General features: G+C 37.6%; 2 protein-coding genes across 3 annotated transcripts in view; one reads left to right on the top strand and one right to left on the bottom strand.

Annotated features, from left to right (window-relative positions):
• CALB1 (calbindin 1) overlaps positions 1-11,162 on the top strand; it is a 21,835-nt gene extending 10,673 nt beyond the window's left edge. Inside the window, 8 exon segments of the mRNA NM_001163952.2 lie at positions 2,066-2,149; positions 2,272-2,328; positions 5,334-5,411; positions 7,892-7,947; positions 8,038-8,077; positions 8,225-8,278; positions 9,115-9,186; positions 9,529-11,162. Of these exon segments, the coding sequence (NP_001157424.1) occupies positions 2,066-2,149; positions 2,272-2,328; positions 5,334-5,411; positions 7,892-7,947; positions 8,038-8,077; positions 8,225-8,278; positions 9,115-9,186; positions 9,529-9,642 (555 nt within the window). The 3' untranslated portion in view covers positions 9,643-11,162.
• A 5,755-nt stretch (positions 11,163-16,917) lies between these two features.
• Positions 16,918-61,938, bottom strand: DECR1 (2,4-dienoyl-CoA reductase 1). Of its 2 annotated transcripts, XM_005613191.4 has the most exons (11): positions 61,457-61,587; positions 53,745-53,814; positions 49,676-49,875; positions 48,411-48,468; positions 48,198-48,284; positions 46,835-46,982; positions 25,496-25,595; positions 21,124-21,196; positions 17,698-17,844; positions 17,189-17,251; positions 16,918-17,086 (listed from the first exon to the last, which is right to left on the bottom strand). In XM_005613191.4, the coding sequence occupies exons 3-11, from the start codon at positions 49,795-49,797 to the stop codon at positions 17,027-17,029; spliced, it is 858 nt and encodes a 285-aa protein (XP_005613248.1). In that variant the 5' UTR covers positions 49,798-49,875; positions 53,745-53,814; positions 61,457-61,587; the 3' UTR covers positions 16,918-17,026. The 2 variants fall into 2 exon arrangements, with proteins under 2 accessions (XP_005613248.1, XP_001488718.2); XM_001488668.5 differs by lacking the exon at positions 53,745-53,814 and having other exon boundaries at positions 61,457-61,938.
• Positions 61,939-72,089: the final 10,151 nt, after the last annotated feature.

Below are 72,089 nucleotides of genomic sequence, written 5' to 3'. Positions count from 1 at the left end.
ACATGGGCGAAAAAATATACATTTACACTAGGCATGAAGAGCAATTTTACCATCTCTATATGTGACATTTTAGAGAACTCTGAACTTTCTGTAAGTTATATGAGCTTTAATATTTGAAACAAAAATGGATAAAATTTCCATAATTTTACATTTGGTCATTGCTTATAGCTCATTCTTTTATTTTTTTCTGTTTTTCATGTATTTGCTGGATTTTGAGAAGTATAATTCTTTTAAGAAGAATGATTTTTTGTTCAAAACAATACACAATAATTATTAAAATTCGAGCAATATATGAAGTTGGGATGAAGATAGTAAAAAAAATATTATAAATCATGTTAAGTAGGTATTTCTAATGAAGTAAAATTATCAACCAATCCACCAAGCATTTATGTCAGGCACATAACAAACTAAGTGCCATACTGGGCATTCAGGGAATGCAGACCAAGAATAGTCCCTGCCCTCCTGAAGTGGATGGTCTAGGGGGAGGTCCACCAAAAAGTTACAAAGTATCTGACGAGTTACGTACCAATAAATACAGGAAAAGTTGGCATTGGCTACATTCTGCTTCCTAAATGAATGCTTATGTTAATGCACAACCACACTAGTGACCTTTGTTTCAAAATAAACAAGAAAATGTTTTCTGACTGAGTCATACTAAACATCCTAATAAGATGTTCGGCCCTGTCCCTTAGTTTTACCCCCATGTGTAGTGCCTACAAACTGAATGGTTCTAATTTGAGACATTATTTGAAAGAACTAAAAACAAGATAAGTTAAAGGACATATTATGCAGGCATAAACAAGCTGAAATTACTTGCCTATAATGTGGAATGATATATTTTATATTACATTTTTAATTTTTTAATGGACTTAAAAGGATGAAATTTAAAAAAAAATAGGGAGAGACTTTCCTATAGTTTGGTAGAATTTTTGGAACTTATGCTGACATTAAGGTTGATCTAGATCACAGGTTCTTGGTCTCAAATCCAGGGATAAGGGTCTATGCCTGCACTTCAAGGGATTCATAAACTTATGGAAATTAGATGAAATGTAGTATGCGTAGGTTCATTCTTTAATGGTGAAGATGTAGTGATTCTAACAGATTCTCAAAGTCATTTTGCACCCAATACATTTAAGAGACATTGGTTTCTATTTCAACTCCTCATTTCAGTAAGTTCCAGAAATGGCCGAGGGAGTTCTGGGGACCACAGCTAATTAGTAGCTGAGCCAGGAATAGAACCCATGCCTGCAGTGGGGCCATCAATCCAGCTCCCTCCCTCCCTGCACACAATAGATAGATTATATTCATCTTAAAATGGCATCTGGAGCCCTTTTTCCTCCAAAAAAAAAAAAAGAAGAAGAAGAAGAATTGAAGCTACAAAATGAGATCTAAGGAGAATTGTCACAGGGTCATGAAAAGGAGATCATAAAATAAACCCAAGTCTTGGATTCAAGCAGTGGATATTCTTTTAGCAGAAACCATCAACTTGAGAACTGATTTTCCCTATTACTATTCAGTTTCCACTGTTCATCATGAATTGTCTTTTACCCCTCTCTTTCCACTACCTTACAATTGCCTTCAGTTATCTTCCCTTGCATCTCTTAGTAGGATTTCTCCTCAGACTTGGGAATGCAAGTTTTCCCTTCCTTTCTTTCCCCTACATTCATATTTCTCATAGTTTCTTTCCTTCTACACGAAATGTATGCCATTCTATGCATCCTGAGAGAAGCAAGACTCCTCTGTGGCACAGAACAGATGACAAGTCAAGATGCCAAGATGAATCTGCTTCTATGTCCAGCAGATGAGACATGGTGAAACCAGTCCTGCCTGAGCCTCCTATGCATGCATGCTGCAACCATCTCCCTGACCAGAGAACCACTTGCTCAAGAGCACCCAAGCATTGGAAAACATGATGGCACTTTGTAGGAACAATTCTAATGTTTTTCTCCCTCCCAGTTTTCTAGGCAATAAAACAACTTCTAATGAATGAGTTCAAGAAAAACTAAGCAGGAAGTAATGCCAGAGGTAATGTTGTAATGCTCCTTACATTTTTAATCTTTTCCAGCTGGCTCATGTATTACCCACAGAAGAGAACTTCCTGCTGCTCTTCCGATGCCAGCAGCTGAAGTCTTGTGAGGAATTCATGAAGGTATAAGAAAGCTCTGTCACTGAATGACATGAGTAACATCTTCAGAAAGCTGATTATAAGTAGGAAAATTATTGGCTTTTTTTTTAATGTGTTTGGTTTTCCTTATCCAAAATTACTTACAGACATGGAGAAAATATGATACTGATCACAGTGGCTTCATCGAAACTGAAGAGCTTAAGGTAAGCAAATAAAAACTTGTGGCACATTTTCACCCACTCTTCCATCATTGTTAAATGAAGTACCAGATCAAAAAACAGACTTCAAGTACTTCTTGAAATTCTGTTCAGCAATGCAAGAAATTAGCATTTTGTGTGGTATACACAAATTGTTATATAAAGTGGGTAGACAGATAGAGAGATAGATAGATAGAGATAGATGATAGTTTATAATGATATCCTAAGCCAAATAAGCCACTCCATTTCATTGAAATTTGACATTTTATTTTATAAATTAAACAACTATATAAATAGATTTCTCTTTCAAGAGAAAGACAAAGAAATAATTATCGGACACCTACTATATGCCAGGTACTTTACACACATTATCTTCTTTAATCTTAGTGTGAGTTCTATGAGATTAGTATTATCCCCCACTATGGAAAAAGGTTAAGAGAAATTAAGTGAAGGTCACACAGAAGTAAGACGGAGGGTTGCAATGTTTAAACCCAGATTCATCTGCCTCTAAGGCCCCTAGACATTCCACACAAGCTGCTGCCTCTCAACAATAACAAAAAAACCAACAAAGTCCTAACAAAATCAAACTTCTGAAAAACCACAACTTTGAAAATGAATTTATCAATTCATATCCCACAGATATACAGAGGAGCTGGTGGGGGAGATGGAGGATGTACTAAAGAAAAAGGCAAAGAGACCTGAAATCAAGTCTTACCTCTGGACAAATCTCTATATAGCTGTCTGATTTTTTTAATCTTTTAAATGAAAGTAATACTGCCTTCCTCTCAGATTTATTATGAAGCTCAAGTAAGATGTTGCACATGAAAGATTTTGTGAAATACAAGGCAAAATAAATTATATACTATTCATGAACTCAATTTACCAGCCTTTCAGAAATGTGGAAGCATCTTTTTCTCATTTCCTTAAATCAACCCAAAGGCTTCTCAGTCTGGAAGACCCCATTTTCTCTATCTTCAGGATATAGCATTACTACTAGGCAAGCAAATTAACATTTATTGAGCACCTACTATGTGGCAGGCACTGTACTAAGTGCTTGAAATGTATTTTAACATTTAATCCTCACAGAAAACTTGCAAGGCAAGTATTATCATTCCCATTATACAAATAGAGAAACTGAAGTTCAGAGCGATTAGATAATTTTTCAAGGCTATACAGCTGCCTAGGGAAAGAACCTAGATTTGGACTTAGATTATCTGATAATGCTAATAATGGGTTTTTCCCCCCACAACAACACATACTTTTAAGCCTCAGTCATCAAGAGCCACCTCTTTTGCTGCTATGTAAGGAGAAATGAATATTAAACATGGGTTCCTAGTCATGTTTCAACATAGTTTGAGTCTCACACAGTTTTAGAGATGGAACTGGGACATTTGTACCATTGCAAAATTACTGAAACATATTCAACTGCAGCCTCTTGGAAATGTAAACATTTTTAATGTAAAGTCACTGAAAACAATGGCTTTCACAAACTTGCAGCTTAGTAACCTAGAGACATAAGTTGACAGTTAAGCTATTGTGTTTTTATTCTATTGGACCAAAAAAATTCTTTTAAAAGTCATTTCTAGTTAATAATGAAAAGCTTAGCTCATTTCCAATACTGACCTTCTTTGTTCTAAGCTTTATTCTCAGAAAGAGATTCTAAATAGAAGTCTTCCTCATTGGGGAATTTTGAAGATAAGTTGGCATTCTTTTTTGATGGATCTTTCAAGAAAGCTAATTTTAAGATCCATAATAGAGTAAAACATCGCTTGCTCTCAGACATGACTTTGAATCTCAGCGTCCCGAGGTTTCTCCCAAGCTATTTTTGTGACTACCATTTTAGTCTCTGATGAGGATTTTTAACCCAATTAATCTCTGACAAAAGCCTCATAAGGCTCAAAAATAAAATTCACTCCCAACAGATAACTTCGAATTTTCCATGCTTCATTTTGGATTTGAAGTAGAATGTTTGAAGTGAAAATAAATTCATCAAACCAAGAAGAAAGGTCGCTTTCCATGAAAAGAACCAGCCCAGCAGAACCAATCCATTGAGAGGGGGATACACTGCTGCAGAACCAAAGAAACCCAGTCCTTGAACAATGTCTGAGCACAGCATCTGCTCAGTTTTCCGTAATTATATTAATTCATTTTCTGAGAAAATAAAGGAATTGCAAATGAACAGTACTAGACAAAATGAAAGAGATTATATGCTTAAGCACTTACTGTCATTTATATTGCAAGCTTTTGTAAAGCTTTTATTTCTCCGTTAAAAAAAATTAAACTTACTCTTTAACTCCAATTGTCAAATTAATAATCATCTTTTTTCATCCTTCCCACATTAATCTCTATTTTAATATGATTCACAGATCTTTCAAAGATTAGATAACATCATCTATGGCCAACTGTTTTAGTTTGAACAGGCAGCTGAAGCATTCTAACCAAGGTGCTTTGACTGCGTCCAGCCTGTAAGCTAACCAGATGGCCCTCTTGTGAGACAAGCTTCATACTGGCTATAAACTGATGTGGAAATACAGTTGTGAGAGCAGAAAATGCACTTGAAATGAGAGGTAGATCTCTATCTGGTTTACTGATCATTTTTCATCACATATCATGAAGATATAGCGAGGGGCCCTTGTGTTTCTTGCAGAAGAGTTACATCAGTATTTGTGAAGATATCGTCACATAGAAATGTGTCCACTGCGCTGGCTGGTTTTACAAGTTTTTACTTAGATTTCTACACAGTGCACCATCCAGATACTCCTTTAATTGAAATCATAAAAGCACAGTGTAGCCCAGACTACAACAGATGATGCTGTCAAAGGCAGCTTCATTGCTGGAATGCCAAGAGAACTACATGGTTTAGTGTCCCTCTAAGCTCCTCTCCTCACCATGTTCTACCTTCAAAACAAAACTTCTTTGCATTCCCGGAATATTATGTTTCAAGGCATGTTGAAATGGAAGCAGACTATATGCTATTGACAAAATTTATCTGAGTGTTCTTTGATTACCAGAACTTTCTAAAGGACCTGCTGGAAAAAGCAAACAAGACGGTTGATGATACAAAACTAGCTGAGTATACAGACCTAATGGTAAGACTGATCTTGACAAGATTATAGCCCAAGGCCTATGAAATATTACTGTGTTCTTGCTAATTTCCAATGCTACACAGGATGAAATAAATAAACCATGGTGTGGACATCACAGCACATAGGTATCTTTTCACTTGAAAAGTGGAATACTTAAGGATGCTTACACCTTGTAAGGCTGAGTGCTGCAGGCATTGGCTTTAAGGCTCAGCGTATGAGTACTTCCTTTCTTGTGGAGCTAGGTAATTTTTATTTGTCAAAAGATCACTTATTTTTCTTATAAAACCAGTATAATTACATCATTAAATTATACAACTTATACATATGTAAGTTACATTATAGATATATAAATTATATCACTAAAATTCATTTATTATAGAGGTTTTGAATCAACTTTTATCATGACTTAGGAAATCATAGATTTTGTTAGAATTTAAAGAGAACTTCTAGCTACCTTATTCATTGAGTGACTAAAAATGGGTATTTCCTCCTTCTTTCTTTTGATTCTGTTATTTTGGAATATTGCCTTAGTGCTTTGGGTGAGGAAATACAAATATAGCCTGAGCCTGATGCTATGGGAAATAACCAAGATCTATCGTAGAATATTGATAATAGAGCCAAGGAAATTGCTTTATGCATAAGTACTTCATGTTTCAGGAATTAATGAACAAGTAAATTTATGAAGTTCTAGATAGAATAATACAATGCCTATGAAGTTAATTAATTTCAAGTGGGTAAAATTTGCTAATTTTGACTCATTACAGCATTAGAACTATGAGGGAAAAGTCTTTGCCAAACTGATTAAGCCACAGGCCAATATTTTAGCAACATTATTTAGTTGTTTAATTTTTGAAATTCAGATGAAGCTTTAAAGTATTCAGATCAGCATATATATTTTTGTATGCTCTAAGTACTGTAAAGGTACAGTGAATTCTTACCTCATGGATTTAAATAAATAATCCATAAAACATAGGTCCATCTTAAAAAAATTATTAGATAAAAGAGTTAGACTTTTTAGTTACCCTAAGAAATAATCTTATAAAGAGTTTGATTATATTTAATGTAACTGAGGTTTACTTTCAGCCTGTCAGCCTACTTTTATGTGGGAAATAAAAACACTAGAACTTAACTATTGCCCTATTCACTATACAGTGGTATTTATTATAAAGTGGGACTAATCTTTACTTTTGAAACAATCAAAAAAATTTTTCAATGTTAAGAAAGTGTCCTCTTTAATTCCTCATTACATTTTCACTTATCATAGGATTAGCCTAAAAATGTGTCACAGTGGGTAGATCTAAGCTCTGAATAACTTTTGGGAAGCAGACAATAACCTACATTTAGCAATTTTCTGTTTTGTGCCAATCTTAAGGGATGTCTATTTAAAGTAAAGACTCCTTTCCAGGTAGAAATTTGAAGCAGCCTTTTTAAAATCACTCAGATGGGAGTTTTCCGCCTGTTGGATTGGCCTGGCCTATCTGACTAAATGTCATAAACCAGTTCAAATCCAGGAAGCAAATTAATCAAGAACTAATTAAAATTTAAATATATATGTGGGGAAATATTTCCCTATGGGCACTAAACTGTGTGATCTGATGTCCAGCATCTTGGTAGACAGTGTGCCAATATTAGACTTATGGATAATGAATTACAAAATGTTGTGTCATTATCAGACCCTGAAAAAATCTGCCTCCTACAAAGGATTCCTAGAACATCTCAAACCGTAGAATACCCTCCCTTTTCTCACTACAGAGACCTCACTAAACCTATATCCATATCACCCTGATCACATTCCTTTCTTTAAAAACAAAAATAATGCTACTTTTTCACATATTTAGTATACATATTTGGTATATTTCATATATAGCTGCTACTTTCTCAAAACATGAATGCTTCCTGGTTACAGGTATGAGTGTGTTTATATCTGGGTGTGTCTTGGGGCATGATGTGTATGTAAGAGCAATGGGGAGGTAGGGAGCTTTACTATCTAGTATCCAAGGGAAAATAAAACAGTTGAAAATTACTCAAAAATCCTATTCTCTAAGTATTTTTTCATATTATCTGCCTATTGCTTCTGTCTGTACTCTTTTATGCTCTAAAAATGGGAAACAAATTAAATATTTATTTTCATACCATTGTTTGGAGAGTTTCAGGATGTGCTATATACTACCAGACATCATCTCTTCCACATCTTGGTACACATATATAAACATATTTGCAAGAAAAATAAATGACAGTATTCCAGAAGTCTAGCTAAGATAAATATTCCTCTGTTTGACTATTCTATATTGTTCTGACAAACTTTGTCAATTGACACAAGTCATAGAATTGAAAATTTTCACTGAAAGTTTAATAGCTAGTTTCTAGAATTCTGCTGTCTATATAAGTAATTGATAATTCAAACTGCTTTATTTCAAATTTTCTTCTCCTTCATGCAATAAGTCATCCTTCGATGGCAACAGTAATGACATTCTGTCTTTCAGCTGAAACTATTTGATTCAAATAATGATGGGAAGCTGGAATTAACTGAGATGGCCAGGTGAGTTTAGGAACTATGTAAATATTATTATAGTAAGCTGATCCTTGTCAAGAAATCTAATCTATTAATATAATGTTTCTCTCTCACAAGGTTACTACCAGTGCAGGAGAATTTTCTTCTTAAATTTCAGGTATATCTCTTTTTCTCCGCCATAAATAATATTTTCCTTGAAAAGTCCAAAAAAGTTTCCTTGAAAAAATGTGGGAAATTTGCTGATAGAAATACAATGAAATATAATAGTAGCATTCTAACCTTTGCTCTCTTCTCTATCATCTAGGGAGTCAAAATGTGTGGGAAAGAGTTCAATAAAGCTTTTGAGTTATATGATCAGGTAAAAGTTCATTCTTACCTATAATTCGATTCTTTAGAAGAATTTGGAAAATGCTCACGAAGGGGAAAAACCCTCGAACTCAAGCTTCATATTAAAAGAAACATGAGCTATTAAAATTACTAAGCCAATTCATTCTTATCATAGGCAATGTATTATGGTTTGTCCCAAATTAGGCAAATCTTGATTCAAATCCCATGCTACAGTTTTATCTGCTGTGAGGCTTTAAATAGATACCAATTTCCTCTGAACTCCAATTTCCTCATTTAAGAGGAATAAGAGATAATAATACCCACTTTGCAGGGTGGAACGAAAATAACCAGCAGAATCCCCCCATGCAGTAGATGATAACATCAATGTGTGTGAGGAAAGGTGGTTTGTGATGTCACTAGTTAACATTCTTCATATCTTGTAATTTCTGTACTCCTTAACCAGATCAGTCCTTGTGGGTTCTAGGACAGCTCTGCCACCACCTGGTGTGACATCAGGGCAGTCACATAGCTTCCCCAGGCCTCAGTGCCCTCACTCATATGAACATATTTGTGACTACTTACTTAGTTCAACAAGAGGTGATATTATTAACATAAAGTGAAATATTAAATGTGAAAGTGACAAGTTCAAAGTATTTTACAAATGTAGGGTGTTGAGTGAGAGGCAATTCATACCTATTTTGGAACTTCAGAGCAGTTAAAATTTTTAGGGTCTGACATAAGAGGTTAGAATATCTGCCAAGTATGCAGTAGGGACATTTCTGAGGATTCCAACTATTTCCATTTTACTACATTCCCCATTATTGTGGATGGAGTTAGTTGTATACTATTTCATTTCTCCTCCCTCAGGATGGCAATGGGTACATAGATGAAAATGAACTGGATGCTTTGCTGAAGGATCTGTGTGAGAAGAATAAACAGGTAATTTAGTTACCATTCCATTTACTTCTTAAGTAGACTTTATGGATCCATCCAGAAGCAACCTCACATCCGTTTTTGGAAATCTACTTAAAAAATATATAGAGGATCAGAAGTAGATTTCATTTCTTAACCTGATTTGGTACTGGACTAAATCTGTATAACTGTGATAAACAGATTTTTAAAAACAACCTTGTGATTATTGACATCTGTATAAGAATTTAATCCAGATCTTTTTAGGGATTGATGTAACAAGCAGTTTTCATCTTACATTTTTATCACTTGACAGTGGTTAATTAATTTCCATATTTAACTGAATTACAATGCCATCTATGTTCTATACAGGATCTGGATATTAATAATATTCCAACATACAAGAAAAGCATAATGGCTTTATCGGATGGAGGGAAGCTGTACCGAACGGATCTTGCTCTTATTCTCTGTGCTGGGGACAATTAGAGTTGCTGATCACAAGACCACTTACTAGCGATACACTGTATCTAAAAAATAACTGTGCACTATAAGGGAGTAGGCTGTTTTTTCTTTTATATCTGTAAATTTAACTGCATATAGATAATTGTCCAGGATATGTGGCACATTCTTTTCAGCTTGTTTCTATACTGTTTGTAATATACAGTTTTTGTAACCATACAACTGAAAAGGAGAACGTCTGAGCTTAGGCCAGACAATACACTCAATTAAAAAAAAATAATAACCTAACATATTCTTGTTACCATAAATTTGGTTGGACAAGATTTCCCTAAAAATTCTACCAGGATTAGTCTCTAAAATTCTAGTTTCTGATGTGTAAATGCATATTTGTCACTGAATAGGAGATAGTAGTTCTAAGTTGTACTTCCAATTTTTAGGAGGAATGTACTTTTGCATCTAAAATACCAAAATATCAATCAATAGTTAATTGTGGCTCTATGAAGTTAACAGTCTCACTACACAAGATTTAGTTTATTAATCAGCAACACATCTATGCTTGAATCCATACCAATTGCTCGGTTCAAGTTGATTTGATGACCAGGAAAGGCAGCACATCTGTCTGATTCTATGTTGGTATTTCCAACAAGTCTACTATTAGAGTATGACCTTAACCCATTTTATAAATTGCTTTCACGTGTTGCAGATTATATTCTAGTAAACTGCTGTTTTTATGTCATATTCTGTATAATCTCTGATTAAATTATGTATACCCGGTATCCTGGTGTCCAGTTTGCATACTTCTTGGATTTTCTTTCTATGTAGAACTGCTCATTTCCACCAAGGGTATCTGCTGCCTCTTAAAATATTTTTTTCTAGCTATAACAATTCTATTTTTTACTGCATAATTGAATTCTAATGTAAAAGTCATAGCAACCTGATTGTTGAATGTTGTATCATCGATAATTTTGTGTATTCTGTGAATTCTATATTTCACATTGAGATCAGCATTAAGAATAGTTCTATTTCTATCTGCAAATAGTTTCAAATGAGTTAAAAATAATATCTGAACAGAAATGCTAATGTAATCACTTATCTTATTTAGCAAGGGAGATTCTAAAATATTCATTTGACCCATATCCAAGTAATAGTTTCATATATTTGTAGCTAGAATATCCTATATTGGTTACAGTTGACATGCAATGGTTGGTGATTTCTGAGTTTTTGACTATGAAGCAGGGAGCTATGAGAGATGTGTCTGTGTGAAATTTATAAAATTACTGCCAAAGAGTTAATAGTTCTGGGTCAGTTTGAATGTCCCCATTCTATAAATTCAGCACTGGTTTTCTCAAGTCATAGAAATAACAACAAAAAAAGTGAAGTATCTCTTTCTCCCAAGAATGAACAGAAAAGAGATCTGCCAAAAAATAAAATTTATCAAGTGATTGATGTGAGTGATAGAGTGGCTTTGCTTCTAGTGTGTAAATGGAAGCACTGACTTTAGGCTGAATTTAACTGCTAAGACTAAATAAAGAGGAAAACAACTCTAATCTCTGGTATTTTTGTCTCTTCCTCAAACAGTTAGTGAACATGTAACCCATGATCAATTCAAATGGGAACGTAGGATGCTGCAATTATTATGGCCTAAGAAACTTAAATAAAGGTAAACCTGCCTGACTCAGTGAATTATTAGATGCCTCACTGAAGTAAGAGGTACCTCTGACATTAAGATTTACAAACAAATCTCCAAAAATCCTAATGTTTAGTTTTTCACCCAACTGGCATAATAAAATATTTCATGAAAGATCTTCTCCAAAGGAATAGGAGAAATATACAGAATTTCCCTATATTTCATCTGTAGGAAAATAGCTGCTTATTACAAAGTATACACCAAAACTAGGTTTGGCACTATTACAATAACGGCATGGAAAAAGAGAGAACAACAACAATTCTGATAGGAGTAGATCTGAGGGGACTTCCCAGGATGCTAACAGTAATAACGGTCACAAATCCAGCACCTGGCCTGTCATGGTGGACTTTAATTCCTGAGCACTATCAGGGAAAGAAATTCTTATAACTGTCACACTTACATATAAGTGAGAGGCCAGCCTCCTGGAGTAGAGAACAGAGTGAAGAGTAGAAAATAAATCTGAAAAGGTAAATGTAAGATAGTTTATACATCTACTTCATATCACAAACAGAATTCATTCCAGGTATACTGTCAATCTAAATGTGAAAGATGTGCAGATAACGTAAGAGACTATTTTCAATACCTCATTCATGGAAAGATTTCTTAACGGCCAATTATTGAAAAAACAGATTGAAAAGTTGTACTCTATTAAAATTAAGAATCTGTTCCCCAAAAGACTCTTAAGAGAGTGAAAAATCAAATGTGAGTTTGTGGGAAGATATTTGTGTTGGCCTCCAAACTCAGGAGTTCTGCAGGTGAAATTTGAAACTGGCCCCCACACACAGAGGGCAAGGAGAAACCAAAGACAGAGGCGGGCCACTCCAGAGTGGTAGGTGGCAGTTTTAATATGCAAGGGAACTTAACATACCTGGACTGTCTTGGGCGGCCACAAGATGAGATCTCTGGTTCTGTCTGCCAGAGTCTTAAAAGTTTAGATACAGGCCTTAACTGGGTTCAGCCACATATTTAGTCCAGATAGTCTCAATAGAACCTTACTCTCTCAAGGCTGTATCCTTGAAAGGGCTCTGGCTGTGGGAATGGCAGGCAGAGCGTGCGTTCCAAGGACCAGGGATAGGGTGAGGCTGGGACCAGCTTGCAAGTCAACTGGCAGTCACAGCCTCTCAATGACTTCCTCCAACAATTTGTAACCCATATAACTGACAAAGGTACATAAGCAAAATATATAAACATTACTCCTAAAAATAAATTTAAAAACATATAACCCAATAGAAAATTGTGTAAGTTGAACCAGCATTTCACAAATAAAGGATATCTAAATATCCAAAAACAATAAAAGTAACCAACTTTATTAGAAATCAGGAGAAATTGGTACATAAAAAAAAAACTCCAGAAACACAAGAATACATATTGTGTGTTTCTACTCATATAAACTTCAAAAGCTTGCTTAGCTATGGTGTTAGAAGTCAAGATAGTAGTTAGTTTTAGGGATAGAAAGGAAGTCATGATGGGGGACACAAGCAAAGCTGCTGGATTCCTGGTGATGTTTCTTATCTGGGTAGTAGTTACACAAATATATTCATTCTGTGATAATTCATGACTTGTGTACTTTTAGAGAAATCATATGTCAATTAAAAAGTTAAAAACAGGGGCCAGCCCAGTGGCGCAGCGGCTAAGTGCGCACGTTTCACTTCTCGGCAGCCCAGGGGTTGCCGGTTTGGATCCCAGGCGCAGACGTGGCACCGCTTGGCATACCATGCTGTGGTAGGCATCCCACACATAAAGCAGAGGAAGATGGGCATGGATATTAGCTCAGGGCCAGTATTCCTCAGCAAAACGAGGAGGACTGCCAGTAGTTAGCTCAGGGCTAATCTTCCTAAAAAAAAAGTTAAAAACATTAATTGTGCAAAAGCAGGGATTTGGTGAAGCCTCTTGGAAGAAGTCAGCTGTATAAAGATCAGGAAAAGTACGCTCCTAGGACAAAGCAGCAGCTAGTACAAAAGCTCTAGGTTGAATGATGCTAAGGAACAGAAAGAAAGCTGCTGTGGCAGAGCCTGGTATGGGACCAGGGAGTGTGTAGGAGGTAAAGCAGGCAAGATTTCCTCTGCCAGGGTATGTAGTTGAGATTTTATACAAAGCACCATATATTCAGTCTCCAAACATAAGGATTACTTTACCTTGCAGTTGAGAAATGTAAGCTCTTTAAAGAAAATTAAGGTTAAAGGGATTAAGGTTAAAAATGAATTTAAGAAAGTCTAATAAATATCTTATGTTCAATGAACAACATAATAAAATTGATCAAGAACAACAACAAAAAATTAATGGGCATTTTGCCCTTGAAGGCTTTTGCAATCAAATTGTATCTCATAAACACCCTGTTATTGTCTCTTGATTTACATTATGATGCCAAGAAGCTGGTCCAGTTGGGTAGGAGACATGAGCTTGACTAATTGTGTGACCTTGGGCAAGTCATAACTTACTTGAGCTTAAGTTCCCTCAATTATAAAATGAAGAGGTTGAGAAAGGTATCTTCTAAGACTTTTCCAGCTGTAAAATTCTATTATTCAAAGTCACTTAAATTCTTGCTGCTTTAGTTTTTCCTCAAGAACAATAAAGAAACAATAGCTGTTACTCCATACCTGAAACATTTCCTAGAGGTGTTTTCATCTATTAATTGCAAGATGAGTGATACTGTTACCAATAATCCTCACTTTGATTTAATATTAACACCTCCATTAGTGCATTAGAAGCAGGACTCTTAAAGAAGGTACCAAGTAGAGTGACAAAGTAATAATTCTTAAGGTGAAACATTGATATGGTTACAGCCCAAAGGTGGTATGTCATAAAATGTAGTGATTAGCCATCACCATTTGTTTCTCTTTCAGACTTCCTAAGAAATTTCTTTCTTAGGAAGAAACTTTAAAGATTTTATTTTTTTTCTTTTCCTCTCCCCAAAGCCCCCCAGTATATAGTTGTATATTCTTTGTTGTGGGTCCTTCTAGTTGTGGCATGTGGGACGCTACCTCAGCCTGGTTTGATGAGCTGGGCCATGTCCGCACCCAGGATTCGAACCAACGAAACACTGGGCCGCATGCAGGGGAGAGCGCAAACTTAACCACTAGGCCACAGGGCCAGCCCCAGGAAGAAACTTTAATTAATATTCCCATGATTTCTCTTTTCTGGTCCTCTCTGTCACGCTTGCAAGCTTTGCTTCCTCATTTATCATTTGTAACAACATATAATAATGAAGCAAACTCTAAGAGATGATTAATAGGAGAAAAATTTGTATACAAACTCAAATCAAAATTTTTACAATACCCCATTAAGATATCAACAGGTAAAAAGACAAACAAGACATTCATAAGTGTAGAAAAGTACTCAATATCACTAATAATTAAATAAACATGTTTGAAGGAGCTATCATTTTTTTACTTAATTGGTAGTTTGAAAGTGAGAATAACCCATATTTGTAGGTATTTGTTGAAAGTGGCACTATCATACACAGCTCAGGGGGTTTTAAACCCATACAAATCTTAAGAATAACATTTTGGAAACGTATATCAAGGGTCTTTAAAAGCTTTATAACCTTTGATTAATAGTATTATTTCTAGGGATCCATCATGAGAAAAATTCCATATTCTGAAAATGTTTTATGCACAAAGATGTTGGTCACAGTTTTATATATAACACTGAAAAATAAAAATAACCTAATTCCAAGAACAAAGAATTAAAGTATGATACACATAAATAATGAAATACAAAAAGTCATACTTATGAAAAAAACGAGATCTGATTTATAATACAGTCTCATCTGTTAAATAAAAGGAGGGAGGTTCCGAAAACATTGGGGAAAAAACAATATAAAGTTATAAAAAAGTAAACACTGAATATTAATTTAACTGAAAACTGGGATATGGTTGTATTGGTAGAATTAGTGGGGGAGAAGAGCGTATATTCCCAAAGAAAAAGAACAGTTAAAAGAGCTGAAGATGGCTACCATGAGGAGGGAGCTTTGGAGGGGGACTACAATTGTACTCTCTCCTATGTAAATTATATAAACAAATTCCTCTCATAAAAAACAAAAATTAAATTAAAAAGCAAAAAGCTGAAAATAAATATATCAAAACCCAAAATACTAACAGAAGTTTTCTTTAGGAAGTTAGTTTTTTATTTTTTCTATTCTTTTGTAGTCTCACGTTTTCTATAACCATGTTTTAAAAATGAAAAGACAGGAAAGCCCCATCTTTCACTTGTATGTTTTACATTTTACATGAGATTTTTAATTCTTTCATCTCACTTAATCCTCATAACAACCCTGTGAAGCAGATACTATAATCCTGAATTTTATCATGAAGAAAATAAGAAGTGCTAAAACTTATACAAGGTCATTTATAACTACAGGCACTTTTTTTTCTTATATCACAAGAGGTACTGATGATTTAAAAAAGAAGAAATATGCAGAGAGAGGAGAGGAAAACAAGGTTTAGCGTTAAAGGTAAAATGGAGACTGGGTAGCTGCACTGAGAGAGTGTAAAGAAAAAGTGTAATATCCTAAAATGCCCAGGGAAAGCCACTAGAATTAGCAATGTCAAGGCCACTTATTCTAATCCTACAACATTACCCATTTATGTACACAATTTAAATGTAATTTATCTACACAATTAACTGCCAAAGTAATAAGGATTTTCATATGTGGCTTATAACACAAAAATTCAAATAGGAAAGTGGATTCCTTTGCAAATTTATTCAGAGGAAGTTAAGATGGAAGTTGGTCCCTTCTCTTGGTAATCTGAGCAATGAGGACAGTCAGTCTAGTGAGCATGTTATGAGTGTCTCCTATGAAAGCAAAAAAGAACATTTTTTAAAATATAAGCTCAAAATCATAATTAGTAGGCTTGAAACTGTAATTTTCTTATTATTTGCCTCTCAGGATGATAAATTAGTCAAATCAAATATGAAATAAAACAAAATTATACACAAAAATATTTTAGAAGCTTTGTTTATCTTCTCTACCCAGAGAAATCTGTTCTTCTTTTAGAGTTAAGATGGAATGCTATCTCCTAGGTGTCACTTTCTCTAAACTCTGGAGACAGAATGGATTACTTCTTCCTCTACAGTATAACACTGCTGGAATAATATTTATCACAATGTATCATAAATAACTATTTATAGGTCTGTCTACCCTGCTAGATAATGAGTTTCAAGAGGGCAAAGGCTGTAGATTATTGGTGTTTTATCCTCAATACCAAATAAAATGCTTGGCTACAAAGTAAGTCCTGGTAAAATTTGTTAGAATTTATATTGAGCTATCTAAAGAAGATAATTCACAAATAATGAAAAGGAAAAATACTAGGAAGGCAGAGTCTATTAAATGTACTGTAGATCCTTTACTTTCTTTTCGGCCCCATCACCATGGGCATCGTTTAATATGTAAGTCAAATGCTACTTCCACCATTAAGTTTCACCTGATTTTTCCAGGTTACAAATATCTGTTCCTTTCTCTGCACTTCCAAGCACTTTTTACCTCTATCAAAACCTTCACTCACTTCCCTCTTATTTTTTAAAATTTTTTGAAGGGACAATATCCCATCTTATTTATCCTTGAATATACAATGCCTACCCTCTACTGGTCTGGCACATAATACAAACCCAATGACTGTTGGTTAACAATTTATTAGACTTGAAAATACATGAAAGATTATAGACAGTTTGTATCATTTCTATTCCTTGACTTTTTCTGTAACCAAAACAAGGGCCAGAGTGGTCTTATGAGCCTTTTGTCTTCCTGATGAGTCCTTCGATTGTGTCCCACTGCTCCTTGGTGACCTGACACAAAAAGAAAAAGTCAATTCAATATGGTTCTTGTATATTTTTAAAGTTTAGTATCCCAGCTGCTCATATTATATTATATACACAAAATCACGTTACCTTACTCAGACTGTTGAATTCCCCTGAAATAAGTACTTCCTCTCCACCATCAAATCTAATGACCTGAAAAAAAATATTAAAAACTCTGAAACTAACTCCTTTTAAAAACTTTCAGAACTATTAACCATTTTCCCATCCTAACTGGATGGAATACCTCCTTGGCACTTTCAATCAAAGCCCAAATTTTAAAGACAAAACTGATGATTAAACCTAAATTGATTCACCCTCTTCAGAATCCTCTTTCCATCATCTTCACAATTTCAAATTGTACCCAATCTTAAAGGTCATCTTAATGGCATGTCTAAATAGAGTAATTTGCACTTAATAAAATTAATTTATCAATGAATACATTTAATAAGCTAAACAGTATATATTAATATTTTTATATTATTTACAGCTAAATAAATATTTTAAATCATACTTACATTCAATATTGTCAGGACTGGCTCCACAATATGCCTCCCCCCCAAATCCACCTCCCAAAAGTCAAGGGAAACAACAATGCTTACTGCTCCATTAATCCAAGAAGCATAATCACTACAAAGGAAAGCAGCAAGATTTGCAAGTTCTTCCACAGTTCCTAGCCGACCACAGGGAATTCTGTTGATCATGTCTTTCTCAAATGCTCCAGTTGGGTCAAGACGGCTAAAGGCACCCTTAGAAATTAAGAAAATAGTTAAGTTGCATTTTTTTTAATGCAACCTCTTTCCTATTTAAGAAACAAATTTGCATAAAATAGAATGTTACTATGGCAGCCTGTTCATACCTTAGACCTTGTAAGCAACAGAGAATTTTGCCAAATTCTTCCACATTCACTTTGGCTCAAAACAGGTCATTTTACCTAATACTGAGCTTTAAAAAAACACTAGAAAATGGAACTTTTTTGCCTTAGTTCCTTCATTTGTAAAATGAGGATACTGTCTTGGCTACCTCACAAAATTGTTGGAATGTATGAGAAATCAGAAGATCTATAGTCACACACTGTACAATGACTTTTTGGTCAATGACAGACTGCATAGTCTACGGCTGTCCCATAAGATTAGCACTATATAGCCTAGGTGTCTAGTAGGCTATACCATCTAGGTTTGCATAAGCACTGCACAGGAAGAGGAAATTTTCCTCTAACCTTCTGGGTTCTTCTGGCTGGTCTAAGAATTAAATTGACATGAGATAGATTAACAGGAGAAAAACAAACAAAAGTTTAATAACATGTACACATGGGAGAAACCCAGGAAAACCAAGTTACTTGCCAAAATAGCTGAAGTCCTCACCTTAAAAACCATCTTCAGGACAGCCACATGCAAAAGATTGAAAATTGACCATTCTTTTTCACCACACACCAAAATAAACTCAAAATGGATCAAAGACCTAAAGATTAGGCCTGAGACAATAAGTCTTTTGGATGAGAACATAGGCAGTACACTCTTTGACATCAGTTTCAAAAGAATCTTTTCGGACACTATAACTCCTCAGTTGAGGGAAACAATAGAAAGAATAAACAAATGGGACTTCATCAGACTAAAGAGCTTCTTCACGGCAAGGGAAAACAGGATTGAAACAAAAAAACAGCTCACTAATTGGGAAAAAATATTTACAAGCCACTTATCCGACAAAGGGTTAATCTCCATAATATACAAAGAACTCACACAACTCAACAACAAAAAAACACACAACCCGATCAAAAAATGGGCAGAGGACATGAACAGACATTTCTCAAAAGAAGATATGAATATGGCCAATAGACACATGAAAAGATGTTCATCATCGCTAATCATCAGGGAAATGCAAATCAAAACTACACTAAGATATCACCTTACAACCGTTAGATTGGCAAAAACATCCAAAACCAAGAGCGACAAATGTTGGAGAGGTTGTGGAGAAAAAGGAACCCTCATACACTGTTAGTGGGAATGCAAATTGGTGCAGCCACTATGGAAAACAGTATGGAGATTTCTCAAAAAGTTAAAAATAGAAATACCCTATGACCCAGCCATCCCATTACTGGGTATCTATCCTAAGAACCTGAAATCAGAAATCTCAAGAGTCCGTTGCACCCCTATGTTCATCGCAGCATTATTTACAATAGCCAAGATGTGGAACCAACCTACATGCCCAGAAACTGATGATTGGATAAAGAAGATGTGGTATATATACACAATGGAATACTACTCAGCCATAAAAAAAGACAAAATTGGCCCATTCACAACAACGTGGATGGACCTCGAGGGTATTATGTTAAGGGAAATAAGCCAGTCAGAGAAAGACGGACTCTATATGACTCCACTCATAGGTGGAAATTAGTATATTGATAAGGAGATCTGATCGGTGGTTACCAGGGAAAAGGGGGGGTGGGGGGAGGGCACAAAGGGGGAAGTGGTGTACCCACAACATGACTAACAAAAATGTACAACTGAAATCTCAACAAGGTTGTAATCTATCATAACATTAATAAAAAAAAAAAAAAAAACCATCTTCAGCTGAAGACAAAAGATGTTGGGGGTGGGTAGAGTCAGAGACTTCAAAGGGAAGGAGGGCAATTCACAGGTAGGTGAAAAGGAGCAAACATTTGGAAAACAAGTGTTTGGTCACACAGAAACAGAAGAACACAGAGGGGAGCCCGACAAACAGGCTTCTCTAGATTCCTCCCTATCTACCACCTAATTCATGTTATGCTAAGGTGATAGCTCACTTCTTCAGACAGATATTTTTTATTTGAATTTTTTAGGCAGGTAAAGGGGAAGTAACAAGAAAAACTTTCTAAGTCTGTTTTTTCATAAAAATAATCAGCCTAAGGGCTGGCCCAGTGGCATAGTGGTTGGGTTTGCGGGTTCTGCTTTATTAGCCCAGGGTTTTTGGGTTTGGATCCCAGGTGCGGACATACATACGGTTCATCCAGCCATGCTGTGGTAGTGTCCCACATACAAAATAGAGGAAGATTGGCACAGATATTAGCTCAGGGCCAATCTTCCTCCCCCCCCCCCCAAAAAAAAAAAATCAGCCTAAAATAATCCTCAGGTTAAAGAGAAACATTTTAGAGTGGCAAATTTTGTTCCCCTTCAGTACACTCTATGATGTTCGCAAAATACAACAATAAAATTGCCTAAGGACACATTTCTCAGAATGTATCCCTATCATTAAGTGACTCCTGACTAAATATTAAAGTAGTCTGAAATATGTACAAGCTTATTTGTGATGGAGGTGGAGGTGCTATTGTCATTTGATTTAGTAAACAAAGAAAAATGACTCAAGTAGGAAATATATAAGAGGAAATTCCTCTTCTCCTTTTTCCTCAAAATAATAGGAAAGGAAGAAAACAAGCATGTAGGAATATTAATTCAAGTAGATCCCAGAGAGAGAAAAAACATAACTAAATCTACCAAATAATTTCTGTCTTCTGTTAATGATGCGAAAGAGCAGACCAAGATAAAGTACGTACAAGCACTGATTAATAAAAACGATTGGATTTTTCTGTACTAGTGTCTGGAAGTCTAGGTGCCAGTTTTCTTCAATGACACATGTATGAGACAGAGCAAGCACTCACTCCGTGTGAGCCCTCCCTGGGCAGGGATAAAGTAGCAGAGACAAAGGGTAGCAACCGGTTCCGATTCTGGTTCCATCAGTGCTTGCTAGGGAGTTTCTGTACTTTGACTTTCTTTAGATCTCTTTAAAACTATATGCCTGTTATTTGTGTATAACTCATATACCTACTGCTAGACTATAAGCTCCTTGATGGCAAGCACTTTGTCACAAATGTTTTGTACCTTTCTCAGTATTTCTGCATACAGTAGGCACTCAGTAAATATAGGTTAAACAGATAAATAAAATGCTCCAAACTCAGGCATCCCTGGAAAGTCCTAAACAACAATCAGAATATATCTATCACTGTTTCATTCTTTAATCATTCACAATGTGATAATAAGCAAACTAAAACTTACTTTGGTTTTTATAGGCCCCGGTTGAATCACATTGAATCGCATTCCATATTTACCCCATTCAGCTGCAAGAGATCTAAAAATTAAAATAAACATAGATGCTAAAATATTACACTATATGTTAAAAATAATAATAACCAAAAGTACCGGCATGCTTACTCCATGCCAGAGACTACAACCCCAACACGCAGGCAGTATTATTATTCCCCCATGTTACAGACAAGGAAACTGAGTCACAGAGAGGTTAAATTATTTGCTGTGGGTCATATGGCTAGTGAGTCAACCTTAAGTGGTCTACCTCCAGACTTTGTGCCCTTAATCACTCTGCTACACTATCCTCCATCTACATTTTAGGGTCCTTAATCACTATGCTATACTACCCACTATTCACATTTTAGAAGCAAGTCCAATATCAATACATATTTTCAGAGTAGGTTTCATTACTTAGCACAAAAAAGTGAGAGACTCATGCCCCTCCTCCACATTTTCTGGAGTTTAATTGTGCATTTATGAAGCTCAATATAACTTTATTTACAGAGCACGGGATTACAATTTTGCAATATCACAAGTGGTCTAATTGAGTAAGAGATGATTACATAGAGAGTTCAAACATTAACCACATCCATGTTTAACTAGGTTTTAATAGAATTGTTGAACTGAGCTTGAGAGGAAATAGGAACCTGACAAAATCTTACTAAATGCCCTGAAGGAAAATGTGACACTAATGGCAGACATGGAAACTTGAAGCCTACTTGACAGATAGGTCTAACTTTTATTATCTAAACTTACTTTAAGAATTTATATTTGTATGTATACTTGTGTGTATATACTTAATCTAGTTTCAGAAAACAACTTATGGTAACTCAAAAGAATACATAAGATGCAAATAAAGAAGAGGGGGCAGAGGAAAGGGAGAGGGAAAGGGCCAGGAGGGAAACAGAAGGAGTAGAGAGAGAGAGAGATGGAGGGAAGGAGAGAAAGAGGAAGGAAGGAAGGAAAAGAAACAAGGATAAGGAAATATAAAGGAGCCAGGAATGAAGCCAATACCTAAATGTATTGTGACATTCCATATAATTGTAATAGGCAGTTTACAAATTTGTATCTACTCTTTCCATGACACCATGCAAAAAAGGTAAGCCTAATCATTTACACAATTCGCAGCGCCCACAAGGAAAAAGCAAGCTAATTTCTCTGAAGAAGCACAAGTGCTTCTGACAAAAAAAATTTTTTCCAAGACGACTTATAAAAGGAAAATTATCTAATATAATAATGTCCTTAAGATACTGTATCCTTTCAATAGATACAAAGGGATAAGTTTAATGTGATATCCATTAATTTGGCCTGACAGCATCAATTCAAAGGCCAATACAGTAAAACCAATTCTACAGGATAGGGGGCATGTGCTCTAAGCAGTCTGTTAATCTGACTTAATCCACAGGTGCATTTTAGAGAAATGGGTGGCCTACATCTCTTTCAGGCAAATCATACTAAAAATTGCTTCTCTATGTGATGCTTTTGGCAGAGTTCATGACAATACCTACCCTGGGCATGTACTTGTAGTGCACCTACTCCAAATTGCTAGGGAAGCAGTAACTTCATATCTTACAAGAATTACAAAGCTGAACAGAGTATATAGCATCCTGTGAAAAACCGAGCAATCTATTAAGGAAATCTACCTAGAGGAAAAACCATCCCAACTCTGCTCAGAGGTGACCAGATAAATGTGTTCCAGTGCTAGCTCTCGTTAAACCAGCTTACATTCTGAAGAACTATTGCAACATGATAAGGAATCCACCTCACTGGCTTGCCCTGCATGTTAAGATGCTAAACACAATATACTAGATATATGTTAGCCATTATTGTTCTTCTACCAACAGATGTTTATTGTGTACTTCCTAGGCGCCAACACTCCATAAATGTTGTTTACCCTCAAATAAAAAAAGGTAGTCCCTGCTCTCAAGTGCAGTCCCTCTCTCTCAAGAGGTCAGTTTAGTTGTATAATGAACTAGCTACTATACTGGGAGTTACATAATGTGTGTCACAGCTGCTTAAAGGGAGAAGTACCTAAGACTACTGAGAGTGAGAGGGAAGGCTTCCTTGAGCAGGTGATAGTTGAGTTGACATTTGAAGAAGGATTGGGGCTTTGTTATGGGAGGCAAGGGGAAAGAAAAGAGGACGGAAAATAATAGAAGGTAGGATAGAGAAAGAAGACAGCCCAGGCATATGGGCCAGTATGAGTAAAGGACACTGGCACAAACAACATGCAGCATTTGGAGACCTACAAGGCCTCATCTGGTACAATGGTGTACTATAAAGTATGAGACAAGAGTCGATGGGGACTCAGGCTGGAGAGGAAGGTACACATTTATTGAGCATCTACTATGTGCAATACACTACACAAGAATACAAAAAAAATTAAAAAGCAGCACAAAACCACAGTCCTTAAAGGACATGAAATTGAAACCTTTAACAAGATTCAAAGGTCCCAACAAAACAAATATTGATATTGGACAACTGGTGCCAAAACAGTCAAGTTCCAACCTCTTATTTCCAATACCATCTGACCTTCAAAAAGGTAACTATCTCTATTCAGACTAAGATTCAACTTCTGAGAAAAGTAACGTCTTTTTATCTCAAACAAATGTGTATTACTGATTTAAATGTTAAAAAGTACTTTGAGACTACTGGAAAAAAAGAATAATTGTGCAGTTTAGAAAGCAGTGAGCACCAGCTATGGACCAGATGCTGCTAAGCAATGAATATAGAAAGATACATAAGCTTTGGTCCCTTTCCTCACAGAACTCACATTCTATGAGGAAGTCAGATAGCTTTAATGATATGTTAAAAAGCAGTCTATCATGCCCTTCTCTGTGCCCCTACTATATATTTGTACATGACCTTCATTTTAGACTACATAACACTGGATGGCATTTATTTATTAGTGTATTAGTCTTCTCACTAGACTGGAGTAAACAAAGTTTTAAGGGAACACAAAGTAGAGGATAATTAATTCTGTTCCAGACAAATGGGAGAAAATATCCCAGAGTAGGCGATATGATGAGAGCCTTGAAAGTAGGAAAATTATCACAGCAATTTCCAATAGGAGCATAATCCAGGCATAGAAATATGAAAATGCATGGTACCTTTAAGGAAATATGGACCAGTCTAGTGGAAATTAAAGCACAGGGGTAATGATATAAGAATACAAGCTCAGGTGAGGATGAGGACTCTCCTACTTCTACCACTATTCTATCCCTGATACCTAGCACAATAAAAGGCACACAATGAATATTTACCAAATAAATCAATGAATAAACAAAGGCCAGGGATAAGTCTATTTAGAATGTGATAGTGAGTTTCAGTTTTTATTCCAAAGAGTTAACAAAAAAATGATCTAAGGTTTTTTATCTAGGGAGTATTATAAACAGATACATATTTTTAGAAAGATAACTCTGGTAGGAAAATTGATTAAAAAATAAAGAAGGAAGACACTGGTAGCAGAAAAACATTTTATAGGGTTATTACAGTAAGCCACGATGAGAACCTACATTACAACAAAGACAGTGGAAAAGGCCAATGGGGAACAGGTTCAAAAAAGCAATCATATGCTGCTGAGAAAAGGCCACAGGACCTGGCAAGTGGTCACTGGTCTATGTTAGTCCTATTAATCTTGCAGAGTAGGTACAATAAAAGGATGAAGGTGTGTTTAAGAGAGGTCGGGGGGGGGGGGGGCTGGCCCCGTGGCCGAGTGGTTAAGTTCGCGCGCTCCGCTGCAGGCGGCCCAGTGTTTCGTTGGTTCGAATCCTGGGCGCAGACATGGCACTGCTCATCAAACCACGCTGAGGCAACGTCCCACATACCACAACTAGAAGAACCCACAACGAAGAATATACAACTATGTACCGGGGGCTTTGGGGAGAAAAAGGAAAAAATAAAATCTTTAAAAAAAAAAAAAAAAAAGAGAGGTCAGGGGTGGCACTAGTAAAGATACATGGGAGGGAAAAAAAAAGCTGTAGTCCTGTGCTATCTAATGTGGTAGCCACTAGCCATATGCAGGTACTTAATTTTAATTTTAAAATACTTAAAATTAAATAAAATTTAGTTTCTCATTCACAGTAGCCACAATTCAAGGGTTCATTGGCCACATGTGGCTATTGGATAACGCAGATTTATAGAACATTTCCACCATTGCAGAAAGTTCTATTGGACAGTGCTGCTATAGACATCCAGGAGATAGAATGTCTGTCTTCAGGTTAATCCAAATTAATCTGTTTTACTTTTCTCTGGATAGAGACCAGAATGCAGGAATTTAGTTCCATGAGTTACCAAAGTACATTATTTATCTTTAGCGACAAGATTAACATAGTATACTCACTTGTTCATAGCTTCCACTCCTGCTTTGGCAGAAGCACTTGGTACTACAAAACCTGACCCAGTCTCAGCATAAATGGTTGTAATAGCAAGAAATGCTGCTCCTAAAAATTTAAAGGATATAGTAATTAACAACACGGTTAAATCAATTCACATCAGGAAAACATGATTTACAAGAATGGAATCTGATTCAAGAGAGTTTAGCAAAAAGTGAACATTTTTTAAAACTTCAGTAGCCCTAAATTAAACAGAGAGTAATCTAATAAAATTGCTACATCTTGCTAGTAATCTTACTGACATTTAGGATGGCCCAGCCTGTGCTTACTTGGGATTCTATACCAGGTGAGTCAACATCAAAGCCCAAATCTCAGAGGCATGGCCCTATAACACCCTGCATAATCAGCTGGACAGGCTCCCTAATAACTAAGTGCCCACTTAACTAAAAGTAAGTCAGAATCAAAACTAAATTAGCAGGGACTTCTGCTTCCAGCCGTGATGGACATGCCATCCTCCTGTAAACATCAAGAAAAAAGTGTAAAATATATAATACAACTATTTTCAAATACTATACAATAGACAGGGAAAGACAATGATCCCTGAGAAAGAAAACAAATGAAATGAGCCCTAAGATTACCCTAGATTTTTGCCCAAAGGTACTATAGGTATACTATATACTGTACCATATACTATGTACTATATACATACACATACTACATACTGTAGTATACATTATATACTATACACATATACTATATAGACTGTGGCATAAGGAGGATGAGTACAAGCAAAATATGGCATTTTCACTGAGCTGAGTAGAAAGAGATCAGAGTTTGGGGAGGCTGAGGAATTTGTGAGGAAAGTTCTCCCAAGGAGGAAAGTATACAGAAATAGAGCTCCACAGATCTGCATAGTCTCTCCTTGAGTCTTTGCCCAAATATCTAGTTGTACCTGTTTAGGGTGGAATTCCATGAGGCCAGGCAAAGAACCACTGCCAGGGAGCTGTAGGCTGAACAATCCCCAGAGCTCACATAGGGCTGGGAGATAAGTGAACTTTAAGCAGGTTCGTTGAACATCCAGGGCTTTCAAGTGTAGAGTTCAGAAAGGCCATGCCTTAGTAGGAGGGTTAAATTAACCCCAAAGTAAAGGATAGACTCATCAAAATAAAGTTTAAAAATGAACTTTGAAATGATTGAGTTGATCCACAAGTAACCTAACTGTTTGCCAAAACAAAACTCAACATAGTTCAAAGGAAAATTAAAATACACACAAGCCTGTGCACACACACACGCACACTCAAGAACATGACATTCACAGCATGCAGTCAAAAATTACTACACATAAAAAGACACAGAAAGGGGCCGGCTCCGTGGCCAAGTGGTTAAGTTCATGTGCTCCACTGCAGTGGCCCAGGGTTTGGATCCTGGGCACGGACATGGCACTGCTCGTCAGGCCACGCTGAGGTGGTGTCCCACATCCCACAACTAGAAGGACCTGCAACTAAGATATACAACTATGTACCAGGGGGTTTGGGAAGTAAAGCAGGGAAAAAAAAAAAAAGATTGGCAACAGTTGTTAGCTCAGGTGCCAATCCTTAAAAAAAAAAAAAAAAAAGGAAGATTGGCAACAGTTGTTAGCCTAGGTGCCAATCTTTAAAAAAAAAAAAGACACAGAAAGATAACCAGGAGGAAGATCAGTTAATAGAAAGTCTCAGAAATGACAAAGAAGATAGAATTAGCAGATAAAGACCTTTAAAATGACAGCATAAATATGCCTAAAAATTTCAAGGAAAATGAGTATAATGAGAAAAATGAAAAACACAAAAGTAGAACCAAACAGAATTTCTAAAGCTAAAAAATACAATACCTAAAATGAAAAATTAAATGAATGGGATTAGTTGCTGAAGAAACGATGCATGCTCTTAAACACATAGCAGTATCAACCATTCAAAATGAAGGACAGAAGCAGAAGGAAGTTGAGAAAAAAAGAAAAAGAACAAAGCCTCAGTGAGTTGTGGAACAATATCTAGCATGCTAACATATGTATAATTGGTGTCCCAGAAGAAAGGGGTAGAAAAATTACTTGGAGAAATAAAGGCTGAAAATTTTCCACATTTGGCAAAAACTATAATCTATAGATCCAGGGAGCTAAACAAATCCCAAGCAGGATAAATACAAAGAAAACCATACCAAGACATATAATAATCAATCACTCAACACCAGTGATAAAGAGAAAATCTTAATAGTGACCAGAGGGAAAATAATATAAATAAGGGAACTAAGATAAAAATATTCATTGAGATCATCAGAAATAATGTTAGCTAGAGAATAATGGAATGGTATCTAAAGGTGCTGAAAGAAAAAAAATCTGTCAACCCTGAATTCTGTACACAGTGGAAATATCCTTCAAAAATGGAGGTGGTATTTTCTGACAAACAAAAGCTGAAAGAATCCACTGCCAGCAGTCCTGCACTACAAGAAATACTGAAGAAAAGTTCTTCAGGCAAAATGAAAACGATACTAAATAGAAACTCAGATCTTAGATGGAATGATGGATGTCAAAATGGTAAGTGTGTCAATAAACATATAACATTTTTTCTTGTTTTCTTTAGAAAATAATTGACTATATAAACCTATCCAAAAAAGTGACACCAAATGTGTGCAATCAGCAGTAGTAGTTTCTCAATAAATTGAATGAATGAATGAAAGTTTAAAATAACAAGTTTTAGCTCCTGAGAAATCAGTGATTTTTCTACTACTTATTTAGCCGTAACACTGAATAAGATAATACTGTAAATTTAATATTTGCAAAAGGATCAAAATACGTATTTTATAAAATAGTACATACTTTAAGAAATTTAAAGGACTACAAGTTTGAAGGACTACAATGAAAGTAGTCTGAAGAAGAGTCAGATAAATTTTTTTTTCTCCTCACGTATTTAGTTTCTCTTTCCTTCTCCATTTTCCAGAGCAGAAACAAAACTCAGATGGACAAGGGGGTAGAAGAGAGGGCAGAAGTACCATTTTGAGGATACAAGAAATACGACTGGTTATGTTACTCATTATGGTAACTCCTTTTATATATCAAACTCAGCCTTTCAGGTCACTGAAAATTATGTTGCTTCCAAAATCACTCTGCGAAAGAGGAGGGATGTAGAACATTAGTGTACCCCATTAAAGCACACTGTCAACAGATGCTAACTGCATCATTTCTAGAGCAAAATTATAAAAACAACTTTAAAAAGTGCCAATTACTAATACAAAGCAAAAGCTCCAGTAGAAAGTGCTCTATCTTCTGATTCAGATTTAACAGAAATGTTTATCGAGGGAGAGGAGTTAGGCCATTATTATATAATTCAGATACTGAAAATGAAAGATATTGTCTTCTCTGTCTCCCTTTAGGTTTTACTTCCTCAGCCTAGAAGATGTGGGTAGCCCACTGTTTAGAATGAGATATGCTGCTTTTAATTCTCTCCAGGTATAAAAAGGAGGTAAAAATTTGAAATTATACTGTTCCAAAAGGGTGACTGCTGCATGGTGAAACAATACAGCTGGACTTCAAAAAACGAACAGTGGTGCTAAAAGTTCAAAGTAAAGAATTCTCAGATTCCCAGGGTTAGCCACAGGCATATTTTTCTTTTTGTAGAAAGGCCAATTATTTAAATTAGAATAATTATTTAACCTATAGAAGAGGTTTGGAAACAGCAAATTTCTAACATCCCTGTGCAGACAACAGAAACGAATCTGTTACTTAGTAAGGTCAAGTAAAGGAGAAAGGCAGCAATGGATGAAATAAGTATTATGCTAGCTCAGGCTTCATTATTTCAAAATGGGAAAAAATAGTAACAAAGAAATACTAAAAATCACTCTGTCTATTACAAATGATAAAATATGTGTAAGAATATGTTCCAATTTCAAAAGGAGACTCAAAAGCTCTAAAACGTGGTTTCAACCCAAATTATGAAAATTAAAATAATAAACAATTTTAGTTTCAATGACCAAGAAAGGTGGAATAGTGTAAAGACACCTGGGCTTAAATATTGATTCTACTATTTACGAGCTATGTAGCTGTGTGACCTTGACCACTTCCCTCCTCTAGCCCCCAGATTTACCATCTGCAAAACAGGAAAATAGGGAGTGTCCAGAAAATGTCATTAAAGTCTAGGATTACTTATTAATTAACTGTTGCTGTTGATTCCACCTACTACTCTTTTACCCTCATACAAAAAGCCCCATTTTGAAACTGATAATATCCAGCTTTTTAACCACCATCTGTAACTTCAATTGATGTTATCTTTGGCTTCCCAGCTACTCTGCCACTTTCATTGAAATCTGATTCCTGGCCTTAAACGTACAAAAATATCTGTATACACATCTCAAACCCAACTTCTGCCATCATCCTGGTAGATTTCACCATCCAGGTAGACAAGATCATAAATCTTACAGCTGCATGATCTCATCTCCAATAGACTTCACTGCTCCCCAATTTAGCCACAACCTGAGCTTTGTCATTATTCCAAAACACTGAATACAGTGCCTCACTCTTGTTTCTGTCCTTCTAGTTCTCTCCCACGCTCATGCTGCATGTGCTCTTTGAGATCTCACTACAAAATTCTGAGTGCTTTACCTCCCATATTCTTTAGGATTATAATTTCCACCCCCCGCCCAGACTAACTTGTTTATTTACAGCCTAGACTACTACATGAATTAATCACTCAACTCCTAGCCACCACATTCTCTCAAGACGTCCACCCTGCAAACTCTCAATACAAAAATGGCTTTTTCACTCTTACACACAGGGAATTTTAATACTGTTACAAACTGTGGGTGAATGCCATTGGAAAGATGCACCTGTAATTTCACCAGGGCAAACGACAGCTCGATTGTGTGTTTAGGAGGTACAAGGAGTTCACTGTTGTCTTATGTGTAATGTAATGCCTGGAGCTATTATTTGCAGTTTTTTCTTTTTTTTCTTTTTTTTGAGGACGATTAGCCCTGAGCTAACTGCTGCCAATCCTCCTTTTTTAGCTGAGGAAGACTGGCCCTGAGCTAACATTTGTGCCCATTTTCCTCTACTTTATATGTGGGATGCCTACCACAGCATGGCTTGACAAGGGGTGCCATGTCTGCACCTGGGATCCGAACTGGCAAACCCTGGGCCACCAAATCGGAATGTGCGAACTTAAATGCTGCGCCACCAGGGTGGCCCCCTATTTGCAGTTTTAACTCTTCTACTATTACTGCCAGAAATTAATCTTACTGACAATCATAGAAAAAAACTGCACTTCTCTATCTTCTTGATGAGGGCACAGAGGACCCTGTCTCTCAGCCACTTTTTGATAACAGCCCAGATTAAATTTAAATCTAAAAATCATCAATGCTCTAACAAGTTAGTCAAAGGAGGATTATGTAACTTAAAAAAATAGAATAACTCTTCTTAAAAGAATATTATGGGGGCTGGCCCCGTGGCATAGTGGTTAAGTTTGGCATGTTCCATTTCAGCAGCCCAGGTTCAATTCCCGGGCACGGACTTATACCACTTGTCAGCAGCCATGCTGTGGTGGTGACCCACATATAAAATAGAGGAAGACTGGTACACGTGTTAGCTCAGGGCAAATCTTCCTCAGCAGGAAAAAAAAAAAGAATATTATGGAGGAACCTAACATTTTCTTTAATAGCTAACACTTACTGAGCACTAGTCTGGGCCTGGCATTGTTCTTAACACTTTAAAGGCACTAGCTCATTTAATCATCACAGCAATCCTAGGATGGAGATTCTATTACTATCCTCACTTTACAGAAGAGACTGAGGCACAGACAGGTAACTTACCCAAGTTCACATGACTATTGGCAGTATAACCAGGATTGGAACCAGGCAGGTTGGTTCTAGAGCCCACTCTTAACCAATTTCAGTCATGTAAAATTGCCTCTCCAAAAAATTTCCAACTATGTAATTTAAAAGAAAAAGAGATTCCTTTCCAAAATTTCCAAATCATGTTACCTTTACATTATCTTCACAAAACACCAAAGTAAGGTGCATGGTTGCTACAAGAAATTTTAACAAATGAAGTTGAAATGTTCCATTAAACTAGAAAGACAACTCTAGCAAGAAGTGATTTTAAAAGGAAACCAATGCTGCCCTAATAAATTCCAACTGATGACTAGAAATGTGTTTTTAAACATTGTTCAAATGCACTCACTGTTCTAAGGAAGGACTGGACACAATACACAGAATCGTACCCATATGGTTCTTATATACTTTAAAATCTAGACAGCATATAACTTGTACTCACACTACTGACAAATAAGAAAGCCTCATTCTATTCCTGCTCTACCCTTCCTGAAACAAGGTACATTGTCTTCCATAACAACTGATTTTGTCAAAAGACTGATCGCCATCTTTTTCTCCCTAATAGTAAAGCTGACAGGCACAACTGAAGTGTTAAATTTGCCCTCAATTCACCTTGTTTTTGTAGGTCTCAAAAACGTTTCATTTTATAAACAAAGTATCACTTTTGTGCTTAGTGAAAAGTTAGGAACTGGTGGGGAGAGGAGCAGAGAAAGGGTGGAAAGGGCTTGCAGGTGGGGCAGAAGTAATGCATCCTGATGGGTAAAAGCATTTCTGATCTTGATGGACGGGGGAAAAGGAGACTTACAAACACCGCACAATAACAAATAGCCTGTTTTTAAACGCTACCGTGTGCATGATAGCCTCTGAACAGGGCATCCTTCATTGAGGTGTGGAACTAAAGTTGGGCATGATGATTCTGTGTGGCTTAGGGAAAAATGACTCTAGTCAGAGTATATGTAAAAGAACAGCCAAAGAAGGGGTGGTTATGGAAAGAAGTGAGATTGGACAGGCTGAGGACACTGGATGATGGAGGATGAAGGGAAAGTAACTCGCCAAGTACAATATGAAAGGATTAGAAATAAGAATGTTTTAAAATTTATTTTTGTGTTTGCAGTTCATACATTATGTAGTCTAGGACAGCAAGAGCATTAAAAACCTTGAGTTTTGGGATAATTTATTATAACAGCTGCATGAACAATATAAAGTATTTTACCAAAGCTTTCAAATGTTTTCCCTATCTGTTGACCAAAAGGATCTTGTCTTTTTTAAAATCTTTCTTTAGTTGGTAAACTATTTATATTAACTCTTTTCTTCCTCTAGCAAGGAGGCTCCTGGTAAGATTACTTTCGGCATACTTCCAATGACACCCATCTATCCACAATCCCCTCTACAGGCATTTCTTAATTATTTTCTTTTTTTCCTTCATTTTACATGATTAATCTGCCTAGACAGTGACTGTGAAATGGAGGACGAAGGAGTTAGTTTCCCTGGATTAGGATGAAACTGTGCCTGTACACACAAGGTTAATGTGGGAAACAAAGTAACCAAAGTTCCCAGCTTGCCTTGCAGAACAGCAGGAGGACAGCTTCTAAGGCGGTAGCTTGCTGACAGCCTTCTGCCTAAACATCTCGCAGGAGCATTGAGAAACTACAATGACCGACTATAAGCTTTACACATCACAGACTAAAGATCTACCGCACGCAACATATAGGAATCCCACCCCCGCAAATTTGCACATGCGGCCCATGAAGAAATATGAAACACAGTCAGCCCAGTGCAGAGGACTCTTAGAACTTCAGCCCCCAAGGCCACATGCTCCCCTCTCATTTTATTCTCACAGTGTGCTTTGGAAAAACCCTTAGAACTGCATGTAGGCAAGCTAATCTGTAACTGGTAGAAAGAATAACTTGTTAGAAGAAAATTTATGTCCTCTGCCCAAACTGTTCCTTCTGTCCCAGTTAAGGAAGTAACTGAGATTTTCTCTCAGATTCCTCAGGAATGTTGCATTCAGCAGATGTGCTATGGAGAAGCGCCAAATGTTCTGTGGTCATCCATCACCTGACACTCCTGAGCCCCCTCCTCACCCCTGTTTGCCTTATATAAGTCATTTCCAAATCAGTTCCCTTTAAGATGGGGTTTTTTTTTTTTAGGACATTAGTCCACCATCTTCCAATTCACTAGCTTATTAAAGTTCTTTCTCTACCACCGCCAGCTTGGCCTTTTAACTCGTGGCGAACAGATGGAGCCCTGGCTCAGTATCAACCTTTCACTTTTTCCCTTTTCCCAACACAGGCCCCATATGGTTCAAACTTCCTTGGGCTGCTTCTGACTATCCCCTGCTCTTAGATTCCCTGAAGCACTGAAAATTATTTCCACCAAATTCTTTAAAGTATCCAGGGTATCATATGTTCATTCATATGCATTGGAACATGTACCTTTGTAAAGCAATTTATATTTTTCATGAAGCTTTTGTATCTAACACCTTGTTTTCTTACTAAATATTGGAGTAGTAATTAACTATCCAATCTGTTTTACAGCTGAGAAAGCTGAGTAGTGGTAAAAATACCATGACTCACCAATTACCCAAGTATCACACTAGGTGACCACGACTTAAACTAAACTATGGTTCCTTCTTTTTTCCCACTAGACCACTTAAAACGATGAAAAAAATTACGTAAAACATCAAGTTAAATAGTGATAGTTAACACTTATTAGGTATTTAATAAACTATAGTTTCTCATCTGTAAAAGTGACAGTTAAAAACATCTACCCCATCTATTAAAAAAGACTAACTCCGTGCCTCAGTTTCCATCCACAACTATAAACGGGAATAAAATAGCACTTACCTTACAGAGTCATTGTAAGTTATTAAATGAGATAATAAATTTTTAGCTCTTAGAACAAAACCTGATACAGAATAAGCACCCAACAAATGTTAGGTGTTAAAAAAAATGTGGAAAGGAGAGGGGATCCAAGATGGCACCGTGAGTAGTCCTCTTTGTCTCTCCCCCTTCGAGTCTACAATTATTTGGACACTTATCGCTTAACAAAGGATATCCAGACAGCATCTCAGGACGTCTGAGATACCCACGCGACTATATATCGGAAGGCGGACGGACTTTCCTCCAGGAGGATGTGGAAATAGGTGAAAACTCTCCGACCCCGACCGAACAGCCTAGTACCCACAAGTGGCTTTCTTCCAACGGACGCCCCCAGAAGATCAACACACATCTAGGGCAGGAGCGAGCACACAACAGAGGAGCGACGGTGGAAACAGGTGACCAGAACCCTACCTAAACCCCCCGCAATTACTCCTAAACGCAGAGGGAAACTTTGGAGTTGCACACCTGGGCCCACAGGGAGAGTCTCTCCCCGCCATTGGCGGGGAGATCCCGCCTGGTGTTCGCGGCGCCCGGAGGGTCCCAGAGAGAGTCGCTGAGGGTACGTAGGTCTCCCGGCTGCCACTGCCGGCACGGTGGGGCTAGGGATTGCCAGAGATCTCCGAGCAGACTGGGGCTGGGTGAAGCTCCAAAGGCCGACTCCACGCCCCGGAGGGGAAGCTCCAGAGTTCTGCCCGGGCAGCAGACAGAACTCTCTGTCTGCCTTTAGCGGAGGGGCAATGCCCAGCATTCACGGCTCCAGGAAAGTCCCAGAGAGAATCCCAGAGGGTGGGGTGACCTCCAGCTGCCATTGCCGGCCCCGTGGGGCTAGGGATTGCCGGAGATCTTGGAGAGGACTGGGGCTGGGGGAAGCTCCAGAGGCCCGCTCTGCGCCCCGGAGGGGAAGCTCCAGAGTTCTGCCCGGGCAGCAGACAAAACTCTCTGTCTGCTATTAGCGGAGGGGCCACGCCCAGCATCCACAATACCGGGAGGGTCCCGGAGAGGAGAATATTAGGCAGGGTAGCAGCTGACCAGCTACCACTGAAATCAGGATCTCCGGCTATCCCCCCAAGACAGGGCAAAGGGCTCCCCGAGTTCCTGGGGAACAGGACTGGGGCTGGGGGGAGTTCCAGCGACCCAGCTCCATAGCCTAGGGGGAAACCCTACAGGCTCACAGCAGCCTCAGGGAAAGCCTCTGCACAGCACCAGTAGAAAGCACCCAGCCGGCAGCCACAAGGCTGGAAGACCCCGGGACAAAAGCAGCATAGCTAGGTGAACTAACCACAGACTGTAGAAGATGCCAATAGCTCTCCTGGGACCCATAGTGGACAAGTGAGATTTCGTGGGTGCCGACAGCAACGGAGCGACAAATATAAGTGATCCCACCCCTGGCCGCTGGAAAAGCCCATAACACCGTTGCAGACCCCAAGGAGGGAGCACATCTAGGTGGGCTGCAACAGTAGGCACCAGCAGCCTGAAGCCCCCCTGTGACGGCCCCCATGGCAGAGGAGGGAATCCAAAGGACCACTGTGACTACGAGGAGGGGCCCAGGCCCAGTTAGCAACTGCGGACAGGGTTCCTGGTTGGTGCAGTATAAACAGCTGCTCCCCCACCGCAGCAGCTGAAACAAGTGAAAGGAGCAACTAAACTCTATCTCCATGCGGAGGCACAAATCAACAACATCAAGCAATATGAAAAAAATACATTAAATCTCCAGAACAGAAAGAAAATAACAAAGACACAGAAAACAATCCCAAAGAAAATGAGATATATAACCTAAATGATGATGACTTCAAAACAGCCATCATTAAAATACTCAATGAGTTAAGAGAGAATTCTGACCGACAACTCAAAGAGTTCAGGAGCTATGTCACAAAAGAGTTTGATACGATAAAGAAGAACCAAACAGAAATATTGGAAATGAAGAACACAATAGAGGAGATTAAGAAAAATCTAGATGCTCTGAACAGTAGGGCCAATAATATGGAGGAAAGAATTAGCAATTTGGAAGATGGCAATATAGAATTGCTGCAGGCAGAGGAGGAGAGAGAAGCAAGACTAAAAAGAAATGAAGAAACTCTCCGAGAATTATCAGACACAATTAGGAGATGCAATGTAAGGATTATAGGTATACCAGAGGGAGAAGAGAAGGAGAAAGGGGCAGAAAGCCTATTCAAAGAAATAATGGCTGAGAGCTTCCCAAATCTGGTGAGAGAGATGGATCTTCAGGTGACAGAAGCCAATAGATCTCCAAACTTTATCAATGCAAGAAGACCAACTCCACCGCATATAGTAGTGAAGCTAGCAAAAGTCAACGACAAGGAGAAAAATACTAAGGACAGCCAGGCAAAAGAAACTAACCTACAAAGGAACCCCCATCAGGCTATCAGCAGATTTCTCAGCAGAAACTTTATAGGCTAGAAGAGAGTGGAATGATATATTAAAAAATCTGAAGGACAAAAATCTACAGCCGAGAATTCTCTACCCAGCGAAAATATCCTTCAAATACGATGGAGAAATAAAAACTTTCCCAGATAAACAAAAATTAAGGGAGCTCATTGCCACAAAACCTCCTCTTCAGGAAATCCTCAGGAAAACCCTCATTCCTGAAAAATCCAAAAAAGGAAAGGGGCTACAAAACCAAGAGCAGAGGAGATAAGTAGAAGGACAACAACAGAGAGTAGCAGCTCTTCATCAGAACAGATTAAACCACGGACAGAGAAACAAAGGAAATTGAAGAAAACCGGAAAACAAGACACAAAATGGTAGTGGTAGGCCCCCACATCTCAATAATCACTCTAAATGTAAATGGATTGAACTCCCCAATCAAAAGACACAGAGTGGCAGGGTGGATCAAAGAACAAGATCCAACAATATGCTGCCTCCAGGAAACACACCTCAGCCCCAAAGACAAACACAGACTCAGAGTGAAGGGATGGAGAACAATACTCCAAGCTAATAATGAACAAAAGAAAGCAGGTGTCGCTATACTAATATCAGACAAGGTAGATTTCAAAGCAAAACAGATAAAGAAAGACAAAGAGGGACAGTATATAATGATAAAAGGGACTCTCCACCAAGAAGACATAACACTTATAAATATATATGCACCCAACACAGGAGCACCAAAATTTGTAAAGCAACTCTTAATAGAACTAAAAGAAGACATCAACAACAATACAATAATAGTAGGGGACCTCAACACACCATTAACACCAATGGACAGAACATCCAGACAGAAAATCAACAAGGAAATAATAGAATTAAATGAAAAATTAGACCAGATGGACTTAATAGATATATATAGAACACTTCATCCAAAAACAGCAGGTTACACATTCTTCTCAAGTGCACATGGAACATTCTCAAGGATTGACCATATTTTGGGAACCAAAGCAAACATCAATAAATACAAGAGAGTTGAAATAATATCAAGCATCTTTTCTGATCATAATGCTATTAAACTAGAAATCAACTACAAGAAAAAAGCAGAGAAAGGTGCAAAAATGTGGAGACTAAACAACACGCTTCTGAACAAACAATGGATCATTGAAGAAATTAAAGAAGAAATCAAATTTTATCTGGAGACAAATGAAAACGAGAACACGACATACCAAATCATTTGGGATGCAGCAAAAGCAGTCCTAAGAGGGAAATTCATCGCAATACAGGCTCACCTCACTAAACAAGAAAAAGCTCACATAAGCAACCTCAAACGACACCTAACAGAACTAGAAAAAGAAGAACAAACAAAGCCCAGAGTCAGTAGAAGGAGGGAAATAATAAAAATAAGAGCAGAAATAAATGATATTGAAACAAAAAAGACAATAGAAAGGATCAATGAAACAAAGAGTTGGTTCTTAGAAAGAATTAACAAAATTGACAAACCCCTAGCCAGACTCACCAAGAAAAGAAGAGAGAAATCGCAAATTAATAAAATTAGGAATGAGACAGGAGAAATCACAACAGATACCAATGAAATACAAGAGATCATAAGAGAATACTATGAAAAACTATATGCCAACAAATTGAACAACCTGGAAGAAATGGACAAATTCCTAGACTCCTACAATCTCCCCAAACTGAATCAGGAAGAAATGGAGAATCTGAATAGGCCAATCACAAGTAAGGAAATAGAAACGGTAATCAAAAACCTCCCCAAAAATAAGAGTCCAGGACCAGACGGCTTCTCCGGAGAATTCTACCAAACATTCAAAGAAGACTTAATACCTATTCTCCTCAAACTGTTCCAGAAAATTGAGAAAGATGGAGTACTCCCTAACACATTCTATGAAGCCAACATCACTCTGATCCCCAAACCTGACAAGGACAACACAAAGAAGGAGAACTACAGGCCGATATCACTGATGAACATAGATGCAAAAATCCTCAACAAAATTTTGGCAAACCGAATACAGCAATACATCAAAAAGATTATACACCATGATCAAGTGGGATTTATACCAGGGACACAGGGATGGTTCAACATCCGCAAGTCAATCAACGTGATACACTACATCAACAAAATGAAAAACAAAAACCACGTGATCATCTCAATAGATGCAGAGAAAGCATTTGACAAGATCCAACACCCATTTATGATAAAAAACCCTCAATAAAATGGGTATAGAAGGAAAGTACCTCAACATAATAAAGGCCACATATGACAGACCCACGGCCAATATCATACTCAATGGACAAAAACTGAAAGCCATCCCTCTGAGGACAGGAACAAGACAAGGGTGCCCACTTTCACCACTCCTATTCAACATAGTACTGGAGGTGCTGGCCAGAGCAATTCGGCAGGAAAAAGAAATAAAAGGAATCCAAATAGGTAACGAAGAAGTAAAACTCTCGCTGTTTGCAGACGACATGATCTTATATATAGAAAACCCCAAAGAATCCATAGAAAAACTATTAGAAATAATCAACAACTACAGCAAAGTAGCAGGGTATAAAATTAATGTGCATAAATCAGTAGCATTTCTATACACTAACAATGAACTAACAGAAAAAGAACTCAAGAACTCAATCCCATTCACAATCGCAACAAAAAGAATAAAATACCTTGGGATAAACTTAACCAAGGAAGTGAAGGATCTATACAATGAAAACTACAAGACTTTCTTGAAAGAAATTGATGATGACATAAAGAGATGGAAAGACATTCCATGCACATGGATTGGAAGAATAAACATAGTTAAAATGTCCATACTACCTAAAGCAATATACAGATTCAATGCTATCCCAACCAGAATCCCAAGAACGTTCTTCACAGAAACTGAACAAACAATCCTAAAATTCATATGGGGCAACAAAAGACTGCGAATTGCTAAAGCAATCCTGAGCAAGAAAAACAAAGCCGGCGGAATCACAATCCCCGATCTCAAAACATACTACAAAGCTACAGTGATCAAAACAGCATGGTACTGGTACAAAAACAGGTCCACAGATCAATGGAACAGAATTGAAAGCCCAGAGATAAAACCACACATCTATGGACAGCTAATCTTCGACAAAGGAGCAGAGGGCCTACAATGGAGAAAAGAAAGTCTCTTCAACAAATGGTGCGGGGAAAACTGGACAGCCACATGCAAAAGATTGAAAATTGACCATTCTTTTTCACCACACACCAAAATAAACTCAAAATGGATCAAAGACCTAAAGATTAGGCCTGAGACAATAAGTCTTTTGGATGAGAACATAGGCAGTACACTCTTTGACATCAGTTTCAAAAGAATCTTTTCGGACACTATAACTCCTCAGTTGAGGGAAACAATAGAAAGAATAAACAAATGGGACTTCATCAGACTAAAGAGCTTCTTCACGGCAAGGGAAAACAGGATTGAAACAAAAAAACAGCTCACTAATTGGGAAAAAATATTTACAAGCCACTTATCCGACAAAGGGTTAATCTCCATAATATACAAAGAACTCACACAACTCAACAACAAAAAAACACACAACCCGATCAAAAAATGGGCAGAGGACATGAACAGACATTTCTCAAAAGAAGATATGAATATGGCCAATAGACACATGAAAAGATGTTCATCATCGCTAATCATCAGGGAAATGCAAATCAAAACTACACTAAGATATCACCTTACACCCGTTAGATTGGCAAAAACATCCAAAACCAAGAGCGACAAATGTTGGAGAGGTTGTGGAGAAAAAGGAACCCTCATACACTGTTAGTGGGAATGCAAATTGGTGCAGCCACTATGGAAAACAGTATGGAGATTTCTCAAAAAGTTAAAAATAGAAATACCCTATGACCCAGCCATCCCATTACTGGGTATCTATCCTAAGAACCTGAAATCAGAAATCTCAAGAGTCCGTTGCACCCCTATGTTCATCGCAGCATTATTTACAATAGCCAAGATGTGGAACCAACCTACATGCCCAGAAACTGATGATTGGATAAAGAAGATGTGGTATATATACACAATGGAATACTACTCAGCCATAAAAAAAGACAAAATTGGCCCATTCACAACAACGTGGATGGACCTCGAGGGTATTATGTTAAGCGAAATAAGCCAGTCAGAGAAAGACGGACTCTATATGACTCCACTCATAGGTGGAAATTAGTATATTGATAAGGAGATCTGATCGGTGGTTACCAGGGAAAAGGGGGGGTGGGGGGAGGGCACAAAGGGGGAAGTGGTGTACCCACAACATGACTAACAAAAATGTACAACTGAAATCTCAACAAGGTTGTAATCTATCATAACATTAATTAAAAAAAAAGAGAGAGAGAAAAAAAAAAACCACTAAAAAAAAAAATGTGGAAAGAAAGGAGGGAGGGGAAAAGAGTGAGGGAGTGTGGGAGAGAGAAAGGAAGAAAACTTGGTTAAAATTAGGTCATTTCCTATAAATAATGTTTCACTTTTTGCTTGCTCAGTATTCTAGCACCTTTTGGGTCATATCTTTATTTAATAATTAAAGAACTTATTAGCAAAGCTAGTCCAAAATCAAGTATAATATCTGGATAGGCTGTTGAATATTTTGTTAATTGATACATGTAAAAGAAAGAAAATAAGACTTAAGAAAAATCATTTTCTTTAGATGGAATCCAAACAAATATATTTTTAAAAGATAATAATGGATATGTGAGCAATATTTTTACTTAAATGTTAAGCAATGTAAGATTTGAAAAACAGGCAACTATGAAATGTATCATAATGTATGGAACACTTCTCTAATGTATCTCTGCCAGCATCACAAGAGGTATTTTTTTGGATTTAGGTTAAACCTAATATCAATTTCTAAAGGCAGGACTGTAGCCAACCCATCACCTATTGGCAAAGAACAGAGCTGAGGACTGCCACAGCAGTGGGAAAGGAGGAAGTAATACTGGCATATAAATTTCCCTCAAGTATTTGGCTGATCACTGGACTAAGCGAGCATTGGAATGGTCTAAGAAACTCAATGTAAAGTAACAGCTGGAAGCTGAAAAAGTGAATCTTAAAAAAACTTTAGCAAAACAAATCCATCAATATACAAATAGGATAATATATGATATCCAAGCAGAGTTTAACCCAGGAATGCAATGTTGGATTAAAAATTTAAAAATTAATCAATGGAATTCACCATATTAACAGGCTAAACAAAAAAAAAATGGCCATCTCAATAAATATAGGAAGACTTGACTTGACAAATTTAACACCTATTTATGATTTTTAAAAAAGAAAAAAACGGCCAGGAAACTAGATATAGAAGTGAACTTCCTCAACTGATAAAGGGCATTTATGAAAACCTCCAAGTAACCTCATAACTAATGGTGACTCAGTGCTTTCCTGCTGATATCAGAAGGAAATGTATTTGATTTGTGTCCTGGTATCAGGAACAAACAGTGCTTTCACCCTGGCTATTCAATGCTGTATTGTACAGTAAAATAAGGCAAGAAAAGGAAATAAAGAGTGTAAAGGAAGATATAAAAATTGTCTTTTTTTCACAAACATTATCAACAATATAGAAAATCTTAAGGAATCTACCAAAAAAGCTGTAAGAACTAATAAGTGAGTTTAGCAAGATTGCAGAAAAAAGGTCAATATACAAAACTGAATCCATTCTATGTCTAAATAACAGAATCATACAATTAGAAAATAAAATTTAGAAAAAATAGCACCAAAAATATAAAATGCTTTGGCAGAAATTTAACAAAATTTGTATAAGACCTACACTGAAAACAGCAAAACATTCCTGACAGAAATTAAAGAAGATTTAAACAAATGGAAAGATGCACCAGGCTGATGGATTGAAAGACTTGATATTGTCAAAATGTCAACTCTCCCCAAAATAATCTATAAATTTAACACAATCCTGGTCAAAATTCCAGTAGACTTTTTTGTAAAAATTGTTGAATTAATTTTAAAATTTATATGAAAATGCTAAAGACATAGAATAGTAAAAGCAATTTTGAAAAAGAAGAATAAAGTTGGAGGACTCACACTGTCTGATGTCAAGTTAATGTAAGCTAAAGTAATTAATATATATAACATATATAACATGTGTATATATTATAAACCCATGTAATCAAAATAATGACAGACATATAAATCAAATGAACAGAATAGAGAGCTCAGAAATTGACTCACATATATATCATCAATTGATTTTCGACAAAAGTACCAAAGTACTTCAATGAGGAAAGAATGGATAGATGTATGCAAAAACTTAACCTCAAATGTTATCTCATACCATGTGTAAATATTAACTCAAAATGGATCATGGGCCTAAATGTAAGGGCGAAAACTATAAAAATTCCAGAAGAAAACAATGGAGAAATTACTTGTGACCTGGGGTTAGACAACAATCTCTTAGATAGGACTCAAAAAGCAAGAGTGATAGAATAAAAATTTCATAAGTTGAACAACATCAAAGTTAAAAATCTTTCCTCTTAGAAAGACATTGTTAAGAACATGAAAAGACAAGTTATAGACTGGGAAAAAATATTTGCAAAACATGTATCTAATAAAGGATTTGTATCCAGAATATATAACAATAACTTGTTCAATTCAATACCAAGAAGACAAACAACCTAATAAAAAATGGACAAAAGATGAGAACAGGCACTTTATCAAAGAAAATATACAAATGATGAATACACACATGAAAAGATGCTCAACTTCATTAGTCATTAGGGAAATGTAAGTTAACACTACAAATGAGGAACCACTACACAACCCTAGACGGCTAAAATGAAATATAACCAAGCCAGTGTTGGCAAGAATGTAGCTCAACTGCAACTTATAAATTACTTTTGGGAACACAACATAGTAGAGCCAATTTGGAAAAGAGATTCATCAAAGTTTAGTTTCTTATGCTCATCAAAAGACACTGTTAAGGAAATGAAAAGACAAGCCGTAGACTAGGAGCACATATTCCAAATACATACTAATATCTGATAAGGTACTCAGTCCAGATTACACAAATCAATAATAAAAAGATAAGCAAGCCAATAAAAATGTGTTAAAAACTTAGATAAGTGAGGACTAAGTGAAAGATGACACGAGGGAACTTTTAGGGGGTGGTGGAAACGTTCTATGTCTTGGCTGGGGTAATGGTTACCTAAGTGTTTAAGTTCAAAGTCAAAACATCAATATGTTCACATAAAATCCATGGATTTCACTGTATGTAAATCTTACCTCAATTTTAGGAAACTCAAATTAATACATTAGAGTTATATTATGCATTGATTTACTCTTTTCTTTAATTGACGTGCATTTCAGCTTATAATAATCTTGATTTCATTCTGTTTCCATAACTAGTATATGAAAGAACTTTGTAAATTATAAAGTACTATAGTGGTATAAAGTAATATTAATGCTACTTCAATAATACTTCTTATGTGTCCTAAAATCACCTCATGTGAGTTTCAAGAGCTATCTCTTGTTTCTAGTGATCTAGTGTTTAATGGAAAAATTCAATATTTATCCTATCCATGTCCTTTGTGACTATACTGCTAAAGAGAAAAACAAATCCCTATTAGTCTCTGTTTCAGTCTTTCTTCATTGCAAGTTCTTTCAGTTCTGTAATAAAATTAGGTATTCTTTTCCACACTATTTACTAATTTTTACATTTATACATGACATCCTAGTAATGAATGGATCTCAGCTTGATATTTTCAATATCCTTCCAATAAGTATCAACCATGTATTTACTGACCTTTATGGCTATAAGAGCACATTGTGCTAATGTCTTTAGGAGTTTCCTAAATCTTTTCTTTGTTCATAATTGTTAATTTTGCATCAATGCTGGTTAGGAACATACTTTAATAATGTCCCTCTAATTCTAGCTTCTCTGCCCCTGTTGAGGCCACAGTTCTCTTGTTCCTCAGTCATCTACTAGCCCCTCTCTGAATGTACATCATCACCAATTCCTGCCATCAGCAAGCCAGCAGCTGTCTTCCAGTTGCTGGTGCCCTTATTTCTCTAGTCTGACTTCCCATATATCTTACCTTGACTGACTTCCTAGATGCCAGACCACCTAACATAACTTCTGATCACAGATTACCACAGACTGCCTGCCCTCTGAACCTATTTACCCACTCTGACACACTTCGGAGATCATTCGCACCTGGGTTCCTTAACTGTCACTGTCACTCCAATACCAGAATAAACCCTGTGCACTGTACTCTCCACAGCTCAGTGGTACAAGTCCTTAAAACTCTGTCAAGTCACAGCATCAGTAACTGACATGAATCTTGGAAGAATAAAAACTGGCTTCCATCTTTTAAAAAGTCTTAGCTAATATATTTTTAATGAAGCTCAGAGAATTTTAATCCAATGGGATGAATAAAAATAGATCAAAGTCTACGTTAAAATGAAAGACTATAATGAGAAAAGAAGGGAGAGTCAGAAATCAAGAGTAACAGAGATGGGCAAGGGAAGAATTACAAGAGACAAGGAGGCAGAGAAACACATAGTGATGAGAGAGACCAAGATGATGAGAGAAACAGAGAAACAAAAGTGAAGAGTTGACAGAGAGGGAAAGAAATAGAGAAATGAGGAGGAGATGTGAAGAGAGAAAATCAGATGGAGACAGAGGGAGGGAGAAGAGACAGAGGTGAAGGATCCTTGGACAGGGAAGGGAAGAAAGAGGAGCCAGTCCACTCTTCTCTGTCTTCCTTCCCAATCATCCATCCCTTCTGAAAAAAGACAAAATCAAAACCAAAAAAATTACACAAGTTCCAAACCTAACTCATATCTACTTTGCTGTATTGGGAACTGTGACCTGGGTTTCAATGAGTACGTAGAGAAAGGATGGAAGTTAGTAGCACTCACACACACAAAAAGGGCTAGTACCTTTCTACCATCCTTCTGTCTGTTCCTAACTTATTCCTCAAACTGGTTTGAAAATTATCCATGCTGCACAGAAGAAACTGAGTCTAATGAGGCAAAGTCTTCTGAACCAGAATAAGGAAGCTGGCCAGCCCTGTGCCTTCTTTCTTCCTCTCAAGCCCCAAAGAACATCCTTCAAAGACCACAAGGACTCTTCCTTCTTGTCCTTGCTCAGCATACTCTCCACACTCTCTGAGAAAAGATGCCATCCTTCAGGTCTCAACCCCAACTTTTTCAGGGACAGAGTCTTGTCCACCTCTGTCATTTGGACATGCAGCATAGGGCCTGCTACACAAAAGTCATCAGTAAGTGTTAAATGAACAAATGTGTGCTAGTTCTACACATATATATATATATATATATATACACACATATATACAGTAGACATATATTTACTATCCACATCTCATGAACTTTTATAAAGAAGTTTGTTCATAGAACTGTACTAAACAAAAATATTCTCCTAGTAACTTCCCTCTAAATCTATTTTTCCTCCAAGATTTTCAACCTCATTGATGTCATCATCACCTAAACAATTCACCCCAGCTACAAACTCTCATCTAATCAGTAAATCCTGTTGATCTTATCTTCTAAACATCTCCCAGTTTATCCCCGATGTCATCCATCCACATGCCAAAAGAAAAATCAAACCCTCCTGAATGGTCTCCCTAAGCTTTTCCGTCCCCTACATTTTTGCCAGTAACCTTTCCAATCAAGTCACATTTTTCACGAGACACCTTCAAGAGAAATCCATAAGGAAATAACTTTCCAATACTGAGGGATTAAAACCAAATTTCCTATCATGGTACTGGGAACTTTCCCCGTTACACCCAACCCACCTCCTCATAATCATTTCCTACCACTTTCTCTCCTATCTCCAACCGCATCAAATTTCTCATCAGTCCTTAAACCCTTCTGCTTTTCCCCTCCACCAGGCCTCTTCCTATGGATATTCACATTTACTTTCCCTCTCCCTTGTCCAGATGTAGATCTTTGATAATTCAGCTCAAACTGCAACTTGTTCCTCAACCTGATAATCATCCCTAGGGAGAGTTAGTCATTCCAGTCTCTGGATTTCCAATGCACATGAAATATATATGCATTATAGCTCACATCATAGCGTATGGCAGTTATTTAAGCATCTTTCTTCTCCATTAGTTATGAGTTGTACAAGTGCAGATATATTAACTTTTGTAAGTATCCCATGGCTTAACACAGAGCTTGTGCACAGCAGAGACTCAATAAATATGTGAAGAATAAGTAAACATACCTTTCTGTGCTTTAATTAGTTGTTTTCCAATTTCCAGTGTCACAAAGGCTGTACCATTTAGAACTATGTCAGTTATGGTCTTCCAAGCATTAGGAGAGAGTCTTTCGGTGGGAGAAATAAAATTCCCTGCTGCATTGTTTATCACAATCTAATAAATGAATATGATAAGTTATAAAAATTTTTAGATGAGGAAGAACATTTTCCCTCAATGGCTTTTATTTCTGAAACTTATGAATCCAAATAATACAATAAAGCTAAAGTTCACAATTTGCTATGAAACAATACCATGAAAGTTTGTTTCGTTTTACTTTTTTTGAGCCTGTGAAAATCTCCTATGCTATTTACCAAATTTCAGAATCCTAATCCCTGTCTCAAAATTAGGGTAAAGTCTATTATTAAGACTAAATATGGGTTGGTTCCATAGCCTATTGGTTAAGTTCAGCACATTCTGCTTCAGTGGCCCAGGTTCAGTTCCTGGGCGCGGACCTACAACACTCATTGGCAGCCATGCTGTGGCAGCAACCCACACACAAAATAGAGGAAGACTGGCACAGGCGTTAGCTCAACAACAATCTTCCTTAGGCAAAAAGAGGAAGATTGGCAACAGACATTAGTTCAAGACAATTCTTCCTCAGCAAAGAAAAAAAAAAGAATATAAATACAAATTAAGCTTATCTACCAAGTGACTACACTTTATTTCAAGGAATCTCAATTAAAATGCCTTTAATTTCTGGTGTCATTTTGGCTTAACTTACCCAGTGAAACTCTTGGTTGAAGACCTGTTTCATCACTATCAATAAAGATTCCACTTAGTTAGCAGATTCAATATTATTGGTCTGTTTGAAAATATCTTTAACATAACAAATATTCTCTTTGAGACTACTGGAGGAAATGGCTTCTTTCCAATATGTGAGCCAAACAACAGCAAAATACCTATGTATATCTCAAGTCTTAAAAGGAGAAATCTGGAGTTTCTTGTAGGTTTCCTTGTTTGTATTAGTCTCCTCTACTGATAGAGATAATCAAAAATTATTAGGAAAAGCAAAGAATATGAATCATTTAAACTAGATATTGTGCTCTTGGATAAATGCTCTTCTTATTTCATAATCTTATTAAATAAAGTGAAATCAAATTTGTTCAAAAGACTGTAAATGCCTTTGTAAGTATTCCTGAAAGGAAATGGTATAGCAGTCTGTTCTAATCTGTTCCCTGCTTTAAGCCGAGCTAGCTTTTAGCTAGGGATAGAAAATAGGTGCATCTCAACACACTTGCTCACATCAATATTTTATTTCCTTAGTGCATCTTGCTGGGTGTTATCAATGTCAAATGCCTCTTACTTTGGCCTCATCACCATTACACTTACATCAGGATGTCCCGCGATTTTGATCAGTTCCGACACAGTGTTTTGCACCATCTCAGGATCCCTCACATCACACTGAATTGCATGAACCTACAAAATAACAGAAAGAAAAAAGAATCCTACATTTTTTCAGACTCCCTAAGCCAAAAACAGGAGTAAATTATTTATGCACATTATAACTCCTAAATCTGATTTAAATAACCGTTTTTCATGTACCTTATTTCCAGTTTGAGAAGAAATTTGATCTGCAGTAACTTTCAAAACATCCATCTTTCTAGAAATAAATACATGATACTTTGCATGAGTTCTGAAATAACTTCATATTATACTTTTTCTTTTTAATTCCATAAATTAAAAAACAGAGAATCTATAGCTTAAAGAGATGTATTTTTGAGAAAATAAGAAAGCTATACCTACAAACAAGTCAGTTTGAATGAATTCATTTTCTACAAGTTAAATTCAATCAATTTTTATATAGCATCTAATTTATTGAATTATTTACTTTTAAACCAATTACTTTATATCTACTCACAGATTTAACATTACTTGCTTAATTACAATGATTTCTATCTGTTTCCTTGCCCAAGCCTGATTTAGAAAGAAAAAACATTCATGGTATAATGTAAGCTTATGTTATACATAAAATCTATGTTATATATAAAATCTATTTTAGTAGACTTTAGACCAAATTGACGGGTTTAGACAACTTATATGCATTCAGAATCTTATACTCTTAAAAGAAACACAAAAAATAAACCATGTAAATTATGTAGTGTTACAAAGAAAATAATATGTTATCACTCAAAAACATTACAACATAAAAACAAAAATGTTCTGGCCAATTTGCATTGAAGGAAACATCGAAAGAAATTCCTTTGGCCCTCTGTAAATTACACAGTAACTTGTCATTCAGATTACTACTTGGCCTATCTAAAAATTTTACACTATTCAAAACTGGAGGAAGAGGTAGATTTTTTGACGAGTCTCTAAAACTCTAGACTTGCATAGTTATAGAGCACCAGAATGTACCTAAATAAAAAGAAATTTCTTCCACATGGTCTTACTCTTCCTACATTCATCACAATAGATATTTTGAAATATCTCCCCATCTTATAGAAAATGGAAGGATTATATCCATTATCCTGGTGCAAGGTTATCTATTGAAGAAGTAATTATAATCACTACCACTGAACACAAAGCAGCCTCAATGTAGCTTCATGTTCATATACAGAAAAAAATTCTATTACTGAATTTGAAAAATGTATAAAAAAATGTATAAATCATCAGTTCCATAATCAATCATTTCTATCATCACAAACTGTAACTGACTTCCAAGGAGATTTATTTAAATATTCTAAAGGATATTCATAGGAGATTAAGATGCAAATCAAACAACTCTGGCAAACACTGTTTCCAATATGGCAGCACAGAATTGTTTCATGCATGGAATCTCACCAAGCAACTTGCTGAGACTGACTTACCGGCTGGCTATCACACATCGAGCCCCAAGGCTGGACAGAAGAGTTGTCATTCCTTTACCAAGGCCAGTACCTCCCCCAGTAATAAATGCCACTTTTCCTTGAAAGCTATTTGGTGGTAGCATTGCTTTTTGAAGAGGCGGAAAGAATTTGGACTGAAAAGCTTCAATGTTTTGATATATTTTTGTTCCATAACTGAAAAACTAAAAGAAAAAAATGCATTGAAACCTGTATACATGTTTTCCCACAGAAGAGATAAAGTTTTAAAAACTTCAATGTTAATGAAATTCTTGGATTAATACAAATTTGCATAAACATTTGGTATTGTATTTAATCAATTATTATTCTTTTTCTATTGTAACGTTAAATAACATAGTGGAATGGTTAAAAGGATGGGCTTTGGAGCTACACTACATAGGACAGAATTTTCTCCCTAATTGCATAACTTTCAGTGAGTTATTTAACCTCTTTTTTGCCTCAGTTTCTTCTATAATTGGAGATAATAATAGAACCTTCCTCATAGGATGTTATATTATATTAACATTCGTTAATATAAGTAAAATACCCAGAAAATTGTGTAGCACATAGTAAGCACTCTATAAAAACTAGCATTATTATGTGCAGCTGTTTTGCTTAGATTTACCTTTTTAAAAAGTTACATAAAGTATTTTTGTTTTTTAACAAGAATTTGGATAAAAATAACATTCCATCTTTGAATCACTGAAGAAAATTATAAAATGTTCTTTACAGGGTTTATTAAATCAAATGCCTCTTTCCCATGTTGTCTTGTGGATAATAAATTTAGAAGAGAAAAAATATTTCTGTTATATGTAAAATGGGGGCAAATCAAAACATTTTGAACTAAAAAATATTTGTATTGTCCTATCTTATACTTTACAACTTATACTCTCACACTACTTGTGAAAATCACTACCATTCTCTCACATTTAATTATGAAAACAAACCTTTAAGTGTTGAACATAATAACAAATAAAGAGCTAATGTTCATTAAGTGCTTACCATGTGTCAGGATTAGACATCAAACTAACTAGTCTTCACTACCCCATGAAATAGGTATTACTTTTACCCCAGCATACAGGAGGGGCCCAGAGAAGTTAAATAGACATATGCCCAAGTGGCAGAACCAAGATTATTAACCACCTTGTATATTGCCTCTCTCCACTCACTGAGCTCCTAATGAGCTTAATGATCACACCAGTGAGGTATCTGATATTCCCCATCAGGTCATCGTTACAAGATTAAAACTCCAGAATCTATCATTTCCTGCTGGAGTATTCCTGTAAGCTAAACGGGTCACCATCAGTTGATGTGGGATATCTAGAAATTTATCCTAAGAAAATAATTAAAAATGTGGTCAATGACTTAGAATAAGGATGTTCATCAAGTGGAAATTGCACAAGAAAGTGCTTATGATATGACAGTAAGTGAAAAAAGAAATATACAGTATGTTCTTAAGTATAAATAAAAATATTGCTTAGAAAAAAGACTAGAAGGAAATAACAACAGTAAGTAGTAGATTCAGTATTTACCATGTGCCAAGGTCTACTAAAGACTTTTAACGCATTATCTCACAAGAATCTTGTAAGGTAAACTCTATTAATAGTTACTCCCATTTTATAGATGAGGGAACTGAAGCACAGAAAGGTCAAGTAACTAACTTTTAAAGGCAAATAACAATAAGTAGTAAAGACAACGAAAATCCAAGATGCGTGACTTCAAAGTCCATCCATTACCAAGTTGATTCCAACTCCTAGCAACCCTGTGTACAGTAGAACAGAACCTTGCCCAGTCTTTTTGCACCATTCTCTCACCTTCTGGTGCCCTATGAGATAATGCTCCCCTACTATTCATAGGGTTTTCATGGCCGATTGTTCATAAATGCGTGGCCAGGTCCTTCTTCCTAGTCTGTCTAGTCTGGAAGCTCGGCTAAAACCTGTCCACCATAGGTGACCCAGTTAGTATTTGAAATACCAGTGGCATAGCTGTCAGCATCATGCAGCCACCACACTATGATAAGTGACAGATGAGTGGTTTGGTTCCCTGAACCAAGAAACAAACCCAGGCCATGGGAGTGAGAGCACTGAATCTTAACCACTAGACCACCAGGGCTGGCTATCCATTACCTTCACAGTTAATTACTTCTAGGTGATGGGATTATGTTTGATTATTTATTCTTTCTGTTTATTTGATGGTTTTTTAGGTATTCTTCTACTCAGTAAGTATAATTTGATTTTATAATCAGGAAAAAGTTATTGCGAGACAAAATTTGAAAACATGTATAAAATAAATGGTGAAGATAAATTTGCAAATCTAGTTATGTTCTGTGCCAGTTGTTATATTTCCTTTTAGCTTTGTATCCTTTTGCCAAGGCTTGATAATCGAAGCAACCTACAATAATCTTTCTCTACATAAATGGCAGTTCTACTTAAAGCTGCCACTGCCTCCAGAACTATTATATTAAGATGATGAATTAGGAAATTTGCACAAGTAGCCTGGTGAGTTTGTCACTACTCAGTAATAATGAAAAAATGTGTTCTAATTTTTGAAAGGCTCTATGATGAATTTTTACTTACTGTTGATTTGTATCGGGAATTTGATGTAGTGCTTTATGAAAGATAAATGAAGCAAGATATTTGCATAAAAACTTTATCTTAAAATATTTTCTCAACTAACTGGTGGAGGGAAGAATACAAAGGTAGAACTAATCATATTTGGTAATGATTCCTAATATGTCTATAACGTATCAGGTATCTACATAGCACAGGCTCACCTGTTGTATCTTATTTGATCTGATCAATACTGATCTTATGACCCCCCAAACCAAAAGTGAAGAAATTGATGTGCTATTTCAATTCATATTACCTGATAATTCACAGCATATATGCTCTTGAATATTAAATTCAAACCATCTGTTTGCCTAAAAGCAAGTTGTTCATTTCAACATTAAGATCTATAGAGAAAAACAGACCTCACAGGATCATACTGTATTCAGACTCCTATTTCTACAAAGAAGGATCCTGAATAACCTGAAACAGCATTTTGGCTGTTTCTTTGTGAGTCATAAAAAATAGATACAAAATAGGTTTTTAAAGATTTTCAAATCCTGCTCTGCGGTTTTTCTAGAAATATGTTGGGTTTTTTGAAAATGGAAATAACATCTTTCATATCAAGATTGATTTTTCCAGAAATCTTTAAAGTTTCCAAAATTTTTAAAACTCTCTAAAGTCCTATAATTTTGGAAATACAGATTTAATTTTTAGCATTAGAAGTTCTGAAATCTCCCAGAAAAAAAGATCACCTATCACCTGCCTCCCCTTCCATACTCATCACTCTCTCACATCATATAAACAATATCTTCCTCCTTCATGTATTCCTAAATTTTGGCATCTAAACTAATGTAAAATGTTTGTACTTCTAATCCTCAAAATGGCAATTCTGACTGTCTCTTCCCTACAGGATGAGGACTGTATATCAATGAGATTTACAACTAAATTACTTAAGTGTTTCAGCTAGTCTAAAATGTCTAGAATAAACATCTAAGATAGAAGCACATTGGTGATCTTAGGCCAAATATGTTTTGTTAGCCCTGCCCAACGTTTTAAAAATTTTGACCCAATATTTAGACAAAAATCAGGAGCTCTACTCACACTTAGGTCCACCTTCCTGCAAGGCTCAGCTCATGCCCAATTGAGAAGGACTGAGCTCTGCCCAGCCCCCACTTACAGAGGCAAAGTGAGCCCTGTTCACTGGGTGGCCTCTTACATTTACACAGGCTTCAGGGACCTGAGGAATTTGAGTGTGTAACTCCTAGTTTAAATAAAATCCAAGAAATCAATACAAAAAAGAGGGAAAAAAATGGTGTTTTTTTTATACCATGGAGAATTTTCTGAAGTTTCCTGTAAAACAAATTTCTATAAAAATAATTGCTTAGTATACTAGGGACATTATTAAGAAAATCCAGTTTCAAATCTGCAGAAGTCATATACTAACATACCCTCACACAGAAGTTGTGGAACCAAACAAGTTAATGTGTAAATAACTTTTAGCTTACCTATTTCACCATCATTGTCATCATTACTATTGATTTGGCCTCCATATTAAAATCCCATTCCTGAAAAACACTGATGTCCTCCAGAGTGAAAAACACAAAAATTAAACGCTAGCATGGCATTCAAGCTGTTGGACAGTATGGCCTCAACCTCCCTTCCCAGCCCCACCTCCTAACTGTTCCACCATGTAGGTATACGCTCTGCGCTCACCAACCCCACGGCACTCTTGAAACTTGCCAAGCACTTTCACCTTCCAGCCTTTGCTCCTGCTTTCTCTTCAGCCTGAATTACTCACTTTCTCAACCTAGCAGAGTAAGCTTCAAAACCATGTAAAAGTGTCAAAATCTTTTGACAATTTTTAACAGGTGCCTCTGTCAAAAGAAATGGGCCAAATGAATCCCTCCCTCCATTAGGATGCAGTCTTCCACACCAGACTGTGAGCATCCAGGAAGGCAGAATAGTCCCCGTTCATCACTGTAGTAGGGTTTCTGGTACTAATTAGGCATTCAGTAAATACTTGTTTTATTGGATGTAACACTGATTGGCCAGGTTTCAATGCCATTCAAAAGTGCATGGGTGCAGACATGTAGTTTTATGCAGATACATGATACAAATCCAGCTCTTTGCCAATTGTTTTAACAAGTTAAAATAGTCATTTCCAATGACTAACTTATGGCATCTTAAAAATTAGTTTACACTCAAGAAAATCCAAATCTATTGATATATGAGTAATAACAAGTCATTTGCAAATAGAAAAACTAGACGAAGGGTTTAAAGAGGTAGTCCACATAAAGAAAATACATCCAACCACATTGATTATTACTTAGTAAGCATATAAACAAAGGGAGATACCATTTTTCTCTCACTAGATTGGGAAAGTTCAAAATTTTATAATACATAATACGAGAAATGGCTTATTAAAGTCACTCACAATCTGATGACATGAATTGGGGCAACATCTTTGGAGGCCAATTTGACAACATTTATCAAAATGATAACTATGAACATCCTGTGACCCAGCAACTCCACATTTAGGAATTTATCCAATAGATATACTCACTCATTTGAGGGGTGAGGAGAAGCTATATTTGAAGATATGTATTAAGATGAAAAGGAATTTATGAAAATTCTATATACAATCACATGAAAAATAAAATACTAATAAATTTAATAAAAGAGGGGCAAGACTTGTAAACTGAAAACTACAAAACATCATTAAGAAATTAAAGAAGACCTAAATAAATGGAAAGACATCCTGTGTTCATGGATTGGAAAACTTAATTTTGTTAAGATGTCAATATTCTCCAAATTGATCTACAGATTTGATGCAATACTGATCAAAATTCTAACTGGCTTTTCACACAACTTATGACAAGCTTATCATAAAATTCATTTTTAGGGACGCAGAAATGCAATGGGCTTAGAATATGCAAACATATTTACTAAAGCAATGTTTGTGATAGAAAAGACTAGAACACAAACTATCTGCATTGCCATAGGTAACATACCCAAATGATGATATCATCATACATATGGTGATACATGCACAAAAATTGTTGGAAGGATCCACAAGAAATGATTCATAACAGTAACCTCTTGGGAGAGGGAATTATTGAATTGCTACTGCATACACTTTTGTACTGATGAATATTCGACATGTTCCTAAGTTAATTTTTCATTAAAAAGTTAAGAAAATCAAATCAGACATGTGAGCATACAATATACAAAGGGTATAAAGTTACAGAAAGAAGAAAAGTAGCACAGAATCAGTGTCATAAGGATGTATGCCTTATTTGAAGTGTAAGTTTTCTATATTCCACACTTAAGTGTGAGCTCTATTTACAAAGACAATGAAATATTACCATATCTATTTTTTTGGAGTTTTAAGTATCTGTTGATTTAAGTCAGAATGAATATTTTTTTAGATCAAATTTATCCCGAATCCAATTCACATGATAAGTGCTTTGCAAACTGGGCCTTAACTGTCATCTAAAAATCTCAGCTTGGTAAAGATCAGACAATCTTATTTTTCAAAGGATGACAGTGATAGGTAGACGGACATGGTACTTGATGCTGCAGTGCAGAAAAGGACAGCCCTGCAGAATGAAGAACTGTCCCATCCACTAATGCCAATAGCGACCCTATAAACTTTAAAAGAACTGAGTGCCCAAACTCTACCCACTCCCACGGCTTGCCGCAGGCTATGTTAAGCTCAGTCTCTGTGCCTGTGTGGATTGCTCGAGCACCTCCACCTGCTCCTTCGCTTAAATAGGGTAAGGCAGAGAGGCCACTGATATTCTAAGTTCCTGCAGAACACAGATCTTGTTGCCACAGCAACTTGAAGGTAAGGCTGAGCAAATATAAAAGAAAGTTAGCTGGACTCCAAGCTCCAGTGGCTAGGTTGAATTATGCAATTGCTGCATAGACAAGAAATTACACTTTCGTAATTTAAAATTGTAATAAAAAAAGATATTACAAGCAAGACAGAAATTACACTTTTGAGTAATGATACATCTTATAGCAATGAACATGAGTCCTTGAAAAAGTAGTTGTTCTGTGCTATAGGGTGTACTTCTCATTTTTATTAAGTTCTGATTTGCAATTAGATGTGGACCAAACAGATGCTTCCCCATTACTACACAATAAAAGGACATGAAATCAAAAAGATAAATTAGCAGACAATCTGAAATTTTCTGAGATTTTCACTCCTGCTTGCCTCTCATTCAAGTCATCTCTTATTGATCCCTATCATGTTAGACAAAACTAACAGTATTTTTAAACCAAGAAATAAAACCTCTGCTCTTGAAAAGGGTTTGTTTTGATTTGGGAATTTGCTTATATGAAAAAGTATTAGAGGTAAACTAGGGATTAGGATTAGGATAGAGTTAACTCAATTATTTTTAGCAAGTTTTTCCTGAGCATCTACTATGTCTCGGCCACTGTTCCAAGCAATGGCAATATAGCAGCCAGCAAAACAGATACAATATTCTACCCTAAGAGACATTCTCTTTTGGGGGGAGGGAGATAACTAAACTAAGTGAAATATATAGTATATTAAAAGCTAATATGTCCTGTGGGGAAAAATAAGGCCTAGGACAATGAGGTGACATTTCAGCCAAGTCCTAAAGGAGGTGAGGGAATGAGTCACATACTTCTCTCAGGCAGAAAGAAGAGCAAGAGCAAAGGCCCTGAGAAGGACGTGTGCCTAGCACAATGAGGAAGAGTCAAAAGGCCAGTGCTTTGCTGGAGAGGGAGAAGGGAGGGAAAGAGGGGCAGCAGGTGAGGTCAATGAGGTTAAGGGGCCTGGATCATGCAGGCTGAGTCCACCACTATGTGGGCTTAGGCTTTTACTCTGAGTCCAGTGGGAAACATCTCCAAAGTTTTGAGCAGAAGATTAGCATGATCTGCCTTAAGTTTTTAGAGGATCATTCTGGCTGCCATGGAATGTAGGAGGCAAGGCTGGAAGCAGGGAGACTAGGTATAACGCTTTTGTAGCAAGCCAGGCAGGAGAAGATGATGTCATAGACAGGGATACCAGTATTAGACGTGGCAGGAAGTTAGCAAATAAGATTATCTGCAGGTGGGAAGGTCCCAGAAAATGGACCTAAAATTGCCTGGTCCAATGATTTCTTCTTGCCTCAAAGCCCAACCTCAGCACACCTTAACCTATTTCACTAAAAGCTGAAAAAGTCTTTCACTTTACTGAAAAGATCAAGGCCATTTGGCTGAGAGAGCCTTTTCCACCTCTCCTACCTTCACCTCAGTATCTCTGTTACTTTTTGCATTGCTTTTGTGTTTTAGAAGGAGTAAGATTTAACTGTGAACTAGAAGAAGGAAATGGACAGCAGTCAGACAGAAGGCATTAGCCTAGGTGAGAAATAATGAGGACAACAGAAATCAAGATAAGACAACATTTTCCACATGCATTTAACATGTAGGTTGGCCTGAATTCAGAAGCCAACCCACTGGAAGAGGTGAGAAGAGGAAAGCTGAAGATAACTGAGTTTTCTAGTTTAAATAGCTGTGTGTGGAGTGATGCTGTAACTGAAATGACTGGGTTGACATGAAAAGATCCACGTTGGAAAAATGAAGATAAGGAGTGCTGTATTAAAAATGCCATACCTGGATTATCCATGGAATATTCAGGTGGGGATATCTAAACTGCAGTTGGAAATATGATTTTGAAGCAGAGAGAAGAAACTGGGGCTAAAGGCAAATGGCAACATCATTTCAAGGACTGTGAGAGCCTACAGTTCTATCACTGCTTTTGTGATTGAATGCGGTGGGGGTAGTTTCCCCAGACTGGAAGGGATCAAAGAACAGTTGTCTCTTTACCCTTAACTTACTTATATTTACCCAGCCATCTCTGATCTCAAAGTGAGTAATCACCTTAAAGAGAGAAAAACATAGGACAGCTGAGATTGCTGATCATTTTCTACCTGGGATTTTCTTTAAAAACTAAGGGTTGCCTGGGGGCCAGCTCCATGGCATAGTGGTCAAGTTTGGCATGCTCCACGTCGGTGGTCCAGGTTCGCTGTTTTAGATCCTGGACACAGACCTACATCACTTGTCAGCCATGCTGTGGTGACAACCCACATATTAAAAAAAAGTGGAGGAAGATTGGCATAGATGTTAGCTCAGAGCTAATCTTCCTCAGTAAATAAATAAATAAATATAAACTAAGAGTTGCCAAACATCAATGGAATGTCTTCTAACACCAGCTGTATGAAACCCTTGGCTAACTTTAGAATTCCCCTCCTCTTTTGATGTGTTTTATAATGACCTGTGGGGAATAATCTGAGATCTAGATTTTTTTAATATTGCAAAGTTAGCTTTACAGTTTTGGGAGGGAGTTTATTTTGAAATTCTTCATATGCCTGTCTGAGCTCTGAGGCCACCATTCATCCATGTGATTCCTTCTAGTGACTCACATCCTCTTTCTCTTCACCTAATATATCCCCTCTATCCCCAAGCCCCATGCATTTTACCTCCCTGGTATCGTTCCCCTCTATCCACTGCCTGACTTCAAAGGCCCATATCTCCCGTCATTCACAAATACTGAGGGCCTATGCTATGTCATCTCTTATCTGGTCTCCAGCCTCCAGTCTCTCCTCACCCCAACCCATCCGTGATGCTGCCCCCCAGAGTACTGCAAACCTGCTCATAGTACTTCTCTCCTTAAGATCCTTCAATGGCTCCTGACAGCTGTATAAAGTCCAGATTCCTTTGCTTCACATAGCACACCAAATCCTCATGACCTGGCTCCTGTCCATCTCTCCAGCCTCACCTTCCTCTGCTTTCTCTTCTTGAAATTTACACTCAGGAAAACAAAATACTCAGAGTTCCCCAAACACAAACTGTCTCCTACCTTCCTATCTTTACACAAATTGATCCCCCCCATCACCCAACATTCATCATTCAAAGCCAGCTCTGAGAGTTCTATGCCTTCCCTAACACTCCCATACAGAACTCACAGTCTCACCTCCATCTCTGTAACTTAATTAAATTATCTATTTACCAGTTTAGAAATTCCAGGGGCCATTTAACATGCTCAACACACATCACTTGAGTCCTCTTCCCCCTGCCCCCCTCATAAATGCCCTCTCTCAGAGAGTGGCATTTCCCTTAGCTCAGAGGCCCAAGATAGAAACTTGGGCTTCATCTCATACCACAAATCCAAACTACTAAGTTCGGTGGATTGTAGTCCTAAACAGCTCCAACACCGCCCTTAGTTCAGATGCTCAGCACTTTTGTTTGGACTTCTGGTCTCTCCATCTTGTCTCATCTGATGATAACACTATCCTGTTCACAATTTGATGGTGCCATATCACCTTCTCAGCATGGCCCAATCTTCAATGGGCCCCCCACCACCAACCAATCACCAAGGCCTCTCAATTTACCTCCTAAATACCACTTGACTTCCCTCTGCATACACACCATTCCCTAGTTGAAGCTGCCATGGCCTATCATTTGGAGAGAGGATTACTGGGGTTTGACCACTTGCCTCCACTCTCGCCCCTACTCCCATGGGGTCAGGACAAAGCTCTCATTCCCAGAAGAAATGAGAGAACTTGAGAGCAGTGTTCCTATTTTTTAAAATTTGCATCCCCAGGGCCAGGCACAGAACCAGTTCTGAATAAACGTTTGTTGTGTTGAATTAAGGTCTACTGGCTAACAGTAGTACAGTGTAATACAGCACTCATAAATAGGAATTATGACAAATGAAACATTTCCCTTGGTTCTTGGTAACAAAAATATTCAAATTAGGGGTTTTAATTGTAACAACTTGTATTTACCCACAAAAACATGATGTTCCCTGGAACAACCTCCCACTTCACAGATGGGAAGACTTTTCTACTCCAAGGAATTCAAACCCAAGCCTGCATATGCCAGGAAGGCAACAAAGCATACTAACTGGGGCATCTCTTGCCTCCAAACTCCAATGCTCAAAACTGCCATTTTTCTTAAGCAGAGAAATTCCAAAATTGTCAGATTACAATTAATTTTTAAATGAGTTCATTTTCTCCCTCTCAAACTGTATTGTCTAATGGTGTCAGAAGCGCTGGGATACAATCTGTGTGACCTTATTACTACAATCGTAATGATTTGTGTTAAAAAAGAAAATTTCTGAAGACTTTCTACCTCACAGAGCTGTTGTAGGATTCAAATGAGAAAGTTCTTGAGAAGGGATCAGAAAACATAGGCTTCTTTTACAGTGACCTGTAACCTAAATCCTTACAGGAAAAGAAAATAGTATCAACAAAACACTAGCCTTGAACAAACCTCACTTTCTAAAACCAAGTTCTCTTACTTGGCTCACCATGCCCTTTCCTTCTGTTCACATTGGGACTTTGTCCGTATTTTTCAAAAAAGAATACCATGGCTGCCCATTCTTATCAAACTGAAAAAAGTTTTTTCACAGTTGGCAGATTAATTTTTCCACCTGGCTAAGGAAATTGTGTTTTTTGGTTTAGTTCAATTTATTAAGACTTTTTAATTTATTTGGAGGAAGGGGCTGTCTTGGATATCATTGCTTCTTTTTACTTTTCTTTTCTTTCTTCCCCTCTCCAGTTGTCTTCACTTGCATACTTTATTTCCATTATGGGTCCAGTGAAGAGATGTTGACAGAACAAAACAACAGTATGGGGGGAGACAGAAGAGGATCAGCCTGAGATTGATCTCTACTGGCATTACTTCTAGGAAGGGGAGTTTAAACAGCTGGGTTTTCTTTCTTTCTTTTATGTGAATATGTTCGTGTTAATATTTGAATTTTCATTAATAAAAGGACTGCAGATAAGGCGAATGCTCCCTTAGGCCCCACTCTCACCCACTCCTCAAAGGGCAGTATTCTCTTTTTCTACCTATTTACACACAACTTTGAAACTTCCAGGAATGTAAAACTTTACACACACGCACACACACACTATTCCCCTTCTTAAACCCAGTGCCCAGGCTCCTGCTTCCTCCGCGTGGCCCTGCGCTCCGGTACCCGGCTCCTCTCTCCTTGCAGCCAGGGTCTCTCTGTCCTTTCTCCTTGCGCCCCAGTACTCCCTGTCCTCTCTCCTATCTCCACGGGATCCCTGTCCTCCCTCCCCGCGCCCCGGGAACCCTGGTCTTTGCTCTGCGCGCCCCCCGTCACCGCCCCAAAGGCGGGCACGGGCAGAGCGTTCGCGGTGGGCAAGCCAGGCCCTCGGCCGCTCCAGCGCCGCCTTACCCGCCGAGGATCGAAGACCCGAGTAAAGAAGACCCGCCCTGGCAGCGCCATGTCTGGCATCCCGAACTTGGCCCGGAAACACGCAGAGCGCAAGGGGCGGGCCAGAAGTCACAAAGCTCCCGGGGCTGGGCGGAAACATCGCACGCCCTGTGACCCCAGGTCTGAGCCCAAGGGCGCTGCCGGGCTCTGCCTCTCCGACGCTTTTTCTGGCTCTCTTTGCCTTTGTCGTCCGGCAGTGTTTTGTAGAGCGGAGAAAGGCGGTTTCGACGTCCTTATGTGGGTGAACGAACCCCTGCGCCAGAAAATCGTTTGCAGATTGCAGAAACACGCGACATATACACACTGCCCACGGAGTGCTAATGCCTTTTACAGTAATTTGTGTCTTTTCCTTAAGTGCACGTTTAAGTTCGTGTTTGGTGTGGCGGTGAATCACACATCATCAGAATAATAATATCTTGGATTGAAAACAAAGCCTCACTTTTCCTAATGCAAAGCGGCGGAAATCTAACAAAAGCCGCACCTTTGGGAGGGCTTTGACTTTTTGCAGAACACACCGCCCCGTGTTGTCGAGAAAAGCGTCCTGCTTTTGCTTTTTCTCTCTTAAGGGGTTAATAATACATAAACTAAAAGCAAATGCTGACCTTTAGTTTATCATTCTCCATCTTAGTTTAATGTACCTGTTGACCCGCTGCATAAGCTCAGATCACATTTCTTTCTTCACTTCTAAAATGTGAATATTCATACCTAATCCAGGATTATTGTGAAGATTAAAAGAGGATGTGTGTGAAACCCCAAACTCAGGCTGACAGTGAGTGACAGAGTTTACTAAGCGCCTGCCATTTTTTAAGTGCTGAGAGAAAGAAAAAAGCAGCCCCTGACATTCAGAACATTGCCTGGCAGTCACAGGTGTAGGGGAGGAAGACATTTCCTCTACCAGCTCTGGGTTCTTCTGGCCAGAGAACGAATTAAATTCACATGAGACAGAATAACAGGAGAAAATTAAACAAAGCTTTATAACATGTACACACGGGAGAGGCTCAGGCAAACTGAGCAACTCGCCAAAATGGCAGAAGCCACCACCTTAAATATCATCTTCAGCTAAAGACAAAGGAGGATGTTGGGGGAGGTTACCAGACAAGTACAGTAAACAGGAGTAAGATTATTATGCAGACTTAAGTCCTTGCCTTCCTCATTGATTAAGAGTTTCCAGACATAAGGTCATGCCCCCTTCTTCCTGGTGCAGAGAGGCAGACACCTTTACAAATGGAGATTTCCTTTACAATTGTAAATGTCTGTTAACAAAGGGTAAGTAAATTCTACTTTTCAGAGTTTCTTTCCTGTCTGCAGTTTTTTAAAAGTAACCAGCACAAAATATTCCTCATGCCAAAGAGACATATCTTGGTGTGGCCAATTGCAGTCCCCCACAGGGACAGGACCCATGGGCAGTAAGAGCTGCAGCATGGGGACAGGACCCACGGGCAGTAAAAGCTGCAATGTGTTGAGCGTTAGAGCTAAATTTGTAAGGCATGGGTACGTGACTTATTTTTATTAGACAAAGGAAAGATGATGTAAAAAGTCATTGAACGGTATCAGTGCAGGAGGGGTCTGGTTATTGTGTGGTTGTATAACTTTAGATATGTATTGGGTCATATAGATCAGCATATAGGCCAGGACACCTTGGGCTTCTCTACCTGGGGCAGCCTTGATCCACATCACTATAGACTGAATATTTATGTTCCCCCCAGATTCACATGTTGAAATCCTGACCCCTAAGGTGATGGTATTAGGAGGTAGGGCCTTGGGAGGTCATTAGGTCATGAGAGTAGAGCCCTTATGATGGAGATTAGAGCCCTTGTGGAAAAGACCCCAGAGAGCTAGCTCATCCCTTTGACTACGTCAGCAGTCTGCAACCCAGAGGACAGCTCTCACCAGAACTCAATCATGCTGACACCCTGATCTCGGACTTCCAGCTTCCACAAGTATGAGCAATAATTCTAACATACTGGGGTTAGGACTTCAACAAATGAATTTGGAGGGGGCACAATTAAGCCCGTAATACTTACTCTCTCAAACTATTTTCAGACCAACTTTGGAGGCCTGCTCTGTCTTCTCAAAAAGCGATAAATAGTTCGTATTCTCTTGGTGTATGTGTTTGTGTGTAGGTGGCATCATTGGTCTTGACATCGAAACCAAAATTTCGGTGGAAATCCATCTTGTTTCCACAGCAAAGTAACAATATTAGTGTCTTAAAACAATACACATTTATTATGTCATAGTTTCTATGGGTCAAGTATCTGGGTATGGCTTACCCAGGTCCTCTGCTCAGGCTGTCACAAGACTGCAATCAAGTTGTCCACTGGGGTGTGTTTTCACTTTGAGGCTCAACTGGAGAAGAATCTGCTTCCAAGCTGTCAGCAGAATTCATTTCTTTGTGCTTATATGACTGAGAGCTGCAGCCTCTGCTAGCTATTGGCTGGAGGCCACTCGGAGCTTCTAGAGGTTGCCTGCAATTCCTTTCCATGTGGACTTCTTCAATGTGACTGCTTATTTCATCAAGCCAGCAAGGAGAATCTCTCACCTCAGGGAGCACTCAGTCTCTCTTTTAAGGACATCACCTGATTAAGTGACGCCCACCCAGAATAATCTTAATCTCCTTTTAATTATGGTGGTCTAGTGGTTAAGATTTAGCATTGTCACCACCATGGCCTGGGTTAGTTTTCTGCTCAGGAAGCCACACCACCCATCTGTTAGTCGTCATACTCTGGTGGCTGCATGCTGCTGTGATACCAAAAGCTATGCCACCCGTCTTTCAAATACCAGAAGGGTCACCCATAGCAGATAGGTTTCAGCAGAGTTCCCAGACTAAGACAGACTAGGAAGAAGAAGCTGGCCACCCACTTCCAAAATGTTGGCCATGAAAACCCTGTGAATAGCAGCAAGCACTGCAAAAAAGACTAGGCAGGGTTCTGCTCTGCTATACACAGAGTTGTTAGGAATCAGAGTCAAATCAACAGCCCTAACAACGTTTTCATTAACTAAAAATTGACTGCTTTGGCACCTTAATTACATCTGCAAAATCCCTTCACCTTTGCCATATTCTATTGGCTAGAATTAAGTTGCAGGTCCCATTCATACACAAGGGGAGGGGATTACACAAGGTGTGAATACTACGTGGTGAGGATCATAGGGATCATCTTAGAATTCCGCCTACCACAACCTCTGTGCTATACATGGGGAGGAAAGGAGGTTGCAAACGTTTTAGGTAGACCCATGCTCTACCACCAGTCAGAGGGGAATAGCTATATAATACATTTAGGCAGGCTACACGCTGGGCACTCAGATTCACTGTTGGTGCTCAAGCTTGGTAAACCTTAGCAGAAAGTAGGATTTCAAAGGAACAAGCCATCTGAAGAAAATATAACTACAGAGGACTAAAAACCAAAGAGGCCTCCCCAAATGGCTGTGTAAGACCTGGGGCCCTTCTCATGATCCTGAGAGGGAAAGAGAGAGGCAGGGCTCTAAAGATGACTAAGGTTGAATTTCCCCCATAATCATGGATGGATAGATGGGGGCTAGAAATGGGACTTAAATAAAATAAGGTGATATTACTTTTACTCTTGAATATGTGGTTGAAAATTCACAGCCACTATAACTGTCTTGAATGTGACATAGAAAGAAAAGCTCATAATAAATTTAAAAAAAAAAAAGGTTCCCCAAAACATACCATGACTTCTGCCATCCCACCTCAGGTTCAACCCTTGCATCTGGCAGACTCCTGCACCCAACAATGGCTGCTCCTAACACCCTCCCTCTCCCACTTCCCATCCCACATACACACACATACATACGCTACCACCTCAGTGTGCTGCCTCCAATCCCCACCATCAGGAGTGAGCTTCAATGTCATTTTCTCAGAGAAAGTTACCTTCACTTCTGAACTAGTTTAGGTCTCCCTACTAGAGATATATCCAAGTTTAACAGTATCTGAAGCTTATACACTCTGGGGAGCGCTCTTTAAGAAGAAAAAGAATACCAAATTAGGTGCAAAAATGAATATGTATTTAGAACGTAGGAAGAAATCATAACAAAGAGAATTGTCAAAAAATTCACAATACCATAAATTTCACACAATCCAGAAAAGTAAGGTAATATGTTTAGTTGAATGCTTACGATATCGCCATTTTTACTTTTCCCTGGTATTTTTCAGCTGCATTCTCTTTGATCACCTCCTCATATATCAAAGATTTTGTGAGCTTATTATCCATAAAGAGTTCAGGTGCTACATCACACGGCCTCACACGTACACAGATTTGCTGTTTGTAGGACTGCTACAGATTTATATCCAGCAAAAACAAAATTTCTGATAAATTCTATTGTATGTGATTCCCATCACACATACACAAAAAAGTATGGTGCGTCATAATAGCAAATACTGCATTGTCAAATATTCCTGACAGAAGAGAACTTCCATTTGACTATGCATCCATGAAACCATATTCTCTGCTTACAATTTTACACAACTGATACTAACTTCTGCGTCTATATACTTCAAACGTTTTAAACTTTGCATCTCCTTCAATCCCCATATACTTCCAGGGCTGGGCACCATAGGACACATCTATATCTCAATACTACCTCTGGCCTTGTACATACATGTCCCAGGGTGTTGAGAAAGTATATTTCTGGAAGATAGTCCTATAGCAGGACAACTACTGTTGACTTAACTCTACAGTGAAGTGACAAAAACCCCAAAATATTTCTTGGTTAATCCAAGTCAAACCTATCCCCAAGTCAACTTCCTCTTAGCAATTCCCAAAAATGCTGGTGGTCACTCCAACACCATCCAGTATGAGAGGAGGTTTGACAAGTAGAAGTAAGAATGAAAATAGTTCTTTTAACCACAAATGTTAAGATATCTTACTTTTCCAAATTTTACTGAAAAATAAATGTCCCTGGGTCCTTGGAAGGGTTGTACAAGTGAGGGGTCCTGAAGTTAATTAGCTTTAGGAAAATCCACCTCTCCCCATGGTATAGATTTTCATAAAGCACTGTATTTCTCTTTTGTAGCTCTTATTACAATTACAGTTGCATCTCTCATTTATTTATATTAGAGGGGAGGTGGGAGGAGTGTCTTTTTTATTTACCATCCTTCTATCCCCCATGTCTAGCAAATGCCTGGTACATAGTGAACTCTCAACAAATACTTGTTGAATAAATGAATGAGCACTGAGACTGTTGCCATCTTCTAAAGGCACTACCATAAATATAAATTAAAGAACTTGTGGCATTAACAGGAGCTACTAAGAAATAGATTGGGGGCATGAAAGAAAGAGGCCATTCCAAATGCAATGAGTTATTTCAATGAGGCAAGAGCCATGAGGTCTGACTTCAATGCCTGAGGACATATTATTCATGAAAGCTGATATCTCTCAACTTTTTTCTGTATGTCAGACTGTGTTCAGCACCCTATGTACACATTTCGCTAGTCCTCACAAGCACTCATGCAGTTGATAATATTACTATCCCCATTTCTCAGCCATTGTATTATACTCTTTGCTAGTGGGGTGTAGACTTGGGAGCCAGCTGCCAACATTCAGGCCCAGCTACATGTCTCACTAGATGCATAATGTTTAGCAAGTTATGAACTTTTTCTGTCTGATTTCCCTACCTGTGAAGGGCAGATATTAAGAGTACCAATCTCACAAGGTTCTACTGAGGTTTGAATGAGATAATAATTTTAAAGCACTTAGGACAGAGCCTGGTACATACAAAACAGACAGTAAACACTCACTATTATGCTCATAGACAATGATCAGTTGTTAACTCAGAGTTAGGGGTAACCCCCTGACATCACTATGCGATGATTTTTTCTTTTCTCATGAAAACACAAGCTATAACTATTCAACAATTTCAACAAGGTATTACCCAGAAGATAAACTACCCCAAGGAGAAAAAAAAAGGGGAGGGGGGGGAAACTACAAAATACCTAGCTAGCTCAAACATTGTTGTCTAGAAATTACACTTAGTGCTGTTTAATATTTTTGTCAGGGGTTTCAGAAAAACCTAACATGCAGTGTCCAAAATAAGTTTACAAAGTTGTGTTTTTATGAAATTGTGGCTCACAGCTTCTGTCCCAGGGGAAGAAGTTGAAGAGGATCATCAATCCCACTCGGTTTGGTAATGTAAGGGATATGAATTAGAAATGAGACAATTCTCCCTGTTGAAAATACAGAAGAGACTCCCTCCCTCCCTTTTTTGAGAGCATTTACTTTAGAAAACTTGTCTTTCTCTTTGAAGTGTATGTAAATTATTTTTTTAAGGCTAAATAAACCCCTTGTCAGTTTTATAACCCAGGAATGTCTTTCTCTAGGAACTGGAGGCCATCTCTTGGAAACTGTAATCCTGAAGGAAGATAGCGTCCCATCTCCTAGTTTCTGTGAGTGGGTGGGAGCCTAACTTTAGAGGGCCACCTGGCTCCCACTTGCAAAACTGCCTCCTGTCATAAAGATGTGAGAAATTTATTTTTCATTTGAATAAAGGCAATTAGCTCACACCTGATCACTCCAATTACCATGTGAATTCAGGATAAATTATGTGTGACAAATGGTGCTGTCAAATCCTCTTACTTGAGGACTAGTTATTGGTGGTTGTTTTTTTTTTTTTTTTTTTTTTGAGGAAGATTAGCCCTGAGCTAACTACTGCCAGTCCTCCTCTTTTTGCTGAGGAAGCCCTGGCCCTGAGCTAACATCCGTGCCCATCTTCCTCTACTTTATATGTGGGACGCCTACCACAGCATGGCGTGCCAAGCGGTGCCATGTCTGCACCCGGGATCGGAACCATCAAACCCCGGGCAGCCCAGAAGCCAGAATGTGTGAACTTAACCACTGCACCACCAGGCCGGCCCCCTAGTTGTTGTTTATCTTGAGAATATACATGGAATGGTTTGTATCTGCTTGGCCATATAAAAGGGTGAGATTTCTTTCTGTCTTTGCAATCTCCTTAGCAGATTGCCTATAATTCTGGTTTATACTTATTTAATAATAAAACTGTTTCCTTTCTCTTCTGTCTTTGTGGAGAGGCTTTCTGGAGTGGCAAGAGATTTTGTTTTTAATTATGTTTCTCCAAGAGCAACAAACCCATCAGTGAGCAAGGACTTCAGTGCCCAGCGCTAAAGCCATATAGTTATACCAGCCTTGGGCCCAGATTCCTGGGGAAAGAAAGTCCTCTTCTACAAACGGCCAGAGGGTGGCTTAGTACTGTCTTGGAGAGGGAATAAAGTTACTGAGAAATGCTTTGACTGGTTTCCCTCTCATTACTGAAGAATAGCAGGAAGGCCTACCTGCAAGGGGAAATCCTGCTCACTTTAGGTGGGAGGTCCTGGACATGTGACCTGTAACATCCTTAAAGGTACAAGTTTGAGTCTGAGAAAAGGCAGCTACAGTTGATAATGTTTCTCCCTCTGGTTTTTGATCCAGTATTCACTCCCTGGGATGCACAGCACAGAGATGGCTCAAGAGTAGTGCTCCATGGACTCGATCCAGGCTGCAGCTGAAGGGATCCAAAAAGAAATGGACTGAGAAGCAGAAGACCTGATTATTGTGTTCTTGTCACAACTGCTACCAATTGGTTTTCTGTTACTGAGGATATATACTTTTATCAGCTTTATATTCTTCATCCTTAAAATTGGGGTGTTGGTGTAAATTACCTCTAAAATCACTTGTGGTTCTAAAACTCTGTGATTTTACAAATAAATTAGGTTTTGCAGAATTATTATAGGCCATCTGGTGTGGTACTAAGAAGGTCATTGTTAAATGCTGTTAAAATAAAATAACTGATAGATACATCTTTCTTTAGCTTATTAGCCCTTATGTGTCTCTGGTGTTTGACTACTTCATCTAATTTACACGTTTTAGATGATTATAAAGCTTCAGATTTTCAAAGTGCTTTGCAATTATTAATTAGCTTCATGAATGTCTTCTGGAAAGGAGGCTAACCCATGATCCCATTACATAGGCTTATTTGTTCCTATTCTGTAAAGTCAAATCTTACACTTTGCAATTTGGGACTATGGGGAATCAGAATTTGCCACCCCAAAATGTGTCTCTCTGGCTTGATTATTTTCAAGAACAAAAGACTCGGAGAGAAACTTTGACCTTCCCCCAACTGCCTAACAGAGTTTAAGATAGAAGGCCTGTCCCAGAAAGAAGCTATCCCCATAGGTAACTAGGTGTGGTAGACAGGAAGGCACCTAGCAAGGCCCATTTTTTATCAAAGTTCTCTCTCATTGTCTGTAGATGGCCCAGCAAACATTTGTTTACCAAACATTTGCTTTTCCATCTCCATGTAAATTGCCTTCCTTCCCTTAGAAGTCCCAAACTACTACCTCCAACATCCTCTGTATTTAGCTGAATATTGTATTTAAGGTGGTGGCTTCAGCCATTTTGGCAAGTTACTCAGTTTTCCTGGGTTTCTACCATGTACACCTGTTATTAAATTTGTTTGATTTTCTCCTGTTATTCTATCTCATGTCAATTTAATTCTTAGGCCAGCCAGAAGAACATAGAGGGCAGAGGAATATTCTTCCCGTACAGGGTCTTACTTACATTCTTTTATCTTTCAATTTTAAAAAAATAAATTATGGTCAAACAGCCAATTTGAGTCCAGCAATTCACTGTTTTAATCCATTAGTGATTCTAATAATGCACAGATTAACCTTATATGTATTGTTATATTTCCATGTGAAGACACACCTTGAGTCAACACTGGTTCTCCACATGTTTCTCATTCCCCCATCCCCCACCTACCTCCACAGCTCCAACATAAGTATAGGGTAGAAAGAGATGCAAAAGAGGTTCGAGGTGTTAAGTTCAACAAACACTTATGTCATGTATCCATCACTATGATAAATATTAGTGATATAAAAGTGACTTGACAGTAGTGACACAAAAATAATTTAGACATAGCGCCTACCCTCAAGGAACTAGAAAGGAAGGAAAGGACAGGAAACTAATATTTGTTTAACACCTACTATGTATAGTATAGTATCTCATTTAATGCTACCAATAATAATGCAAGGTAGCTATTATTTAAGCCCACTTATATATAAAAAGGTCTGTCATTTGTCATACTGTGGTGGCTGTGTGTTGCTCTGATGCTGAAAGCTAAACCACCAGTATTTTAAATACCAGCAGGGTCACCCATGATGGACAGGTTTCAACAGAGCTTCCAGACTAGACAGACTTAGGAAGAAGGACATGGCCACCAACCTCCAAAAGAATTGACCATGAAAACCTTATGAATAGTAGCAGTGCATTGTCTGATATAGCACCAGAAGATGAGAGGATGGCACAAAAAGACCAAGCAGGGTTCTGCTCTGCTATACACAGGGTTGCTAGGAGTCAGAATCAACTCAACAGCACTAACAACAAATACATAAGAGGAGACTGAGTTACCTTTACTGTTACCTGTGTGTGCTCTTGAGACAATTAAATTCTAACTCTATTAAACCTATGTTTTAGCTTAACATTAGTTAGAAATTAATGGCAACATTAATGAAATTTGGGAGGAAGACAAGATAATCTTTTAAATGGTTTTAAGATAAGGTGAAGGAACCAAAGAGAGAAATTGAAGATATGTAAGAGAAAGAGATAACTGATAAAGCAAAACCTTGGGGTAAATGAGAGGGGATGGGATTAAGTGAAGCACAAATTGATTAAAGACAAACTGAAGGGTCAAATCATACCCTGACACCAGAGATAAGATGGTAAGAATGAGGTACAGGTTGATATTTTTAAAAGAAAAGAAGTTTGTCTTATGATGGGAATAAAAGCAGAGTAGGAGAGAAATTGTAAGGTAAACCTTGCATCAATTTCTTCAGTAAGATGTGATACCATATTCTTAGAAAGAGACAAGGAAATGACCAGATTTGAGGAGACTGGCAAAGGCATGGAATAGCTCTCCAAGGTTATAGAGAATGGACATTTTTAAAAGCAAGAAATGGAACCAATGAATCATGTTCTGTAATTCAACTGATATCAGAGTTTATGAATTTGCATTGGCTCCAGATTTTGAAAGATAGGCAGATTTTATCCAGAAGCCTCAGTCTGGAAGGTTGTTATGAATGACTCATGGTTGGGAGTTTGTTAGACAAGTGACTATAGAGCTGAGAGCTCTCAGAGTAAAAGTAGTTGTGAGAGCTACTTAGCACCGAGAGCTGAGCTGAGAGTAAAAGTAGTTCAAGCGACAGATCCTGGTGTCCAGCTGGAAATGAAGGAGGATAGAAGGAGACTGATAACCTGGGTAAAGTGGAGGAATCAAGTCGCTGAGACCTGGATGAGGCTCAACAGCAGGTGCAGTGGGAATGAGCATATTAGAAAGCTAGAAGACCAGGCATTTCCGATCAGAAAGTAGGATATTATTAAAGGTGGAAAAGCTTCTGGTGATGCAAAGACCTAAAGTGTGGCCATCACAGGTCATGTGTGTGGAGTAGAGATGAAAGTCCTGAAGTTGAGAAAGTCAAAGAAATGTGAGCTTAGTGGCTAGAATGAGTTTTACAGTTATGTCTTACAATTACTCGAGAATGATGGCAGGAGTTGAAATGGAGCAAAAAAACTCTCACATAGGTAGCAATGTC

The sequence above is a fragment of the Equus caballus genome, chromosome 9 (genome assembly GCF_041296265.1).
Source record: "Equus caballus isolate H_3958 breed thoroughbred chromosome 9, TB-T2T, whole genome shotgun sequence".
Taxonomy (NCBI): domain Eukaryota; kingdom Metazoa; phylum Chordata; class Mammalia; order Perissodactyla; family Equidae; genus Equus; species Equus caballus.
The sequence above is the reverse complement of the archived record's forward strand: the minus strand, read 5'-3'. Positions and strand labels throughout refer to the sequence as shown.

Excerpts from the sequence above, each read along its gene's own strand:
- DECR1 (XM_001488668.5), bottom strand. The coding sequence starts at position 61,516 with ATGCCAGACATGGCGCTGCCAGGGCGGGTCTTCTTTACTCGGGTCTTC. Across the intron at positions 25,596-46,834 it reads ACTAATTAAAGCACAGAAAG|GAGCAGCATTTCTTGCTATT; the intron begins GTATGTTTACTT and ends TTAAATTTTTAG. Across the intron at positions 17,845-21,123 it reads CGGGGCCTATAAAAACCAAA|GGTGCCTTTAGCCGTCTTGA; the intron begins GTAAGTTTTAGT and ends TTAATTTCTAAG.